This window comes from Ciconia boyciana, chromosome 23, assembly GCF_034638445.1.
Source record: "Ciconia boyciana chromosome 23, ASM3463844v1, whole genome shotgun sequence".
NCBI lineage: Eukaryota > Metazoa > Chordata > Aves > Ciconiiformes > Ciconiidae > Ciconia > Ciconia boyciana.
The window spans coordinates 958,618-1,015,038 of NC_132956.1; the positions used below are offsets into that span (position 1 = coordinate 958,618).

The 56,421-nt window shown below is 58.7% G+C and overlaps 1 protein-coding gene and 1 long non-coding RNA gene across 5 annotated transcripts; one reads left to right on the forward strand and one right to left on the reverse strand.

Moving 5' to 3' along the window:
* Nucleotides 1-1,084: 1,084 nt before the first annotated feature.
* Nucleotides 1,085-20,330, reverse strand: WNT2B (Wnt family member 2B). Its single transcript, XM_072844818.1, has 5 exons — nucleotides 19,837-20,330; nucleotides 5,804-6,024; nucleotides 3,853-4,130; nucleotides 3,187-3,451; nucleotides 1,085-2,132 (listed from the first exon to the last, which is right to left on the reverse strand). The coding sequence occupies exons 1-5, from the start codon at nucleotides 19,998-20,000 to the stop codon at nucleotides 1,903-1,905; spliced, it is 1,158 nt and encodes a 385-aa protein (XP_072700919.1). The 5' UTR covers nucleotides 20,001-20,330; the 3' UTR covers nucleotides 1,085-1,902.
* Nucleotides 20,331-24,717: 4,387 nt separating this feature from the next.
* On the forward strand, nucleotides 24,718-40,709 carry LOC140643334 (uncharacterized). Of its 4 annotated transcripts, XR_012039562.1 has the most exons (7): nucleotides 24,718-25,002; nucleotides 25,992-26,271; nucleotides 31,622-31,708; nucleotides 31,850-31,944; nucleotides 36,145-36,273; nucleotides 39,446-39,590; nucleotides 40,500-40,709. It is a non-coding gene; the product is annotated as an uncharacterized lncRNA (long non-coding RNA). The 4 variants fall into 4 exon arrangements; XR_012039561.1 differs by lacking the exons at nucleotides 31,622-31,708; nucleotides 31,850-31,944 and adding an exon at nucleotides 26,468-26,831; XR_012039559.1 differs by lacking the exons at nucleotides 31,622-31,708; nucleotides 31,850-31,944 and having other exon boundaries at nucleotides 25,992-26,831.
* The last annotated feature ends 15,712 nt before the right edge of the window (nucleotides 40,710-56,421 follow it).

Here is a 56,421-nt window from a genome sequence, read left to right on the forward strand (position 1 = left end):
AAGCATCTTTGTAATCGCTGCCTGCCCAAGCTGGGGGAAAGAAAATTGAGGAGATTTCTAGAGGTGAGAGGGGTAGATCTCTGTACCGTATCTACTGGCAGCTCTGCAGCTGCCTGCCCCTCCCCTCAGCAGCTTCGATTTTAGTTGGTAGTTTAAGTTTCAGCTGTTTGGTTTGGGTTTTTTTTACGGGAAAGGTTTGGAAGCTAATCTAGCCTCTCCTGCTCGACCCAGTGCTATGTCATTAGATGTCCCGGAGTGTGCTACTGCCTATGAAGGATTCCCCTGGGGCTCTGCACGCTGGATGCCTGGTCCTGGTTTTGGCTGGGATAGAGTTAATTTTCTTCCTAGTAGCTGGTATAGTGTGGTGCTTTGGATTTTAGGATGAGAATAATATTGATAACACGCTGATGTTTTGGCTGTCGCTAAGCGGTGTTTACACTGGTCAAGGACTTTTTTTCTTCAGCTTCCCATGCTCTGGCAGGTGCCCAAGAAATGGGAGGGGGCACAGCCAGGACAGTTGATCTGAACCGACCAAAGGGCTATTCCATACCATAGGATGTCATGCCCAGTATCTAAACTGGGGGAGTTGGCCGGGGGATAGCGATCGGTGCTCGGGGACGGGCTGGGTGTCGGTCGGCGGGTGGTGAGTGGTTGTATAATTTTTTTTTTCCTTCTTTTTTTTTCCCTCCCTTGGGGTTTGTTCCTCTCTCTCTCTCGTTGTCTTCCTTCTCATTATAATTCATTATTATTATTATTATTATTATTTTGTTCCAATTATTAAACTGTTCTTATCTCAACCCACGAGTTTTCTTACTTTTGCTCTTCCGATTCTCTCCCCCATCCCACCGGGGGGGAGTGAGCGAGCGGCTGCGTGGTGCTTAGCTGCTGGCTGGGGCTAAACCACGACAGTGCCATGGCTCTGCTTTGTGGGAAACAACAGGTAACTCCCAGGGCGGGCAGGTCTGTGCTTTAGGACCGCCGGAGCTGCCGGCAAGCGGTAGAAGAAATGCTGCGGGATTCCCGCTCTGGGGGAGTGCCCAACTGGGTGGGTAGGAATTCAAAAAGCAAAGAACATAATTTTCTGATATAGGTTTATAATGAATTTTGACTTAAAATAATAAGCAGTATACACAACATACAGGTGAGTTTTACAGAGACGCTGTTGTATCTGTTGACTTCAGAACCTACCAGTAAGTTCACAGATTTTGTTTGCTTTCTCTAGCCCTCTGTGTCTGCCAGCGTCTAGGGGTGGCCCTTGTCTTTGTGCAGTCATTCAGGTTTCAGTTCCCATTTACAGCTCCGCTTGTCACCTTCACTGGGAAGACGGGGAGAAGCCTCGTGCAGAGGTTGCTCTTGCTCAGCGGGGTCAGCGGTGCAGCCGGGGCCGGTGTGCCGGGTCTGCTCGAGGGAGATGCAGGGATCACGGAACTGTCTTACGGATTTGCAACACCTTTCCTCTGGCCTTGCAAAAAAGTAAAAGCAAGAATGCTTTCCGCAAGAGTGGATTATTCTGAACTAGTGTTTTTCGCTGGTGAAACTGTACTGCAATGTGAATTCTCTGGGGAGGTGCAGGTTTCCTCAGCCATCGCATCCCAACGATCAGTCCTCCAAGTCCGTATCGGTTGCACCATCCCTTTGCAAAGAGGGCAACGGCAGTTTCACAGTTTAAGCAAGTATTGCAGACTCCTCCTAGGTAGGGGATTAGTTTTGCTGAGCAAATAGAAGGGTCCACAGTACCTCCTGGGAAATGCAGTCCTTTCTTTAGTGCTTTGCAGAATTAATTAAATAAAAGCCATGCAGTTGAACTACAGCTCCCAGAATGTCATGGCCCTTAGGGCACAGGGTTTTAAAAAACTGCAAGGGGGGGTGGCAGTGGATTCTTCCCTCTGTGCTCCCGTCTCCTCAGGTCTGGTCCAACCACTCGGCCCGTTTCGGTGCTTTACACGTGTGCACGTCCACAGTGTCCTCACACTCCTTGCAGCGCACAGCGCAGCACCAGTGGAACTTGCACTCGCATTTGGTGACGCGAGTGACGCGCATGGTGTCGTACCCCCGCCCGCAGCACATCACCTCGCAGCCATCCGTCCCGCGGGACATCTTGTTGCACACGCGACCGGCCGTGCCCAGGGAGCCTGCAGGAAGGAAGCGAGAGCGAGTCGTTTGCACTTCCTCCGCCTTGTTCAAATGCTTCCTCCAGCCCCTGCCCCGCAGGTGTTAGCAGTGGTAAGACTGGGTATCTGCCCCCTGCGATGGAGACCTCGGGTACGACTGCCTTAGTGGTGAAACCTCGTCGTTTCTGTCGCAGCACGTGCCGCAGCGTGGCGCCGCAGCATGGCCTCCAAAGGCTGGGCACGGGCTGCGGGGAAGAGGTTGCGCAGCCTGTGCTTGCTTTGCTGAGGGCATGGGTTGCAGTGTGGGCAGCGAGCCTGGCCGGGGATGCAGCTTTGGTGACCCTCTGCATGGCCCCTTCCCCGCACCCGCTGCTGCCCCGAGCGCAAGAGCGGGGGGGGCGGGGACGGGTTCCGTGCAGCCCCTCTGTGCCCGGGGGGCCCTGGAGCAGTGTGTGCCCACCGAGCCGGGCTTTGCAGCTGGCAAAGCTAGAAATGCCCCCTTCCGCTCGGGCTAAGGGCTCACTGAAGGGCGGCGGGGGCTGCCTTCCCCACCTGAGCCCCCATGGCTACTGCGAACCCCCGCCCCGGGGATGCTCCAGGCTGGAAACCTCTGATCTTCTCTGCAGGAGCCGAGCAGCCCTGACGCCACCTTCCCCCTCTCATCCCAGCCTCGGGCTGTGCTCAAGAAGCCAGCAGCCTGCCGCACAAAACCGGCTCTTTATTGCCTATTTGAGGGAGCTTTGCTCTGCGGGAGAAAGGCTCTGAGGAAACGCTGCGCTACGTTCATCACGAGAGGCCTGACGGGTTTGGATCTTTGGTGTAAAGCCTGGGGATTTGGGACAAACCCAGTCCTGTCTGCGCAGGCGTGAGGTGCTGTGGGGACCCGGCGCCCCAGCGAGCACCAGCACCCGCTGAGGGGCTGGGTGACCCCCACAGCGCACCCCCCCCGGGGACTGGGGTTTGGTGGGGAGCTGACGTCCCAAAGCAGCCCTGCGAGGCTGGGCTAGGAGCTGCTGGGCTGTCGGGAGGGGAGGAAGAGCTGCTTTTGGGCAACCACTAGAGCTTTGGTTTTTACCTGCTGACTTGTCCATCACGCAGTAATCAGGCGAGTTCTCAAAATACACCAGATCTGTTTTCGTGGGCTTCCTGAAGTTCTTGTTGGCCACCGTGAAGCCAGTGCCGTCCTGGTTCATGGTCACCTGGATGGCCCCGTTGTATTTCTTCCTTAGGTAATCCCCTGTTTTTCGAAAATCTGACATTGCCAGCCAACAAGTCCTTAGCGTGCAGGAGCCGCTGACCCCGTGGCATTTGCACTCCAGCTTCAGGAAACGCTTCACAGCCTGCGGGAAGAGGGATGCCGTGAGGACCGGCGGTCGCCCTGGGCGTCAGACATCGCGCCTGGGTCTGCTTGTCCCTGGCGCAGCTCGTCAGCCCTCGCCTGTGCGGGACGGGGCTCCTAACGGGAGAGGGGTGCTGCGTACAGAGGATGCGTTCCCCCCGTCATCGGCCAGGACACGGCCTGAGGGCAAAGGGAAGCAGGGTCCTGCCATCCCCACAGGGCTGGTCCCTGGGCAGAGCGCGCAGGGTGGTGCCGGGAAGGCAGGGCAGCGTCCTGTCCCCGTCTGCAGCAGGACCCGCGCTCCGGGGCCACCCAGGGTCCCGCTCCTATGCCCGAACTGCTCCCGCTGCCCGTTCCCCTACTGGGAGGTCCCGGTGGGGTGGCTGCGGGGGCTGCACTCACCATCCTCCCGCAGCGGTTGTTGTGCAGGTTCATCAGTGCCCGGGCGTCCTTCACTTTCTTCTCCTTGGCGTCCACGAAGGCTTTGGCAAACCGGATCCCGTAGTTGATGTTGTCGCTGCAGCCGCCCCAGTCGAACTCCCCGCGCTCGTCCTTGGAGCGGCCCCTCTTGAGCGGGTCGCAGCTGCAGGCCTTCAGGTCCCCTTGGCTGCACGCCCGTGTGATGGCATAGACCACTCCAGCTGAGGAGATGGCGTAGACGAAGGCGGCCTCCCTGCTGCCTACCGCGGAAAGAGAAACGGGGATGGGGAGTGAGCGTGCCGGGCTGTGCCGGGTGCCCGCAGCCCACCGAGGAGCAGGGCACCGTGAGGCAGCACCATCGCGGCTGGGGGCGAGACCATCCCGCACACGGGTAAGCCAAGTCCAGCCACCTCTGCTGGGCACCGCGTCCAGCCTCCGCTTCCCTGGCACCTTTCAGACCAAGGGGAATTTCATGTTGAGCCTCAGGGCTCAGCAGCTCGGGGTGTCGGGCTGCTCTCGGGGCTGCCTGACCGGTCCCCGTCGCCGACCTGCGGCTCAGGAGCCGCGTGGGTGCCCATCGGTGCTGAGACTGCCGGACTCGCCAGCACCTTTCGGCTGGGGCTGCCTCCCTCCCGGGGCGATGCTGAGCACAGGAGCTGGCGGCAGCTCCGGCCAGGCTCGGCTTTCCCTGTGCGGCACAGCGTGCCGCCTGCTATTTTATGTCTCTGGTTCGAGTTCGCAGCTGTTTTTATAATGCTGTAAAAGAAGCTGCAAATCAAAACCATGTTCGTCTTCATTTTGAGAGCCTTTGAAAGCAACTTCAAAGGGAGCAGAGCTCTCTTTGGGCCTCGCAGGATGGGGCTGTGGTGAGGAGCTTTCATCATTCCCCATCCTTTGCCAGGAGAGGATGCGGGCGGGAGTAAAGGTGCTGTCGTGGGGATGGAGAGGCTGAGAGCGGGCAGACTGCAGCACGGCAGGGCCAGCGCTGTGTCCTGGCACGTACAGCCCCTTCCCTCCAGCCAGCTCCTCTCTGGGGGTCTGGCTTGCAGGCGCTGCTGCTTGTCTGCCCCGCTGGGCAGCTGCCCCATCCCCCCGCCGGCCGGGAGCGAGCCCCCCGCTCCCCGGCTCCCTCCCCGGGCGCTCACATGTCCTCCATATGAGCCGCTCCCGGCGAGCCGAAAGGCTCTTCCCAGCCGCCTTTGATTTGGAGGCCGCGTGGCTGGATGCGCCCCGGCACGTCACGGGGCACAGCAGCATCTGTCCCGCAGCGTGACTGCCTGCGCCGGGACTCACGCCGGCTCCCAGGGTCCGCAATGCCGGAGCCCTCCCGGGGGTGGCTGGAGCCCAGGAGGCTGCTCCTGCTCTGGAACCGCCCGTCCCCGACCCCATCGCACCTTTCCTCGTCGCTCCTCGGGCACACCCCTGCTCGTGTCGTATCCGTCCCTCACCTGGAGCGGGAAGGTCCCTCCCGGGCAGGGTCTGTGCCCAGCCGTTCGTGCGGGGCCGGCGTCTGCCCCGTAGCTGCGGCCCTCCTCCACCTGGGAGCCCGAAGCGAGGACTGGAGCCGCGGCTCTGCCTTGCCTCCCTTGCCATGCAAGGGAACAGCCAGTTCCCACGTGAACTGCTGAGTCCTGGCCAACCCTGCTCTCCAAATATTTATATATCCCATTACTGTTTACATATGAGCCTGTTCTCCGGAGGTGTCTCCTCCTTTCCCCCTTCTCCCCCAGTGCTCCCCCTGCTCCATCTCATCTGGTGCAGCTATTCCAAACGCAGTGCTCTGCTCCCATTATTGCTTGATTAATTTACAGGGAAAGGCAAAGCTCTCCTAAGGGAGTAATCCAGGCCATTGGGCACGGCAGCCCAGCGAGAGGAGAGACTCTCCCGGGGAGACAAGGCACGCGGCGGTGGGATGGGATGGGGCAGAACCTACTTCGCAGCATGACCCGGCCGAAGACGGTGTGGTCCCGGTCCAGGGTGCTGCAGTTCCAGCGGTGGTGCCGGAACTGGTGCTGGCACTCCCGGATCCACTCCTTGGCTCCCTCCCCGACAGACTGCATGATGTCGGGGTACCTCTGGCACAGCTGCCGCTGCTTGTTCACCAGCCCGGGGATGTTATCGCAGATCACCCTCGCGCCCAGCGCCCCGATGTACCTGCGAGAGAGAAGGGTGCTGCGTTACTGCGCTGCCTGCGGAGCGGGAAGGTGCGGGGCTTTGGCTCCCCAGGTCCTCACCCTGCTGTGGGGGGGGGCTCTAATATTGAAGCCCACCTTTCTCTCTTTTCTTTCTAGCTGTGTTACAGCTGCTCTCTGCTCTGCCCAGGGCATCCCCCGCAGCGGCGTGCCCTCCTTGCAGCATCCCCTCGGCGCGGGTGAGCCACGGGAGCCGTGGAGCATGCCGCTCGCTGCGGTTCAGACAGGCAGGACGCAGGGACAGGGCACTGCTGAGCCATCACCGCCGCTGGGCTTTTGTCTTTGTGTTTAACAAAATAATCCCAAGCTGCACCAGCCCGGGGCAGGGGGAAGCCCTGCTCCGTGCATGCATCACTGCAGCAGGGAGCAGGGACGCCCGCAGAGCCCGTCTCCGCCAGGAGACAGCCAGCTACGGGTGCTGCAAGTCATGGGGCCCGCACCCCTGAGAGCCCGGGCTGCTCTGGGAGCTGCTGCGGCAGCAGCGGAGGAACTCGCTAATGTGCAAAACCTCCCTCCCACCCTCTTCCACATCCCAGCCCCGCTCTGCAGCCCGGCCCTGCTGAGCGCAGCAGGATGGAGCCCGGCCGAGACCAGCGTGGCCGGCGCTGGCACAGGCTCTGCGATGCCTCCTGCCTGCACGCTGCTGGGGCACGCTGCAGGGACAACAGGCCCTGTCACAGGCACCCATGCGCTGCTCGGGTGGGGGAGAAGGAGGAGCAGGCTTCGTCCCTTGTTGCTGCGGTCCTCGTTCACACTGTCATCCCCCGGCTATCTAGTCCTCTCTGTGCATCGCCTGCACTGGCGAACATTTATGATCGTGCCCTGAGGCTGGAAAACTGGGAGAACTATGCTGTGTCTCCTTGTCCTGCCTGTATCCTGCCTGCATCCCGGTCCCCTCCCTGCAGCGGTGGGGCGAGGGTGGGAGCTTGGAGCAGAAAGACAATGCGCAAACAACAGTCTGGTAGAGCCTGGCTGGGCCCCAGGGGCAGCCTTCCACGGACACGGGGGAGGGACCCCGAGCTCTGCCCCGCAGCCTTCCCCACGCCTCGCACCAGCCCGGACAATGGCAGCAACGTGGAATTTTCCATCCCGGGGTCCGCCCCTGCCTGCACCGCCCGCTCGCCCCGGCCAGGCTGCTTGTGCCGGAGGATGATGTTTGCCACAGAGCGCAGAGCTGTGATTCTGGCTGGAAGGGATGAGGTTTGGGTGGGATTCAAATTTTTCACCCCCCCAGACTGAAAGCAAGTAAGTAAGGAAAGTAAGAACTTCCCTTTAATAATAATAAAAAGCAATAAGCTTGGGAAATATTTCATTGTCTCTCTCTGGCCATGTTCTATCACTTCTATCAGCCCCAGAGAGAGCTCGCAGGCTCAGGAAAGCCCTGCAAGCACAAAAAGCAATGGGATCTGTTCCCTCTTTTAAAATATTTTGTTTAAACGTTGGCAGAAGCACAAGGTCATCTCAGGCTGGAGCTGAGGATAATAAACCCGGCTCCCCGTGGCTTTGCAAGCCCCGACTCTGAGGGCCAGCGAGCATTATTTTCACAGGCTTGCTCGTCAGCCTTTCATCCTGCAGCAGGGGGACAAGGGAGATGGCGGAAGCCGTTTAGGAAAGAAAAGCCAACAGGAGCTCATCGAGCAATGCCGACTGCGGGCCTTTAATGGCCTCGCTCGTGCTGGGCTGTGAGAGCGGCCGGTTCCTTCCCGCAGTGAGCAGGGCGGAGGAGCATCCCACCAGCTGGACGATGGCGCAGGCCAGCGGTCTCGAGTGGGGCTGCAGAGATCCCGTGGGGGAGCGTGGCCAGGTACCCTGGCCCTGAATCCGTTCTGCCCAGCCTGCCTGGTCCCGGCAAGGATGGGGACGCTGACGTGTCCCTGCCTGCGCTGCCAAGAGCTGGGAGGAGGCTGCCGGGAGGCAGCGGCGTTGCAGGATGGAGGTGCGGCAGTGGCCAAAGCTCCTCTTCACTGGAGGAAAGAGGTGCTGGGAAAGCTGGAAAAGGTAAAATGTTCTCCCCTCACCGGGGACCTTGCGGGACCCCATCCCCTGTCCTCCTCCAGCGCTGCTGAGCCGTGGCACTGGTCTTTGGTCACGGCGGTGGGCTGTGGGCAGGGCTGGCTTTGGGGAGACCCGCTGGCCGCTGGCAGAGGAGCTGCCTCCACGACGGGAGAGCCGGCAGATAAAGCACTGACACCATCCCCTGGGAGACCAGGATCAAGGAAAACCCTCCAGACAGGATAAACACCAGGCACTCCCTTTTTCACCCTGTGAGCTAATTACTTCTCCTTAATTCTCCTGCCAAACACCCAGATCAGAGCAAACATTATCAGCAGGAGAAAGCGGAAGGAGAGCGGGGCGAAGGGCACTGACGGCCGAGGGAGCACCTCGCCTCGCCGGGCCGGGTCCCAGACCCCAGCCGGGGGCGGTGGCTGCGTCTCCCTGCTTGTGGCTGCAAACAAGCAGCGTATTTGCCGCGGGATCTACAGACCCCAGCTGAGATTATGTGCTGAATCCATCCCACAATTGCTGTGGTGTTGGAAAGCAGCATGGCACAACAAGGGGGGAGAATTCCTCCCGTGTCTTGGAAAGGCTGTGGTTATCTCAGCGGGACCGAGATCTTGTGAGAAATGCTCCAGTTGGGTTCAGTTACTCTGAAATGGAGCGAGACGGGGAACATCAGAAAATTCTGCCAAGCAGAATTTTGGGAGGGAAAAAACCCAAACATTTGTTTTGGATTGATTAAAGCATCCCTTCCGATTTTATTTCTAAAAATCTATGACATTTTACAAACACTGAAAGAGGAAAGACAATGGATGTTCTGAGAAGTCCCCAGCCGCCTTATCAGAACTTCATTTTTAAAAAATGTAGTTGTGCTGGAAGTGGCAAATTTCTGTGAAATGCTGTGCTCTTGGGAAATCTGCATTTTTACAGCAGGAAAAAAAAAACAACAACCAAGCCCTGAGTTCAAAAAACTCTGTGAGAGGGAGCTGGTCCTGATGCTGGAGGCTGCTCGGGCCTGGACTTCTGCATGGTCAGAAGGAGAGAGGCAGGAGCCGCTGAGCACCGGGCAGCCGGCAGCCAGGAGGAGCTGGGAGGGAGGGGGTTAATAATTAAGTGCATGTGGGGATAACGATCCCCCACCCTGTCAAGTGGGGTTCCGTGGGATGCTGCCTCCTCCGAGGTCCTCGTGTAGTGTCTGTAAAGCCCTCGCGGTGCCCTCTGTTTGCTCAGCTCGGGCAGAGGGGCTGGCACCGACCCCTCCGACGGCCTTTGGCTGTGATGCTGCATCGTTTACTTCTTGCAATCAGCCTGCAGTCACAGGCTTGCTGTATTCCCCATTTGCTCCTAGAGCTGAGCTGCCAGGAGGTGGGTGTGAGCTGCAGCGCTGTGGGAAATGCTGTGCTGCCGCACGTGGCACCGGACCTCTGCCTCCCGCCTTCCCTTCCCCGTTCCCGGCGAGAACAACTTGTACAGCAGCAGAGCCCAGAGACTTCATGCCACAAAGGCAAGTGCTTTCAGAGCCTGCGAGGTAAAGGAGGTAAAGCGCTCCTCGATCCCTGCTGGCCTTTCTCCTCTCTGCAAGTAATCTGCTGCCCGGACACATCCACCGGTGCAGCTGAGTGAGCTCTTTCTCAACAGCCCGGGAGCGCCAGCCGCGCCGATGCATTCGGGGAACAGGAGACAACTGTCACATGTTGGCTCCCAGTTGTTTTTCTTGTTCTAAGAGTCTGCTGACTTCGACTCTTGTAAACAGGGAGAAACCTAAATTGCTTCTAAGATAAACATGCAAATCAGAGGCAGACGCATCTATTTACTTGGCAGCATGCATTTTGTGCTAACCCCCTTCCACGGCTTGCCTCCGTGCTGTATTGTGTCCTGCTCCCGCGCTTCCCACGAGAGCCTGCCCGGCTTCCCAAAGGACTTGCAGACTCCTCAGGGTGCTCTTGCAGAACCCTTGTCACGTCTCTGCCCTCAGCTCAGACTGCTCCGGTGAAAGCCTCAACCGCTCAGAGCTTCCCTACCCACAGCGGCTCTCCTCCCTGTACGTGCAGCTCCCTGCGGGTTACGAGGGGATCCCTGCAGTTGCACGTGGGCTGCGAGTTCCTGGGATCTGCTGCATCTTGTCCCAAGGATCGGATCCCAGTACGCCTCGCTCCTTCTCCATGCCGGAATCTTTTCCTGGATCAACAAACTGTGCTTTTGGCACCGACATAGTGTATGCAGCTTCCCAGTTGCTGAGCTCTTTAACAGGAAAGACCAAAAGACTCAGGAAAAGCACTGTACCCCAGGTGTAGCAGTGGGGAGATCAAGAGCATGGCCAGAGTCCAAGGCACCTTAGCAACAGGCAGACGGGAACTTCTACTGCCGGAGAAAGGAGACCTCCCCGGCAGCCTGGGCCCGCCTGCCCCAAGCGTGTCGGCGTAAGCCTGGCCAGGGGAGCAAACCGGCTGCGCGGCTGCTGGGGCGTTTCTCCAGCTCCCGGGAGCACCAGGCTGCGTTTACGGGGTCTTGGGGGCCGCTCTGCAAAACCAGCGGCCAGAGGGAACCAGGACTCTAAAGATCAAAGTAGGAAGATGCTGCAAAGGGGAATTCAGTTTCCCGTTCATTATAAATAACCAGCCCCCTGCAATATAGCCCTGGGGCACCTCCAGATTTTTTTTTTGTAACTCAGAGCTGTTGGCAGTAATTTTGTTTAATTGCTAGAACCCTACTGGCTGACCCCGTGGTTTGTGGGGGCAGCTCTCCAGTCCCGAAGAGGCACCGGCAGCGAAGCCCCTGTGTGCACGCAGCTCCGACCGCCACCAGCCACCTGCGAAACGGCCTTTCTCCGGGGGTCCGTAAGTCAGCCCGGCGGAGGCAAAGCCTCGTGTCCCTGCAGCGTGCCCAGCTGCCGCTTGCTTTGCATAGGGCTGGGGCGAGCGCTGCAAGGAAATACCAGCCATTGCGGGGTGGTTGTTGGGGTGGCTGAGGAAAGCTCTGCGTGTCCTCCCGGTGCCAGCGCAGGGCTTGCCTCGTTGCATGGTATCGGCCTTTGCCCAGGCGTGTCGGTGCGGGGTGCTCTGCTTACAGCTCCCCCGAATAGCAGGGCTGCTCTCCTCTAGCACCGGCCACGCGCCCTGGCTCTGCAGGAGGGCGGCCGTGCCTGCCTCCCGCATCGTGGCGACCCGGCGAGATCCCAGAGCAGGGGAGGCTTAGCCGGGGTCATGCCACTGTCCTGGACTCACCAGCAGATATCGGGTGGAAAAGGCCTCTTGGAAAATGAGGTTTTGAAGAACAAAAAGCATTTCATGGGAATGCATAAAATTAAGTGGAATCGGAACTTGCTCTCATTTGTCGCTTTTCCGTAATGCCAAGGTGTTGTTGAGAAATATGTTAGCGTGCTAATTCAGTTTCTGATGAAAGTTATACTAGACACACTGCTGTATCTAATATGTCATTTTACACCATTTTATATGGCATTAAAAAACATATTTGAGCGTTACTTTCCTTCAAAAGGGAGATTTCTGGAATTGCCATTCTCAGGCAAATCTCAGTAATTTTTTGTGCTCTGCTTTAGAATTAAAACAGCTGCTGAACTGTTGGGTGTTCCCACTGCGGGGAAATCGGGGTTGCACCGATACCATTAAAGGCACAATTTTAAATTAGATGAATACAAAATGAGCTTAACCAAAATCACTGTCGTAGGTTAACATATGCTGGGAGAAGGATGTCCGTGCAAGCAGCTATGAGGATGCAGTAAGCGACTCCAGGCGCGGCGAAGCTCAGCCGGGGCAGCTCTGGGTGCCGCAGCATGCGGAGAACCGAGGCACGGGGCTTCTTCAATGTCACTTGTTAATGCAGAGAGAGTTAATGGCTGAAAAACGATGGCAGGTTAACAGTTCTCCTTCCTGTGGCTTCTCTCTTCCTGAGGATCCCAAAAACATTTTGCAAACTGTTTGTAACTCCTTGTTCGGTGGCAGAGCAGGGTGGGAACAGAAGTGTGGGGGGGATGCAGGGCCCAGGGGGCAGGAGGTGTTCTGGCCAGACACAGCACCACGAACCCGTCAGCTCGATGGCTTTGAAATCATCAAGAGATACTCCTCTGACCTGAAGCCAGGTCTCGGCACAGGCGGCAGGCTCGGCTCTGACATCCCATCTAACAGGTTTTCAGCCTGAGAATTTGCCTTTCCCGATACTGCCTCTCCCCATCAGGTGCAGGGTGCTCTCAGCTTGCTTGAGGCAATCTGGGCAGCTCAAATCCCTGACCCCCGGCCATGTCAACTGCTCCGGGGGGTCCTAACAGGCTCTCTCTTGTTACTGGCAGTAAAGAGATGCAGGCAGCCTCGCACTGCGTGGTGCAGAGCAGCACCCGGGGCTCTGAACTTGACCAAGCCACATTTAAAACAACAACAACAAAACAAAAAAGCAAGCAAGAAAAGCGCCGAGGTGTTGTTCCTGGCCACGTTAAGCATGCCTCTCAACTCGATATCCTCTGATGGCCACCGACTGCCTGTAGCTCTCCCACCTACTATTACTCAGGTAAATAACCTCAGCACCATTTGGAGGGAATGCTGGGCTTTGAGCCCCTCCACAGCTCCAGTCGGTGCCAGCAGACACCCATGAGCTGAGCTGTAATTGAGGCTCAGCCCCAGCTCGGGACGTTCCTCTCAGCACCGGTTCTGCTCTCGCCCCTGAGCGTGCTGTGCCGTGGTCAACCGTGAACGCTGCCTGCTCCCGAGAACAGCCCTGGGAGGGGTGGCGTGGCACCAGTTTAGGCTCCACCATCACTTACAGCATTGGAGGTTTCTCTAGGTCTTTCTGCAAACCGAGTGCTGTGAAACCCCCGGAGCTCCCCTTGTCCATGCCCGGGTGATGCGCGGTCTGGCCGTGCCTTTCTGACCCGACGTGTGCCCAAGCCCCTTGCCGATGGTGACATCTCCAGCCTCGTCTCCTGGATCAGCGCTGGGGGAAGGCAGTGCTGCCCCGTAGCTGCCGGAGCCCCGGTCCCCGTCTCCTCGGGCGGGAGATGCTCAGCCTCTTGTGCAATCCGTCCCACAGGCTGGGGCCGTGAGCTCGTTTTGCACAGAGGCTCGTTGCTGCTGACTGCTGCTCCAAGAGCTCTCTGCTGAGGTTGAGATGAGAGCGTGGTCTGGCTTCTTGGTGGTATCAGAGGCTGCTGGAGTCCTTCCCCTGGGAAAACTGATTCACCTCCCCATTGCTCTCATAACCACTTTGCTAGTCCTGAAAGATCAGCTTGGGAGCCAAACTATCTTGGCTTCTGTTCTCTTCCCATCCCATTGAATCGACACGAAATCTGTATTTTGGTGGGAGGCTGGAAAGCCCTAGGCAGCTGTTGGAGACACCTCATTCAGATAGGATCAAATCCAACATCCCTGCCTCTTTGCCTGATAAAGAGCAAATTCCAGTGCGCCTGGCAGCATTGCACCTCCTCAAGTTCTTTGCATACCTCCCAAGGATGCTGCGCTTTCCTTCCTCTGCTCTCCCTGGCTGTGGGCAGACAATTTATAGCCAACTGCAAAGCACTTTGGGTTGCAAGGTGCTATAGACATTTGAGATATTATTTTATTATTATAAACCCTGAGTATTTTATTAAGCCCCACTGGGAACGGGGCCATCCTGGACTGCTGGAATTGTTAACGCCTTGGAATGATTAATAGTCCTAATTTCCTCACTTAGAGCCACTACTCTGTATGTTAAGAGTGTTAGTCTCACTTGAATAATTTTTAATATCATAATGCTGAGCCACTACCAGTGCCGTTCAAGGTACATACTTTTCATTTTCTGCACTATGATCTTTTTTTTCTCTTGTGCGTCACCCTTTCTCCAGCTGTGCGCCTTCGGTTCCCTGTCGGAGTCCCTCTCTGCGGTTTCCCTGCACCCGTGTGGATGCGGTTTCTGTGGGAAGGACTGAAGTGGCCGGGAGACGCTGCGGTCCCGGGGAGCTGGACCCAAACGAGCGTCCTGCCCCGCGCAGGTCAGCGCGGCCCTGCCGTCCCCTCGGCGGGCAGGGGAGGGTTTGCTGTTGGCATCTCGGATCGAGAGGGACCTGGAAATCGAAGTCTGTTTCCGCTTGCTGTGGTATAAAGGCGAGATATGGTGTGCGCAGCACATATCGGGTGAGCAGCAAAGCCCCTGAGTGCTCGGGCTGCTGCAGAGCCGGAGGAGGGCTGAAGGTGGGAGGTTATAAAAGCACAGGGAGAAAAGGACTGCGGTGCCTTCTGCAACAGCGGACAAAATCTCGCTCAGTGCTGGCTGAAAGCTGTTCCTCAGAGGCATCGCTGGCGACGTATGAATACAATACAAATTGCTCATCAAAAATATGCTTTAAGTATCAATTTTCTTCCACCCAAAATCTCAAAGCACTTTGCTAAGGGGTCTAAGTAAGACAGTCTCTGGGGGTAAAGTAGGACGGATGATTCTTCTCTTGTCCGTGGCATATCTCACGTGTTGGGTGCGAGCTGCTCAGAGCAGCGGCTGCATGTTTCTAGAGGACCTGGCCCAGCACAGATCTCCTCACGGTGGGCTGCAGGCACTGCTGAAATCGGTACTAGTAACAGCAGAAGCTAATGAGTTTGGAAGAGCAGAAGGATTTTTTCTTCTGCATTTCTTTGTAAGAAAGATTTCCTATAGGTGAAAGCGACCCTAATGAAAAATGAACTAAGAAACACAATTAGGATTATTATAACGGCGCAGAGTGACTGAGAGAACCCATCTGTTCAATACACCCCAACCAAGAACACCAGGGCTGCTGCAAAGGCCACAGGGTTCACTCTCCATCAGTCTGACATTACTTTAAAACTTATTTTTCAAAGCGCGGCTGCCTGGACAGCCAGAGCTGTGGAGCGCCTCAGGATAAAGACTTCCTGGTCGCTGACCTCCTGCTTTTATTGCTGTGCAAAGCGCTCTGCAACAACAAACGTACAGCCGGTGCGAACCCCGAACGCTGCCGCGCTGCACGTCGTCTGCCCTTTGAGACGGCGAGTCCCCCTGGTACCTCACCTGCGACAGCCCTGGGGCCGAGAACGGGTGGACGAGGAGCTGCTCTGCAGTGGGGGCACGCATGGCGGAGGAGGGAAACAGTTTGTCCGCGGCACAGGATGGCATCGGGAGCTACGGACGCGCAGTCCTTGGAGCTGCCACGTAAGCTGCTAGACCCTCTGCTAGCGAAGCCCTCCTGGGGCTGCTGCGAGCCTGCCCTTCTGCGACTGGCACGGAGGGAGGCAGCGCACCCCCGCGCGCCCAAAGGGTTACGCCGACTGGCTGTGGAGCTCCTCCATGCAGCTGTCTTTCCCTTGGCTTAATTTCAAACATTCCTATTGATGCTATTTCCCCTCCCACACACCTCAGTGTGATGCCTGTTTAAATGAGCCCCTCTCTCCTATATCCACGCATACATGTGGCTCGGTTTTTCCATCGCTCTTTGTGCCCATCCGCTGCATCTGGACCAGGACCCAGCACTGGTGTCCTGACGGAAACGCACGGCAAACCGCGGAGAGGCACGGCTGCGGGAGCACCGCTCCTTCCTACCTGTCGTGGTGGGAACATCCCCTTCTCCACCTGCGACGGGGCTGTCCTTGCCAAGCGCCCGGGAAGGGCTTGACACCAGTTCCTGGGGTTGCTCTAGCACGGAGGGTGCGATGGGCACTCTTGCTTCACGATCTGCCCTTGGTGTGTTCTCCCTGCCCAGGAACACAGACCTCCTTCCCTGGCCGCGGAAGGGAGCTGGAGCATGGCAGCTACAGCATCCCTAAGGGTGCCCGTCCGGGCATCGTGCCCCAGGGTGCAGCGGCTGCCCCAGGAGCCCCGGTAACCCACCGATGCCTTGAGGAGCCCCACGTGGCCGCCGGACTCCTGCACGCTCCCCAACCCGTGCCCAAGCTTGTGTTAGCCTTCCTTCCACAGATTTGCTTTATCTCTTTGGGAGCCTGATGCCTCCCATCTGCTCCAATGCCAGATGAAATTAAATATTTGTAGTTTCCAAGGGCTGTGGTTAGCAATAAACAAGTTAGCTAACGAGGATTTGGTGTGCCTGGGGGTCGGGGGGGGGTCATGTGGGCTTGCAGGCAAGCGGGTATGTGTGAGGGTGGGGTGCAGGGGTGTGTTGTGCATACGGCTTTGTGTACATTTTTCTTTAACCAAACCTTCAATTTAAAATGGCTTTCCACACCAGAGCAGCTAGCGGGGCTCTCAATAGCGAGTAAACTCTACTTAGTTATTTACACCAAGTTTGTTTATTGCACAGTTTATGTTTATAAGCAACATTTGTCTAATCTTCCAAATCTTTCGGAAGGAATTTCAGAGGCCACTTTTGGGGCCCGATGTCCTCTCGCAGCATGCGCGGGGCACAGCCCTGCCAGGCGGGCGCCCGCCCGGGGGAGCCGCCGTACCCCAGACGATGCTGTTCTCCCTGCCCGAGTGCACTGAAGCGTACATCAGATTTAGGGATTTTCCCGTTGCATTCCTTCTTAATTTCCGTCTGTGTTTCAGCTGGTATTTTGTTGCTAAGTGACCCTTTACAGTTTGGGAGCATTTCTGCATGGATGCTGCTCCCCACAGCCATGGCCGTCACGCTGGCCTCAGAGCCTGGGCAGCGCCGCTGGCCACAACCGCACCGGCCCGAGCCCGTCCCCTCTGCCCACGCAAACGCTGTTCTCGCCGCTACGTGCTCCGAGCACATGCACACACACGCACCCACGGACACTTTTTCGAGCGCCAAAGTTCACCAATTCCTGGCGTTTTTGTGAGGTGGCGCGGGCCATGCCTGACGTCACTGAAAATTAATAATTTGCAGTTGTTTAGAAGAAACATTTGGTTGATATTTCCTTTCCATGTACTGTGATCAGAACTGACCAAGTTTTTTCTATTAATCTACTTTAAAAGTCAACTCTGAAAATGAGAAGCATTTCCTCTATTTCCACAAGTTTATTGTGTGTGAATCCCTAGAAGAATTTGGCAATAATAATAAAAATAAGGAACGATGATGCACCACCAAATGTATTTACTGTAATATCAGTAGTGCTAAAGATGTGCTTGGAAACCTATGTAAATCACTGAATAACTTTTTCCCAAACCACAGCTGGTTGAAACCATTTTCAGTAAAACACAATTTCATCTAAACATGCTATTTTATCAGAGCTGACACGTCCAGCAAAACAGCGCTCGCTTCAATGAAGGCTTTTCTTAGGAATGTTCTGGTCTACAGAAGAGAAAGTACGATTGAAAATGTGAACTTTAGAGTTTAACGTGTTTGGTTTCTAATTTTTTTTTTTTTTCCCCAAGTCACGTTCTTAAGGTCCCCGAGACCAATTCTGCTTGCTGAAAACGTTCAAAGGAATCGTGCCAGGCTGCACCACGGCCGAGGAGCCGGCCGGCTGCGCGGGGGAGCTGCCCGGCCCCGGCCGCCCCAGCCTGGGCTCCTGCCCCAGCCACCCCGGGGCTGCCCCGCGCTCCCTTCTCCCCCGAACGAGAAGCTGCCAGACGGGGAGTCAGTCTGCAAGCTGAGAACGCAGACTGCTGCGGGAACTAAATCCAGCTTCCTCCAAATCAGCCACAGCCTACCGAGGCTTAAAATGTGGCCAGTTTTCCTCCCGCCTGTTGGGAAGAGACGTGCGCTTGGAATTAGGGCAGACACCGCGGTGGAGTGTCGTTGTGGGGAGAAGTGGGGTACAACAGCAAGGAAAATAGGTGCTTTTCACACTCCTCCTAAAGAAAGAATTTTCACCCTTCAGCCAGCATCCAGGTGGGTTACCAGAACTGCCCAGCTCTGGGCAGATGATCCTGTGGCTACCCCATACCTCGTCTTTTTCCACCTACTCTACCCCATGCACCCACTCCTCAGCTCTAACGAGCCTCCCCTTCTCTTGCCTCCTCGATAATGAAGTGAAATAATCCAACTTCTCGGCTGCCCTAAGACTCTTCCTTCCTTCCTTCCTTCCTCCCTCAGCTTTTAGCATATCAGCAGCATCACCTTCCGCACAGATGCCGTCCTGTCTTCGCCTGCCCTGATGGGTGGGGGCAGATCTGGCGGCTGGAAGCCAGGCCAGCGCTTGTATCGACCTGACTCATTTTCTCTCCCAGTGATTTCAGATCCCCGTGGGCTCATCAGGCTGCAGATCTCCTCTGGGCATGGCCGGGAACGGCTTTGGTCTTGCTAGCTCGCATTGTACGTGCCCCCCGAAGCCTGTGCTGTCCTCTGGGAGAAGCTGCTCCTCACGCAATCCACCTTTTGTGCCTGGTTGCAACCCGCTGCCCCCCGAGCAGCACGTCCCCTGGGCTCCCCTCTCCCTCCCAGCCCCGCAGCTTTCCCGTTCGCCTTCCTCGCCCTGGAATCGCTCGCCCAGGGATGCCAGCGTGGCCATGACTGCCACGCACCCAGACGTGCTCTCAAACACTAGGAACGCTTGTGTTATCGGCACGACTGTGAAGTGCTCCCGGGCCCTCGCAGCGGGCTCCACGGTAGCTGAGGAATTCCAGAAGCCACCGTTCTCTTTTGGTGGCAGATGGGTTGAATTTAAGTTCTGCTTCATCCGCTGCGATGTGCTAATGATGATGGGATTGGCGTGGAAAACAGTGCTTTCCACAAGATCAGAGAGGACTTTTCTGGGTGGGGGCCACTGAGAACTTTTCTGCAGCAAACTATTTCTTTCTCCAGTGTTACTGAACTACTGAAGCAGCACGGGGTTGCTTGGAAAACTTCACAGTCCTTGTTTTCCTGATTACTCTCATTCCGCATACATGAATTTTCATTGTTACAGGAATCGGGACAGGAGGAGATGAATATCTAGAAGGCTGGTATTTTCTGTGGCATCATTTCTATCTGTTACAGAGCCTCATCTATCCAAACGAGGGAGAACAGCGATTTCTTAGCTTACAAGAAGCTGTAATAAATACAAGCGCGGGGCAACGCCGCAGCCCGTGGGGATCGGGGAGCTCCAGCGCGATCCCGGATTGCGGAGGGCGGATCAGGGGAGCTGCTCGCTGCTGCCGCGTCCCAGGTCTAAACCGCACCGAGGGGCTCATCCTGCTCCCTGCCGCTGCCCGGGGAGGGATGGCTTTCGGGGGGGGGTCACGGCGTGTGGGGCTCGGCTCCCCGGCAGATGCGGCGGGAGCCGGCGGGTCCCCGCGGCAAGTCCCGGCCCCAGGGCAAACGCGCGGCGACGGCGCTTTCGGGGCGCGGGGGGCCCGGGGAAGACCCCGACCCCGGCCCCGGCCCCGCGGCAGCCTGGGGGCGCGGGCGGTTCCCGCTCCGGGAGCCGGGGCCGCAGGAGCCGCGCAGGTGGAGCCGGGGGGGGAGCCCCGAGCCCGTCCTGCCGCGGAGCTCCCAGCCGGGACCGCGGCCCGCGACGCGCCCGGCGGCGCGGGGGGAGCCGGGGAGCCCGCGCAGCCCCGGCCGGTGCCCGCCGGCTCCCGCTGCCCGGCGCGGGGCTCCCACGGCCGCAGGTCGGGCGCGGGGCTCCGGCTCCGGGACGGCGGGGCTCCCACGGCCGCAGGTCGGGCGCGGGGCTCCGGCTCCGGGACGGCGGGGCTCGCTGCGCTCCCGCCGGCGCTGCCCGAGCCCGCGGCCGCGCCGCCCCAGCCCCAGCCCCGTCCCATCCCGCGGCCGCGCCGCCCCAGCCCCGGCCCCAGCCCCAGCCCCAGCCCCGTCCCATCCCGCGGCCGCGCTGCCCCAGCCCCGTCCCCATCCCGCGGCCGCGGCCGAGCCCCGGCCCGCGGCCGCAGCTCCCGCCGGCGGCAGCCCGGGGCCCGTCGGGGCGGCGGACCCGCCGCGGGGACTCACCACCACGAGGAGTCGGCGCGGGGCGTCAGGGCGAGCAGGAGGAGGACGAGGGGCAGGCAAAGCCGCGGGGCCGCGCCCGCCGTCCGAGGGAAGGCTCCGCACTCCGCACGCCCGGGGGCCAAGGCAATCCCAGGAGAGGCTTCCAGGCGGTTTGGGCTGAGCATATCTCTCCGGGGCGGGGTCCAGACGGAGAAATGACCGGGGAGGGGGTCCTGCCCGCGCTCCCCTCGAGGGCACTGCCCGTCACGGCCCCGCGGCGCGGCTGCCGGCTCCGCGCTGCTGAGCGAGCCCCGGCTGGGCCCCCGCTCCCAGGCGCATGCTGCTGCGCGGGGGGCGGCGGGGCCGGGCCGGGCCGGGCCGGGCCGGGCGGCGGGGCTCCCCGAGGGGTCCCGGGCCGGCGCGCTCAGCGGGGCCGGCGCCCCCCGAGCGGCGCGGGGCGGGCGGCGGGGCCGGGCCGGGCCATGGAGGTCCTTGCGCGGAGGGCGAGGACGCACTGGGGATGGGAGCGCGGGGGCCGTGGCCAAATATTGACAGCGCCCGCCGAGCTCCGGGCTCTCATTGGGCAGAGTCAGAGGCGCGGAGCCGCCGCTCCGGCCGGACCGACCCCCGCCTCCCCAAGGGCACGTCGGACAGCCCCCTCCGGGCTCCTGCCCACCGCCGCCGGGGCTGCCCCCGCCGCCGCGCACCGCGGCCGCTCCCACCGCCGCGCCCGCGCCCGCACCCGCGGGGACGCGGCGCGGAGCCGCCGGCCGCGGCCGCCCCGTCGGGCTCGGCCCGGGGAAGGGGCGCAGCGGCGCGGCGGGATGCTCGGGGCCGGGGCCGCCGCCGGCTCCTCCCGCGCTCGCCCCCGCCAGGTGTCACTGCAGGGTGGGAAACCGCCGGCCGCGCTCCGCGGGGCTGCGCGGGGCTGCGCGGGGCTCCGCGCCCCGCTCGGGGGCCGCCGGCCGCGCTCTGCCCGCCCGCCCCGCGGCTCTCGGCGGGTCCCCCGCCGCCGCCCCTCGCAGCGCCTCGGCCCCGCCGCGGGCAGGGGCAGGGGCAGGGGCAGGGGCAGGGGCAGGGGCAGGCGCGGGCAGCGCTCCCGCGGGCCGGCTTGCGGGGCCGGCGCCTCCGGTGCCCGCCGGCCGGGCGGGTCGCAGCGCGGGTGTCGGGGGGGGGCGCGGAGCCGCGGCTGCCCGGGGACCTGCAGGCAGCGGCCTGGGGGACGGGGGGCACAGCGGCTGTTCTTCGGACACGCACTCCCCGGGGCGGTGATGTCCCCAGCGAGGGCCGCCGCCTTCCTCCCCTGGCACAGCCGGTGCCTGGGCACCCGCCGCACCCCTCCGTGCCAGTTCGGCGTGGCTGTGTGGTCTCCCCGCCTCTGCCGTGCCTCTGCCGTCTGTGGCTGCGGGACAGGGAGAGCTGGCGGACGAGCTGCCCTTGGCTCTGAGCTCTCCTTCCTCCAGCACCCTAAAACTGTTGCCTGGTAGCTGGCGAAGACCAGCCTTACCTGGGAGCTCCCTCTTCCCCGTGTGGTCCCTGGCCGGCTGGTCCTTCCACACCCTGGAGGTGAGCAGGCGTTAGGCTGCAATGGGTAACCTCTCATTGCTGGCACTCCCCAATATGCCTAATTATTTACTGGGATTGCAAACCTCATTATCCACCAAAGTCCTTTTCGCATTGCTGGCGCCCTCAGCGGCCCCCTCCCCTCTGCCCAGCTCGGCTCATTCTGCTCTTTCCTTCCCATTCCTGTTGTTCCAGACCAGAGAGCGACTTCCCTGGCCCAAGAGAAACTGGGACTAGAAACTCGCGGTTGGTTATAATCCAATTATACTTCTGAAAACTGCAGCGACAGAAATCTGGTGCTGGTAGGGTGCAGTCCTTTTGTCTGAGAGCCCAAATGGAATATTGCATTACAGCTTATTCATAAAGCGATGGCACTGAAAAGGCCGATACAGATTTGGGTGGAAGACTGTGCATTTGTTTAGAAGCCCCCTCACAGCGGATAGCATGCTGGGGGCTCTGCTGTTGCCGTTTCGTGGGCTTTTCTCTGTTACTGGATTGTTTTCATTCAGAGAGGAGGCTGAGTTCTCTGCATCCTGCTCTTCTGGGAAAGGGAGGGGAGAGGGTGACAAGTGCCACGTTCCCGGGTGTTCATCTGGGTGTGCAGGTCTCAGCTGTGACGTGGTGCTGGGCAGGAGACCTCTGGGTTGGGCTGTAACTGGCTCCGGAATGAGGGCGAGAGGCAGTCGGTGCAGGCAGCGGTGCAGGCAGCGGTGCAGGCAGCGGTGCCAGCCCTGGGAGGGGAGGGCGGTGGGTGTCTGCGGGGGGGGGGGGGTCGCAGCTGAATTTAGGTGTTGAAGTGGCACGCTTGGCCGGGCTTCACAGAGCTTTGCACCCAGCGGACTGAATTTCTCTGTCAACCTCGTTGCTCATTTTGATGCTCTCCTCCACGAGACCTGACTGTCCCCTGGACTTCCCTGGTTTTGTGTCAGGCTTTCCCTTGTCTGGCCACATTCAGCAGTGACTCGCAGCGGAGCGTGGGGAGGCCAGGGCAGCCCTCGCTCCTCCAACTGCGGCTCAGCCGGGCAGAGACTTGCATTTGATCTTTCATTCAAATTAGCAGTGCGCTCAGGATGTCTGGGTGCTTCGTCCACATGAGCTGCAGTGAGTAAATAAACAAGGCTCTGCTTTCAAAGGCTTTCACGATTCATTAACTTCAAAGGAATGAGCTCTCTATTTTCTTAGCAGGTCGGTCACTCTGGAGACTCGCTCGGGGTGCTGAAGGTGGCGGCTGCTCATGCCGGACAGCCGGGGCAGCTGCTGCAGGGCCCGGTGTCATGCCTTGTGCAGCACGGAGCTGTGGCGAGGAGCAGAGGGACAGTCCACGGTTCCTGTTACCCCTGGGAGGAACGCAGCGTAAGGAAATGCGCAGGCGAGGACTGTCTGTGGCATTCCCTGCCCCGAAGAGCTGCCCCGTAGGTGGCATCCCGGCTGCAGCGTGCTCGGGGCACCGTCCGGCAGGGTTTGCAAGCCAGGGACGCGTACCAGATCCGTGCCTGCTCTGCAGAAGTCTCCCCATCTTTTCACGGAGGTGAAGGCAGCGTGGTCTTGCCTGCCCGTGCTGTCTTCCCGTGGGTGAGGGTGCTCTACCCCGTGAGCAGGGCTTGCTCTGGCAGCGGGGCGGTCGCTCTCCCTCCCCAGCTGTCTCCCCCGCCACGGCGCTGGATTCCTGCTTTGATTGTGCAGGCACAGGTGCTGGGGCTGCGCCAGGAGCGCGCAGAGCTAGCGGGGATTGCAGAGGGATTGCTGCACCTCCAAATGCCCATGCTGGGCCCAGCTAGGAAGCTAACCTTTCATGTGGCAGCCCCAGGAATAACTTGGAGCCTTGCATAATCGTAGCTGCCTGGAACCCCAAGGGGAAAAATCACTGTCCCAGGATAACCCTCAGTGCCAGGCCTGCTGACCTCATGGGAAACCTATTTTCTGAGGCAACAAAGCCCCACAATAAACATATTTATTGGGAACTTATTTTGGGATGGGCGCTGCAGCCCAACCAAGCTCCTGAAGTTGTGCAAAAGGGACCACGAAGGGGCTGCGTGCTGGCAGGGGCAGCGTGCCGGGCACAGCCTCTGCCGTGCTCGTCTCCTCTCCAGCCACAGCACAGCAGGGCCTGGGCACTGCAGGGACGCGGTGCTGGGCATCGTCACTGCCCAGCACAGTGGCACCAGCGGAGCCCCAGGCGAGAGCTGTGCTCGCGGCAGCATGTCCTGCTCCATGCTGGGGGCTCCGCTGCCGGCAGAGCTGGCCCCGGGCCCCGCATCCCCGGCTTGTGCCAAGGAGGATGCTCAGGGGAAGCAGTCCCAGGCTGGCTGAGGCAGGTAAGGGGTTCCTTGCTGGGGGGCAGCACGGGGTCACAACAACCACGAGAGCCGAGTGCTCTCTGCAAGCCATGTCTGTATGGTTTGGTAGAGGAGACCATGTGGGTAGCGCTGAGCCGCAGCCTCGGGTGCGCCGAGCCCTGACAACTTCAGTACTTGGTTATGAAAGGAAGGTCTTTAATCCCCCAAAAGAACGACAGCTCCCAAAGGCTGAGCAGTCCCCGGTTAGCCCCCGGCTATCTCTCCGAGGTCTGAGAGGCTAAGAATACATTTTGGATAGCTACAAATAACCGGAACAATGAATTGACCCTTCATAACGGCCTCCACCACCATAGAAACGGGATCCAAACAAACAGGCACGAGCCAGCCCTTTTAGGAGAGCAATGGCATATGCTTTGTTAGTCTGTCCCCTGGTTCCCCTGTTAATTGCTTTGTTCCTGCTCAGATTAATTGATGAATTGCTGTGTGGACACGCAGCACCTGCCTTTGCAGCCACATGGTGTTGGTAACCCTTAGGTCTCCATTGATATCTGGGCACACACAACGTGGGGACAGTCTCCCCTCCCGTGCGTGCCCACCGGTGCCCAGCTGGAGGTGGGCAGCTCCTGCCTGGTAAATGTGGGAAGGCATTTGGGCAGCAGGTCCAACTGCAAGCACGGGTAAAGATTGAATAGTGAAATTAAACCCCTGCCTGATGTCAGAGCCAGGTTTCCACACAGGAGGTTTAGTTCCTTCCCGGAGGCCTTTGCCAGGTGCGGTGCCCTGGGAAGAGCTCATTTCCCATGTTGGGACCCATCCTGCACCATGGCATCAGCTTGGACCTGGCTCCATCCCTCCCTTCCCCGCCTGCCAGCCTGATGGGCTCCTGTCGGCTGGCGAAAGGTGGCTCGGTGTGCACGAGTGACCAGGTTCAGATTGATTGCCACAAATCCAGCTGCGTTAGTCATAAAAGTCACCGAAGGCCAGAAATGGCGCAATAACACCTAAAAATACTCACGCTGCGCCAAGCAGCCCCGGTTTCCATCATCCTCCAGAGGCATCTGTGTATTGTGCGTGCGGCGGGGAGCGCGGGAGAGCATGCTGGGGAGAAACCGGCCATAAATCCTGCCGGCCTCTGCTCTCGGCTTCTCCCTCCCACCGACTGCGGCCGTCCCGGTGCTGTCTGGCAGGCGCAAGCCCCGGCTGTCATCGGCAGATCAGACAGGGCTGAAATTTGACAGGCCTGTGGAAAAACACGGGGTGACATCACGCAGAGACACCAGCCCACTGATTAATCTCCGAGGTCAGTGGCTGCTTTATTTATAACCAGGTAAGGGTTTGAGGTGGGTTTTTACAGGGCCGGAGCAGCATGGGGTGTCTGTCCCACGCCCCTGGAGTGGCCGCCTTACCGTGCCGGCAGGGACACCTCCGCCTCCTCCGGACGCTGCTGGAGAGGCTGAAATGGGGCTCAGGAGCACCAAAGCCAAGCCTAAACCGGCGCGGGAGCACCGGAGCCCGGCTGGAGGGACCGGTACGGCTGTGGCACTGGTGCGCCGTGTCTGGGTTTCCAGGTGTTTTCTTTGCTCCTGGAGTTTGTCCTCGCCCTCCCCAGCAGGGACAGCTTGGCTCCCCCCAAAACACAGCACATCAAACTTGAAATGTTTTCTGAAACTCTGTCAACCTTGGGGGAAAGGGAAGGTGGTCCTGAGGGCACAAAAATGTTCCGTTCCTTTGTTTTCAAAACAATCTTCCATTTCCAATGACTTTTTGTTCTATGGTTGTTAACATTTTCATTCTACTTTATAATGCAAAACAAAATTACAGTTAAAATAATATATTTAGCGTTTATCAGTTGAAGCATTTCAAGCCATCCATTTCTCTAGGTTTTCTTTTACAGATAACCTGGAAAGCTTTGGGGTGGGTGATTCTGAATTGGAACAGAAACAGGTTTTAAAATGTTTTGCAAAGGCAGAACTTCATCTCTGTTGCCAAGTGGTAAGTGGCCAAGGGGAAAAAAAAACCTATCAGGTATATCTCTAGCATTGTTTCTAAATGGAGAATTTTTCCTGTGATTAATAAAAATGGGGAAATAGGGCCAAATCCTGCACATACTTTGACCGCAAAGCTTGTACAAACACGCTGGTTGGGCTTTGGTTGGAAAGACCAGGCTTAATTAGTTCCCTTGTATCTGGGGATGTGGGATGTCGCTGTCAGTGCAAGGAAGGATTTATGTTTCCTTTTCCTCGGGAATATGATTGGTGTCTAGGTATTAAGAATAATCATTTCACTAATGTAAGGCAAATTTCTTATCCTACGCAGCTGATAGCAAGGGGGATGCTGCCGAGCCGCTGATGCAGTTCGGACGAGTGCCCCACAGCGATGACGATTTACTGCTGTTGTCACCATCCTGCACTCGGCGCTCGCCAGCTCCCGGGGCTCTCGGACAAGGAGTTCACGGGTGGGGGTGAGAAACCCCCCGGCTCTGCTGACCCAGAGCTGCGCACCACTCACACAGCAAGCCTGGCTCACCCTGCGGGACCAGATCCCTGACTGCACCGTGGCTGGTTCACTCGGCACGGCCAGTGCCAGCTCAGCAGCCGTGAGTTGCCTTTTCCTTTACGTTGCGAGCCCGTTCTGCTGCCAGCGCGGCATGCAGCCCTGTGGGTTCGAGCCGCCCCGGAGCCTTGTGCCAGGTCCTGGGCTGAGCGGAGGAGCTGCTCGTGGGCTGGCGGCTGCATCGCACCGGCTTTCGTGAGCAAAGTTCCCGTGTTTTTTTGTTCTGCCCTTCGAAGCAGGTAACGCCGTGCCTCCCCCGGCCTGCTGTGAACAGCACAGACCTGATCTTTCCCAGCTGCGTGCTCCCTGTTGCAGCCCCTGTGTAGTCGCTGACCCCGGATGAATCTCCGCTGAACTGCTCGCAGTTTCGCAGCTCGGCGTGGCAGGGAATTTGGAAGGAGAAAGAGAAGGTGGAATAAGCGAGGAAGTGTGGAGAGCCCAAGCATAACTCCAAACTAGGGCAGGAAATGCACCGCACATAGCTCTAACCTTATCATCGAGGATGGATTTTAAGTGCTTCTTCAGTGACTCATAGTCCCTGAAAGGGTTTGAAGGACTGTCCGCCTGAGACGAAAGGCCAGAGAACTCCAGATCAGATAACAGGTTATTACAAAGCCCGCACGCTGCCTCGCACGAGGCATCTGCCGGGACAGTGGCCGCGGCTGCTCGGCCCATGGGGAGGAGAGGGACAAAATATGGTTTCTCAAGTGCGGTTCCGGACGGGCAGCGGGTGGCGGAGGCTCAGCCGGAGGAGGACAGGCAGCATCCCTGCCTGCTTCTGGCAGCCCGCGCCGGGAGGTGCCGGGCCTTCCTGGGAGCTGTACGTGGGCGCGGGACAGGACGGGGCCGAGCTGCCGTGCGTGCCTGTGCCTGCAGCAGGTCGGGGCTTCCTGTGCCCCAGCCCCAGAGCGCTCAGCAGGACACGGGCTGGGCTCAGTCCCGCCGCACCGATGGTGAGGAGCAGTCGCAAGCGTTGTCCACTCTGGACCGGGCGTTATGCGGAGCTGGCGGCAGCACCGCTGAGGCCATGGCTATTAATAACTCCTCTCCCAGAGCCCGCTGCAGCCCGTGCACGGGCTCTCTGCAGCACGAGGTGCATGTGCAGGAGCCGACGGGCAGGGCTGCAGTCGAACAGAGGGCCTGGAGGCTCAGCTTGCCTTTTGGATCGATCGGCAGCAGCTTTCAGGATTCACGTGTGTGGAGGGGAGGCTGGGAGCATCCCCTGACCCACGGGAGGAGGGAGGGAGGCAGCAGGGGGTGGTGGTGGCAGTTCCGCACGCCCCGGCGGAGCAGGGACGGGAGCTGTGCTCAGCACCCTGAACGCGGACAGGCTGCGCTGCAGAGGGGAGCGGGCTCCCGCGCTGCCTCGCCGCAGCTGCGCCGCACTGTGCAGCCCCTCACATGCGCACGCTGCTCTCGGGAGGGATCTGGTTGCTGGTGTCCTGGCACAGCGTGGTCCCCTGCTCGGAGTCCCCCTTTAGTCTTGGCACCGCTGACCCTCTGCGGAGCAGCGCTGGGGCGTCTGGCACACCCCACTGCAGGGCCAGGAGATGCTTTCTTGAGCCTCCTCCTTTTCCAAGCATCCAGCATGCCTGTTCCAGGCTGTCTCCTGTCCGAGACCCGTCTGGAATGGACACAACCTACCCAGAGAGCTGCTCCACAAAGGCAGGCAGGGAGCAAGAGAGCAGCCTGCATCAGGGCTGCTCTGAGCTGCGAAACCACAGCTCCCTGCAGGGCCTGGGATGGGACCTCTGGGGCCCTGACTACTTTCCAGCTGGGGTTGGCACCCTCCCTCCCCGAAATCCTCATGGGAAACAGCATTGCTCTTTATTCCCCTTCTGAACTGTTGAGGTGCCCTTTCAATGGACAGTGGAAATGGCTGCTAGGTGTAATGGGAATTGCTAACAGTCATTTCGGTGCTGAGAGCTGCTGTGCGTGTCTGCATAGGTGTGCATCCACATGTGTATATATATATTAAAATGCATATGTATTAAAACCTCTCCAGCATGAGAGCTGTGAGTCTTAATTAATGAATATCTCTTTGTTGCTGCGAGAGCAACATTCTTGGGGGCAGGGGGAACAGGGGCCTCTTTCTCCTCTTGTTTATACCCAGTCCTGGCCAGTCTCGCTCCACGGGTTTCACTGGGGACCGCTCTCGTTGGCGCGGTGTGACTGCCTTCACCCCTGGTGACGTGGGCTGGCCTCGAGCTCAAAGGAGCAGAGCTGGCATTCGTGGTTCTCGCCACCATCTGAAGCATGTTGTGAAGTTTGGTGGTTCCCTTGTACCCTGGCTCCTGGAGTCAGGTGAGGATGGGGCAAATAGAGACAGGCTGAAATACACGTTACTGATCTAAACTGGCTGTAAAAAGCCCTCTCTGTATTGTGCCTTACATGAAAGATGCTGGTATGGTTCAGAGGTTAACTTTTATCTTAAGCTCAGCTAGAAGCTGAAGAGTTTTAGCATTTTTTAAAATATCAGAAAAGTATAAAAAAAGAGGACAAATTCTGATCTCTGTTACGTTGGTATTAATGGAGAGAAATTTAATGGAAGTCTGTAGAAGCTTCTGATTTACTCTTGTGTGAGATTGGATAGAAATAGCCCAAAGAGTCTCATTGCTGCTGCCCGGATTCATCTGCACAGCAGAGAGCTATTAATGCTCTGTTTTCTTGCCTTTGGTCAATACATCTTGCAAGGCAGGAGGAAGCTGGATTATGTCTGCAAGTGTCCCAATGTCATGCTATTTCGGATAATGAACTGTGGCTAAATTGGATCGGCTTTTCAGTTGCCAGCCTCTCTGAAATCCAACGAGGAGTTAGGGCAGCAAGCTGTGCTTTCAGCCCCGGTGTGCCAAGAACAGAGCATTTGCTCTGATAACCTGTGTGCTGCTGTCGGGAACCAGTGTTAGGCAGCGAGAGCTATTGTGGAGATTGCAGGCTGGAGCAGGTGAAAATCATTGTCGACCTGGAAATTGTACAGCTCTCTTTTGCTTGGTGCTTCCCCATGCCTTAAAAATGTCTGGTCTGGTGCAAATCCGCTCTTCGAGGAAACAGAGATGTAATGAGAGCAGCATCTCACTGGGCTGCATTCGTGATTTGCTTTTGACCTATTATTCAGTTAATCCTGGTGGGTGAGGAGTGTGGCTCGGGAAGCATCCAGGCTCTCTGGAGGAACGCCGAGAAGACCCTTATGTTGGACACCTGAAGATTTGTGTTTCCATGGAAACGGAGGGTTTGATCCAGAGTTACTAGAGAGTATTGAAAGACACCCCCCCCCTGACAGCAGGGGTATCAAACCTGGAAGTGGAGAAGACTCGCCAGCTCCTCTCCTGCACATCTGCTGTCTGGCTGTGGTCCCTTCCCTGCCCAGTGCCCTGCGCTGTGCGTGCCCTGAGGAACGGCCCCTGCGCTCCCAGTGGGCTCCGACCCACTCCTGGCGATGCCGGGATGGGATCCCAGCTCCACAGGCACTGCTGGTGCCATCCCTTCTGTAACCCGCGGGCTGTGGCTCACCACGGTTTCAGCAAGAGTCTCGGTGCTGTGGCTAAGGTGACAGCAGCGTGTGCTGCTGGGGTGGCACAGGGTCGAGGATCAGCTCCAGACGCCCTGACAGCCCGAGCACGGCAGCCTCCTGGCCCTGCCTGGGGAGATGCCCCGGGGGCAGACAGACAGCCGGGGTCAGCATGGACCCCAGAGGAGCCCAAATCCCCTGTGGCTGGCAGAAAGCTGAGCCCGTTCCCCGTGCGTGCATGAAGAGTTCAGCCCAACTCTTTATTATGACATTTCAAACAAAACAGGAACATATCTCGCACCCGGCGACTCGCAGGGATGCTCTGTGAGCGGGGGGGCTGCAAGGGAGCAGAGGCAGCGCTGAGCTGCCCCAGCCGCACCGCAGGCAGGGTGTCTGTATTTTCATTGGCGTTCCCGAGAGCGTAATCCTGTTAAGGGCTGAGCGTCTGATTCAGCTGTCCTGCTATATGGCTAATCCTGCCAGCAGGAGCGTGCATTATCCCATTGCCGGGGGAGGTTCTCCAGCCCCTCCAGGCACTGGGGTCACTGTGGGTGTCTCCGGCCCCTTTACCGTCCCCGCGGGCAGCCCGGGAGCCCCCGCCGCCAGCCCTGCTCCCCTCCCTTTGGGAAGCGAGCCCCCGGAAAGCCTGGGAATTGTGTACCGCCCCGGGAACTGTGCAAGGCTCCTTTGAACTTTCCTGAGCAGCTTACGGCCCCGGGCATTACGGCAGGCACGAAGCCCGGCAGCCAGCGGGCGCTCCATTGCGGCTGGCTGGAGCGTGGGGAAATCCCAGCTCTGACCCCATTGTCCGCTTTCGGGGCTGCACCGTTTGATAGTTTCACAGCCAGGGAGTTAATTTTACTTATTACCTACAAATTTGCCAGGCTCTAAATGCTATTTTTGCTCACGTCCCCCCTTCACTTCCGTGATTTCCCCTTAGCTCGGGGAGTTTCACCCTTCTGCCATTGCTGGCTTCTTACAGGACGCAGTCTGGTGGGGTTTATTTCACTGGTGGCTGCCTCGGTTTCTTGGAGGATTGTAAATGCTGTTTAAAAAGGTGGTTTCTACAAAAGAGGCCATTTTAGTTGCAAACCTCTTTGGAAAAAATGTGGTTTTGCCCATCTCTCCCCTGAAAAAAGAAAAACTCCAGTGCTGATGAGTAAGGAATATGTCAATAGAGGCAGTAATAAAATGTGCGGGTGCCTCTAGCAGCTGCGAAGTCCCACATCCCAGGGGAGGCAAGGAGATCCGTGGGAAGCCCACGGTGCCAGGGGCACAGAAGATTTCAGTGCGCAGCAGCCCTTGTTTTGGGTTCATTTTGGCCATTTGATTATTTAAATTTTGGCCACAACCTGTCCCCTGAGCAGATGCGAGTGTTCAGCCCCAGGAATACCCATTTCATCACTCTCTGCTATAACCTGAGACAGTGAATCTGGGGTTAAAAGCCTGAAGGAAAGCTGATAAATGTGTATAATATAAACTATTGAAGGGTAAAAAATTTGAAAACACTGGAGAAAGTAAATACAATAAATTTGGGGTGACATTTCTCTCCCTAACTCAGGTTTTCCAGCAGCAGCTGCCCAGCCCTCTAGCAGCTCAGAACTTCATATCACCTCCAAAATGTAATGAGGAGAGACTCTTGCGAAACATTTTTTTCTTGAACTAGCTGAGCATGAGTAACCTTGGCTCTTTTTTCATCTGGGGTCTCCTGTAGGGTCTGGCAGTGCCGTTGATGAGGGACAGATGCGCTGAGCTCTGCGGGTTCCTCCCCGGGAGCTCCTGTTATCGCCCGGATCTGCCCCTCCGCCGTGGGCTGGGTGCGTGCCCCTGGGACCCCCGCCTGCCGGCTCACCGCCGCCTGTTTATTTCTTCTTGTCTCTTCCAGTTTGGCTCTGCGGGAACCTCTCACTCCACATCCCCCGTGCCCCGGTCCCAGCTCTCGGCCAGGCGGGTTGGATTTCCACGCGGAGAGGTGGGAATGGAGGGAACGGCTCCGTCTCGGCTCTGCCGGCTTCCCCGGCCAGGCTGGAGGTGGCTGTGCTGCTGCACGAGGCAGCCTCAAGTGCGTGGTTGTGGTCTGTTTGCTAATTTTATTTTTTTCTTTTGCTCGAAGACAAGATGTGAGGGCACCCGCAGTCTGCATACAGCTGGGCTTGAGCTTAAACTGGAAGAGTCCATGAAAAATGAGAGCGCAACATATGAGAGAAGGTGATAAAACATATGTATAGTGTTACTAATATTGCTGCCCATCCTGAGCTGATGTCCTTGGGAAGATGCTAGTGGGAATGTGGTATCCTGAGACACCCAAGCAAAACCCTTCCCAATTTTGGGGCACAACCCACAGGAGAGCAAAGCATTTTTGCTTTCATCAATTATTAATCCGGGACAAGATCTATTACTGGTTCAGAAAGCACACTAACAGTTTTGCTGGAAGTCACGTACATGGAGATCTTAATGCCGAGGTGGTGACATCTGGATCGGCCCTGCTGCACCAGGAGCCACTGCTCTTTCCTGAAGGTCTCGGGGTGGGTTGCGGCAGGAGGACCCTTTCCCGTGCCAAGGAGTGAGTGTCCCCGCACCCTGGAACCAGAAGGGAGTGCTGGGGGGAGAAATACAGACGTCAGACCTGCCCCGGCTTTCTTCCGTGAAAACCTGTGCTCTTCATTACGAGCGGGGTGTTGTGAGGGCAGGCTGTGGGCTCTGCAGCAGACACCTCCTCAGCACTCTGCCAAAATCTTGGTCTCTCTCTGCGTAATGAGGCGGTGCCTGCTGTGCTCCTGCAGGCTGGCGAGGTGGGATGGGACTCCGGTCCCTGCGGGCTCTCCTCCTTTTCTGCCGGGGGCTCCCTGCAGATGCCCCCCTCTGAGGATCGTGCTCCCGTCTCCCGCAGGTTCCCCAGCCCAGGGCTGGCTCTGCGGGGCAGGCACCCCTTCCGTTAACCCTGGCTCCTCTGCTCCCTCCTCTCCTCTGCTCCCTCCTCGCACCGCTGCTCTCTCCCTCTGGCCGATGAGGTTTCAGCTGCCTGGGGGTCGGGAAGATGCTAATCAGTGCCAGCGGGCGCTGCTTTGATCTGCGGGCAGAGAGCAGGGGTACGTGAAGCTGCGGCTGTGCGAAACAGATGGTGGGGGCTTTCCGCGTTCCTGCCTGCCTTCTTTTTGATGTCTAATTCCCCCCTCGGCTGGCTGAATCCTGCGGGCCGGTGACTCCTGAATCCCGGGGTGGGCAGCAGGGCTGCGGGCAGGCGATGGGCTGGTGGCGGGCACTGGGCTCGGGGTCTTCTCTGATGGTGAGGCCACTCGCAGGGCACAGGACGGCTTGTGAAGATGCTGAGATGCCTAAAGGGCCTCTGCCAAGTCCTCGTATGCGTTCAGCACGGTCCTGTTTATCCAACAGCGCCAGGGCACTTAAGCCCTTTATGAGGGCGAGAGCTATGCCATGTCTACCGGCTGGCGCGTGACGCTGCCTGCCAGGGTGGCACCCGGCTGGGTGCCCATCGCACCTGAGCTGAGCTCCCCAGGGTCACGGGGTGAGCATGCATCACCCCAGTGACCCGCGAGAGTGCGGGCCCCAGCGGGATCCAGCCCTTGGCTCCCCACCAACGTACCTCCTAATAATTTTGCTTTAATGCTTTGCAAATCAGCCAGCAACCAATTTATCCCTGAAGTATTTTGGAGATGTCACTCCGAGAATGTTAATGGCGCGTGATTCACGGGGTCCTGCGTGCTGAAAAATGCATGGCTGTGCGGCGGGCTGATGCAGGAGGGCTGCTGGGACAGCACACGGGGGGTCGGTGATTTATTGACGGTGGGTCATCTCGGCTTTTAGACCCCGCTTCCCTCTAGTGCCGCATGGCAAACTGGGGGAGAGACTGGGCTGTTTCGCTGGTGAGGATATCGTGCTTAAAACATGTTATTTTTGGATCAAGTTTCTGAGCCCCCTCTCCCCCCCGCAGCATTAAACACAGTTGTTTATTGGAGCTGACAGTAGAAACACAAGCAGTTGTCGGTCGCTTCTGCAAGAGTAGTGTCTACCAGCGGTGGAATGAACATGACGGAGCCGATGACTAATACAGCTTTGAATTTTATATGCTTCCAGCTAACGGGTCCCATATGTTCCACCGCTGCAGCCCGAGAGCGACTCGTTCGGTGCGGTGCCGGGCCCCAGGGCAGGAAGCCTCGCTGGCTGCGGGACCTGGCTCCGAGGAGCTGGCTGCAGAGCCAGGGCAGGGCGGCAGGGCCCAGGACCGTGCCCATGCCTGGCTCTGCCCCTCCCAGGGCTCCCGGTCCGGCTCACACCCGAGCACACGTCCTCCCCGCTGCGGCAGCCGGAGCCATGCTGCGGCTGTGTTTGAGGGGTCTAAACCGCGGGGGGGGGTAGCAGGAGCATGTGTGCTTGTGACTCCGGGGCTGGTGCCTCTGGCAACCTTTGCGGGCAGCATTGAGCCGGATTCGATAGATTTATGACGAGATGAAAGAGTCTCCAATCTACCCTGGCTAACCTGGACCTCTCGCTCTGCAAGAGAGCGTCATGACCACATTGATACCCTTGGCTTGGAGCTCTCTCTTGTAGCCTGTAGGGAGGACTAAGCAGGAGGGGAAGTGGTGTTTCCTCAGCAAGCTGCTGTGTCATTAAAATAACCCATCGGCTCTCACAAATCATGCTTGGTAAAAACGTGTGCAGCTTTATTGCAGGGAGCAGTTAAAACCCGAGTCGAGCACATGTAGACCACGTCCTCCCTGGGCACCCGGACTCCTGGTTGCAGGTTCCCACGCTTGCCCGCGGGTGCTGCCAGCCTGTGCGCCCGGCTCTCATTGCCCGGGCCGGCTGCCGGAGCAGCGCAGCGGTTCTTTGGAGGAGCAGAGGCACTCTGAGGCGATCGCATAGCTTGAACAGGTCGCTTTCCGGGACCCACAACATGAAGAGATCATCCTGGAGTAATTTCCGACAGCCTGTGCTTACTGCTACCCGTGCTATGCCAGGGCTGAACTAGGGGAAGGCTTTTGTCTCGCTTTTGTTTGCACAGCACTGGCTGGACCGCTGCCGCCTTCCCGTTTGCGTGTTGCTGCTAAGGGTGTGTTTTGGCTTGTTGCAGTTATTCAGACAAAAATCAGAATCCATCTTGTTCCCATCCAAATGAAGAAGGAAGTGATGGGAAGGCCATTGCCTCTTGCAAACAGCCGTCTGCGGTCGGCGAAGCGTTTCCCACACTCCCCTTTGTGGTCTCACCTCCTGGCACATCCGCTCCCTGCCCTGCCCTTGGCCAGACTTGGCAGCCGGTTGCCCCTCAGGGCAGTACCTGGGGACGCCGGGCATGCAGGCGCGGCTGCAGGCTGATGCTGTTTAAACAAGCGTGTGGCGTGTTCCTGAGTAGCTGACACTGGGAATAATTCCCCAGTTTGGGAGGAGTTTGGCATCCCAACCACTGGGAAATAAAATGCAGCCGTGATGGTAGCTGGCATCTGGCCCCCCATTGATTGACACGCCAGAGCCTCGCGGGCCCTGCCCAGGCCGGTCGTCTGCTCCCTGGGGAATTTTGACCTTGTGTGTTTTTAAACTCCGAGTGCAACCTGAGTCCAGAGCTGGCAGAACCAGCGGGCGGTGAAGGTGAGGGTGCTTGGCACTCGCTGCTGCATGTGCCCTGCCTCCACAGAGGCCAGCAGCAGGAGCACGAGACCTTTCCTTTAGCGATGCCCTTGATACCTGTCATTTTTCAAACGCCGTGGGGCCGGAAGCACGGGCCAGCGTGTGCCCCGGGACACGCGATGCTGCCCAGGCTCCTCTCTTCTGGCTGTTGGAGGGGAGTTTGCACGCGACGGCCAAGTGCTGCCCTGGCCGTGCTGCACCCCCGGTGCTGCTTTGCTCCGGCGTGGGGCTGCAGCACCAATCCCTGTTTAAACTCCTCGCTGCTTCTGGGCAGAGGTGGCCCCGGCAGCGGCATTTCCAGGGGGTGAGCTGCCAACCTGGCCCTGCGCTGAAATTCCTCTTACAGTGTCTCCAGCTAGTTCCCATCTGTTACTTCACTCACTTGATTTATCTGCCAAAGAAATTCCTGGTGTAAACACAACATTATCAGAATTTTACTCCAGACTTGGCCCCTGGATTCCCTGCCAGCTTTTGCTGGTGTTGCACTTTTCCTACAGCAACTCTTCAGTGGAAACAAACCGTCTGTGGAAAGTCATTGAGGCCACGCACTGAGCTGGGGAGGCAGGGGTGCTTCGGGTCAGCCCCTGGGAAAGGCCGCGGTGCGATCCTATGGGGATCAGCTGTTTGCATCGCAGCCGGGAGGCAGCCTGGAGGCAGCGCGGCCGCTGCGAGTGCTGGGGCCACGGGGACGTTTGGTGTTCTGGAGCGCGCCAGGAAAAGGACCTGTTGTAAACGTGACCGTATTCCCCTTCCCTGTCTGCACAGATCTGCTGCCGGCAGCACTCGTGGTTCAAACTGCCGCCACCGTCACAGGCAGGAGGGCTGAGCTGGCGGCGGAGGACACGCGCTGCCGCGGGCACGGGAGCTGCTCGAGAAGACGGCTTCTGCAGGAGGGTGAGTTTGTACCCACGCGTGTGCCCGGGCACATCGCTGCTGTGCCAGGGAGGCACTGCCAGCCCCTCTCACTGCCCCGGACTCATTGCATCCTGCTGCCCCTGGCCACGGCCAGAGATTTCCGTGTGTCCAGACAGGACTCTGCACACGTTAGCGGGCAGATCTGAAACTGCCTGTGGGTCACGATCACATTCCCATTAACAGCTGGTCCAGGAGACGCTCACCAGTGAGGAGCTGCATTTAATCACGCTCTCAGTTAGCACGAGGGCAGAGGCTCATCCTTCTAAGGCTGAAGGTCACTGGGCTGATCTCACTATCGATGGCCGTAGGACAGCCCAGGCCATGCTGGATCGAACGGGATCGAAACGCCCAGCTCCTGGTTCAGTGCTGGGAAGCGATACCTCTTCTCCCAGAACAGCGTTGGAAAATTCCCTCCTCCTGAGAGGGATGAAACAAGAGGTCGGGAGGTCCCAGGCCCTCTCTTTCCCCCAGCCCTTCTGCAGCACTTGTCCTCCTTGCCACCTCACCTTTCCTGAGCCAAGCACCGGGATGCCGTGGCGGTCGTGGCAGCAGCGGTGAGGACGGTGCTGCCCAGCACCAGTGTCCCCAATGCACGCGCAGCAGTCGGAGCTGGTCTGCAGCTCGGCGTCAGCCCGCGTAAGGGGAGAGCTGTGCGTGTGCCCGGCGCTGGCAGCGCGGCACTGGAGCCCGTCCGAATTTGAGGCTTGGTTTTCCCTCACCCCTGCTCCTTTCCTTTGTAACTAATGACAAATCAAGCCCATTCATTAAGAGGAGGAATCTGATCCTGCAATTGAGGAAAGATCGCTTCTGAGCTATTCTTAGCTCCCCGAGGAGTTGCGTAAGCGGCAGATTTTGTTTTCACAACCCACCTGGCAGCTGAGAGCGCTCTTGTCAGAGGCTCTGCTCCTGCCCTGCGCTTCGGGTCCAGGCACACGGCGGGGAGTTTGCAGGGAGCTGTCTCCTGGCATCCCTGGAATCGTTTCTGTTATCGGACGGGAAGAACCGAGCCGTGCAGAAAGGAAGGGTTTGCCTTGTGCCACTGATAACGCTGTTATTAATTACTGTGGTAGCACCGAGACAGCCCGTCATGGAGAAGAGGCTGGGTAATGCTCACAGAGACAGACCCTTTCCTCGCAGTTCTGCAGTTAAAGGCAGGCAGCAGCCAGGGATGGGAGTCGGGGTTACAAGAGCTGTTTGGCGGAAGGGGGAGCCCCGGAATTTGCGCCCAGGGTCACGCCTGGCAGTCGGTGGCACTGGCGAAAAGGAAAACCTTAACTCGGATCTCGTCTGTCTCGGGCCGCCGGAGCATCCCCGCACCCGTCCCGCAGGGCTCCCCGCCACGCCTCACACTGGCAACCCCGCGGGACTGCCGCGGGAATCTGCGGGAATCTGCCCGGGGAATCTGCCCGGGGAATCTGCCGGGGGAATCTGCCGGGGGAATCTGCCCCGGGAATCTGCCGGGGGAATCTGCCGGGGGAATCTGCCCCGGGAATCTGCCCCGGGAATCTACCCGGGGAATCTGCCCGGGGAATCTGCCCCGGGAATCTGCCCCGGGAATCTGCCCGGGGAATCTGCCCGGGGAATCTGCCCCGGGAATCTGCCCCGGGAATCTACCCGGGGAATCTGCCCGGGGAATCTGCCCCGGGAATCTGCCCCGGGAATCTGCCCGGGGAATCTGCCCGGGGAATCTGCCGGGGGAATCTGCCCCGGGAATCTGCCCCGGGAATCTGCCCGGGGAATCTGCCCCGGGAATCTGCCCCGGGAATCTACCCGGGGAATCTGCCCGGGGAATCTGCCCCGGGAATCTGCCCCGGGAATCTGCCCGGGGAATCTGCCCCGGGAATCTGCCCCGGGAATCTGCCCCGGGAATCTGCCGCGGCGCTTCGCGCTCCGTCGTGCCCGAGCGCCTGCCCCAGGGCAGGGTCCCCGCCCGCCCCGCAGCTGCTGAGGAAAGGGGGTGCGGGAAAAGCCCTGCGCTTCGCGGTCCCTCGTGGCCGCGGTCCCCGCAGGGGAGGGAGGCTGCTGGGGCTGGGGGGGACCCGCCGGACGCCCGGGCAGGCGGAGGGCCCAGCCCCCGGCGGTGCCGGAGCTCGGGCGGTCCCGGCCGGCGGCTCCCGGGGACGCAGCGCGGGGCCGCGGCCGAGCCCGGGGGCCCGGGACGGCCCCGCAGCGCGCTCTGCTGGCTGCAGCCCCGCCGCCCGGGGGCCGCCGCGGGGCAGCGCTGGGGGCTGCGGGGACCCCGGTCCTGCGGGGGAGTGCGGGGGGGGTCACAGCCCTGCGAGAGCGTGGGGGCGGACCGCAGTCCTGCGGGGCTGCGGGGACCCCAGTCCTGCGACAGTGGGGGGACCCCAGTCCTGCGGGGGATGTGGGGGACCCCAGTCCTGCGAGTGTGGGGGGACCCCAGTCCTGCGGGGATGGGGGGACCCCAGTCCTGCGAGAGTGTGGGGGACCCCAGTCCTGCGGGCGGGGGTCCGGGGGCGGAGTGTCCCAGCCCTGCGGGGGATGTAGGGGGCCCCAGTCCTGCGGGGCTGTGGGGAGCCCAGCCCTGCAGGGGAGTGCGGGGTGGAGGTCACAGCCCTGCGGGGTGTGGGGGACCCCAGTCCTGCGAGAGTGTGGGGGTCTCCAGTCCTGCAGAGGTGGTGGGGCGGGGGGTCACAGCCCTGTGGGGATGTGGGGGGACCCCAGCCCTGCGGGGGGAGTGCGGGGGGTCACAGCCCTGTGGAGGGGTGGGGGGACCCCAGCCCTGTTGGGGGGGTGTGTGGGGGTGTCACAGCCCTGCAGGGGAAGTGGGGGGGGTCACAGCGAGCATCAGGAGGTGCGGGGGACCTCCCTGCACTTGTGCCCCACGTTGCCTTTCCGAGCTCTGGCTCGTTAGCATGACTTGGTGAGGGACATTATGAGCTGGGGGGGAGCCCCCAACATGCTGCTTTACTGTCAAAATAATTGTGTTCCAAATGGTCTTTTGGGGCAATTTGTCCTTTTGAGAAGACTAGAGATGCTGGCAAGAGCCAGTGACATACCGGCCGATAAAGCCACTTCCCAGCAAGGTGGCAGAACGAGCGGGACCTGGGATTATCCCGCAGCCATGGGTGGGTTGAGGTTTGACCTGTGTTGTCAGCTCTAGCAGGAGTTTTCCTCTGTTTATCATTAGGTCTGCCCAGAGTTAATGACGCTCAGAGATGTGCGCGGTTGTGTGTGAAGAAGGAGCTGCTGGTAGAACCAAAATACCTGCTAATGCAAGTAACCACAGGGTCCCAGTGTTTTATTTCCATATGCATCTCCTGACCCCTTCAAAGGTAGGAACAAAATATTGCAGCTTGTGCCGCCGCAGGCTCTGTGTTGAGTGTGCTGGCTTTGTTCACTGGCTGGGATGAGGATGCTCCAGGGACGGATCAAGTCTCTTATGCAAGGTATTTTTCAAAACAGGCTTCTTTTTTTTTTTTTTTTTTTTGCTAGAGCAGCTGTGGGACATTTCAATGTATAAAATAATTTTTTCCAGCTATTTTGGCAAAGAGAAGTTTTTAATATATATTCCCTTCAAAACTTTAAAGAGCTTTTATCTTTTTTTTTTCTTTCTGTGGAAGCAAAATTCACTTCCCACTCTCGTTCTCGGTCCTCTGAGCAGCGTTCCAGCTGGGATGGCTCTCCCACACCCAACTCCATCCCGCTGTCAGTCCACTGTCCTCTGCTTGATCTTCTCGGGGCCTTTAAGAGCCATAATCTGTGTTTATTCAGTGGTGCACCGTTAACCGTTCCTCACTGGTAGTCTAATGTCTATAGGAGATAAAAACCTGCCCACGCACAGCGAGGGCACGTGTGGGTGCACACGTGTCCGGCCAGGTCCCTGTCTTCTCCAGGATTTAGTTTGAGTCTTTCTCTCCTCGCTCCTGTCCCTCTGAGAGGAGGGGGTGGTTCACAGGTGAGCACCCAGGAGTGGGTGCTGTGGCCAGGACACGCATCCTCCTCCAGCCTCACCCCTGCTCCTGTGACAGACGGTCACCGGCGAGGAGGGTCGGGGAGGAGGTGGCTCCGGAGGGCCTGCTCTCGCACGCCGATGGTGGGAAGATGTAGGCACGGGGCCGGATCCCACCGCCACTCCCAGCGGGAGACGGCCAGCGGCGACACAACAGTCCGCAGCCATCACTTGCGAGCGCGAGCTCTGTGTTTGTTTTTGTAATCTCCCTTTTTTTTAATTGTGATTTTAGCGGTGGTGAAAGGTGCTGGATTGACAAGCCGTGGAGACGGAAGGGCCTCTGGACTCCGCTGAAGTTTACATTTACAAAGGACACAGAGAATAAATAGAAGACAGTGTTTAGAGTCCTCTGTAGACACTTCAGACTTGCTTATAATTCTGCAGCAATTCCATCACCTCCGAAGTGATTGATGCTCTCTATAAAGTCTTGCCTTAAAACATTTTCCTATGTGTCAGGGGAAGAAGTTTATTACACTTTACCAAAAGGGCAGGATTTGTATTGCGCTGGAGGCTGAGTCCTTCCCAGCCCCATCCTCAGGAGAAAAAACAATCGGAGTGCTGGAAAAAAAGAGACCGACCCAAAGCACGCATGTGGTTTGTGGTTAGCCAGGTCTAATGCTGGGTGTTGAGATCGAGTTCTCCGTGGGTGCTACAAACAGGGTGGGTTTAACAGGTTTTCATGAAATTCTTTTTTTCTAAAGGCTTATATGTTCATTCAGTAGAAACACAAAATGTATCTGCTTTCAGCAAAGAGGAAATCATATTTTTCATTAAATCACCAAATATATTGAAAAGAGACTGCTTCAGGATGGAGCTGCTTGTGTTCTGATCAAAACACAACAGATCACAGGCTTTAGGTCTAAATTTCTACCGAAGATGTTGTTTGGGGTTTTTTAATATGGAAAATGCAGGGCAAGGTTATGCTTTTTCTCCCCGTGACGAGGTATCCCTGGGCTGTGGCACCGTGGGGCTCTGCAGGGAGCTCAGTTGCCCCGCGACACTTGCAGCAAGGCAGCGCAGGTGAGTTTGGGAGCTTGGATGGTTTTGCAGGTGTAGACTCCCCAGAGCCCTCGTTGGAAACCAGGCTTCCCTCGTCCAGCTCTGCCGCCCCGGTGCTGGTGAGGGGCTCGGCGCTGCAGGGTGGCTGCGGGAGGGCACCCCCGATGCCCGGCCGGGCTGGCAGTGTAAGCTCCTTGCTTTAAAAGACAAGGAAAAGCTACGTAAGGAGTCACTTGGTGATGAAGTCATCCAGAACGAACACGGCGCAGTCACAGATTTCACCTCTGCAAACGCGGGATCCTTTGGGGATGTTAATTTTATAAACCATCGGAAAACAGCTCACATCTTACCCCCCCCGACACTGGCTCTCGGCCGACCCCGAAGTTTGCCCAGTGTGGCAGGAGACGTGTCAAGAGCAATGAAGAAAAATAGTGGCGTGTGTGGAGCCTGTCAGAAGAAATAAATCTCCTCTGCTGCATCCTGGGGTTTGCCTGGGGAGAGAGGCGCTGACAAACGCAGACCGATACCACGGGGATTGCTTCCAGTCCCGCCTGATACTCGTGGCGAGAGGGATGCGACCCTGGGGAGCGCGAGGGCTGCGCAGGAGCAGCTCATCCCCAGCCACGGCCAGGGCAGGCAGGGCAGAGGGGCTCCCAGCCTCTCCCTGCCTTCTGGAAGGGGAACTCAGCACTAATCCAGGTTTGCTTATTCCTACAGGCTCATGAAGCTCTTGGGAAGGGCAAATAATGTGCTTTTGGGGCAGATGAGCTAGCTGTAAACACTAGATACCCTTTTTCCCCCCTCTGCCAAGCGGTTTCTCCGTAAGGGATGTGCCCTCCTCCAAAGCCAGAACCTAACACACCCAGGCTTGCCCTACCAGTGCACTCGCTGTGTATCTCCGCAGTAAACATTGCCAGTCAAGCGCGCTCCTCGTGCGCCTCGGCCCAGCGGGGTCGCCGGCTTTGCTGGCTCCGCAGGGCTGTAAGAAGTGGGGTTTTGTTTAAAGTGGGGCGAAAGAGTGGGAAGGTTCCCTGGGTCTAGTCCGAGCTCCAGAATAGGGGTGCCCTTGCTGCTGGGGAGGGCTGAGGCGCACAGACCGCAGGAGGGACTTTTGTGGGCACTAACACCGCGGCGGGCGCCGGGCGGCCCTCGGTGCACACACAGCCCCGTGCGAAGCTCCGTGCGGGCGAGCCGGACTGGTGTGAGCGTCAGAAAGGGACGAGGTCCACAGGCTGCCCGTGCGGGCAGCCCTGCCAGGTTCCCCCATGCCCCACGGTGCTGACCTTCACTAACCTGGGGCGTCCAGCAGGTCGTTTGCCTTTAATGTAGTAGTTGATAAAATACCCAATTTCTTTAGACACTTGTTGAACAAAGTCAACCCACATTTCAAACCAAAGCACACATGGAGCCCTTTGTCACTGGCTCTGGAAATAGGGAGCAGATGCTTTAATGAGGCGTTGTTCTCTGAATCGCATAGTTCGGTTGCCTGAAACAACAGGCGCTTGGTGGCTTTTGGTGGTGGCAGTGGCGTCACCCTCTGCCTGTCTGGGTGCTGTGCTGGCCGTTTGCACCAACCTCGCTCCTTGGCCGTAGAAAACAAACCGGGGGGTGCTGATGTGAGGCTGACGGTGCTGGCGCTGGTGGGAGCTGGGGTCTCTCCTGCCCCGCTCCTGTCCTGTAACGTCGGTGGGGATCAGGGCTGTACGCGCCTCCCTGCCACCTTCGGCCGTGCAGCCACGGGCGCTGATTTATCGCTGGACCCACTGGCAAGGAATTAGCTGTGTCTGCCTACATTTAATCTCCATTTTGAGGTTTTAGGGAGAACCTGATGTTAGTTCAGCTAATTGTCCGCTAAAGACTCTGCTCCTTCCCTGCTTTTGTGCTAGATTCACCTTTTTTTCTTTCCTTTCCACAATGCCCTCAGGTAAAAGACAAATTGCAACATATAAAAAATGACCCCAGTCACTTAATTTGAACCAGAGAGGATAATAACAGTCTGGATGGAGAGCTGGATTTATGCTTTTCTCTCTGAAGGAGCCCCCTCCTCCAATGATGGCTGTTGAACGGCGCGAGCAGCATCTGAAGCAAATTGAGGGTAACCTTTCGTACCGCACGGATCTTCCAGCAGGGTTTGCCGGTCCCAGGGACATCTGCAGGCCGCATGTTGGATTTGGCAGCCGCCGAGCCCATTGTCAGCCAGTTCCATTGCATTAGCTGGTAATGGATAGAAATATGTCTGCCAAGTCGGCCCATGCACGCGGAGCCACACGTGGCCGGGAGCACCCCCGCCCTGCTCTGCCCGTGGCCCTCGGCAGCGGGGCGCGGGGACGGTGCTCAGGCAGCGTCCCTGGGCTGTCGGGGGCTCAGGCAGCGTCTCTGCTGGTGCAAAGCGCGCTCGCCTTAGGGCCTTTTCGGATGCATTTCGCAGTCCGTTCGTCCACCCCAAACCGCAGCGCTCGTTCTTGTCTTACCTGTCGAACTCCCGGGCTGAGCGCGTGTGTGCAGGGCCCTGGGCAGCCCTCTGGACCTGACCAGGAGGAGCTGCGAAAGCAACTAGAGTCTCCCTCTGCCTGCTAATTCCAAGGGCTTTGGTTTGTTTTTTTTTATTGTGTCCAACAACGTGCTAAAATGTGAATGATGCAGATCAAAAAGAGGAACCAGGAAGCTTAACCTCTTGCGTTGGGCCAGCAGCTCAGGGATGAGAAGCCAAATGTCGGACACGTGATGCCGATATTGTACATTGGGGTTTAGAGGTTTGTTAATTAGTTTTTCCAAGTTTTGAGGGGTTTGACTGTGCATCACTCATGGGTGGGTCACCATGACAAGCCCCCTCCTACACCTGGTCCGTGGTCCCAGGGGAGAGGACAGACTGTCCCTGCTCCGGCACCCGGTGCCAGGGCTGCAGGTTGCTCTCCAGCAGAACTGAGGCTCAGTTTTATTCCCAGGGTACGTTGGGAGGCAGCGTCCCCGTGCTGGCCATGCCATTGCCTGTGAGCAGGCACGTCCTGTACCTCAGTTTGCGAGTGGCTGCCGCAGTTGGGAGGGTTCGGTTCAGACTGTTGCAATTAGCTCTTGGCCAGCTCTGCGGCGGCTGCGCCAGTCCCTGGTAAACACCGACCGTCGGCTGCTCCTTCCAGGGAGCCCTTGTGAGGCAGCGTGCCGCAGCCCTGAATCAGTCCATAAATCACGCACTTCAATGTGGTTTCATTTTGATGCCTGATGTTCGCTTCTCTTCTCTGGCCAACATTCCCCCCCGCTCGCCGGGTGCCAGGGGCCGGCTGGCTGGTTTGTCACACCTGTGCGCCCAGCTGCCACCGCGCCGCTGCCGTGGAGCCACCGCGAGCGATGGAGCCGCCGGGCTCGGTGCATTCCTGCGGCTCTCTGTGCTGCACGGGGTCCCCCTGAAACATGGGGCGCACAGCCCTGGGAGGCATCTTAGTGGGGTGCCCTCAGCCTGGGAGCCCCTGCTCCCCCGTCAGCCCCTTCACCCTCGCTGCATAATCTGCACAGCCTCAAGACGGTATCGTGTATTAAACAAGCAGCATCAGGTGGGGGCTGGCGCAGAGGACGGGAATGGGGTTCGTTCTGCGGGACACCGCCGGGCAGGATGGCACTGCTGGCACTGGCAAGGGCGTGGGGCTGCCGGCCACAGGGAGCACCCCTGTGCTGGGGGCGATTCCCTCCCACTTGGGACTGACTATCGGGGGGCATCTCCCAAAGCATGAATGTCACGACTGCAGAACCCCGGGTACAAGCAAAGGCTGAAGAGAACCCGCCAATATCCCTGTCGCACCCTCGCCCTCCTGGCCGTCCCCTTCAGTTCTCCAGCTCCAGCTCGTTTTCTGATTTATGATCAAAATCACACAGTGACCGAGGAGTGGAATCAGGACACTTTATAAAACATCTAATTGCATTTCATAACCTCTTTCCATAAACCGTCCACGGCATGTTTATAAACTTCCCATCTCTTGTTTCCTGGCTCTCACAGCAAGCGCCCGCAGAGCTGCGGCTGCGGGGCTGCGACTGCGGTACCTGGGGCAGCACCTACGTAGCTGCGGCCATGGGAAAGCCTGGGCTGCTCTGCTGCGCTCGGAGCTGAGCTGGGCTTTCCTGGGGGCGGGAGGGGATTTGGGAGCTTGGATGACAAAGTAAGAAGATCCTCTCAGTCCGAATTTCTGTTTTCCAAAGATACAGACCAAGATGAAATAACCCCCGGTGAGCTGTGGAGGCAGCAGCACCGTTGCAGCCAAGTGGTGCTGCTGGGAGGGTTTTGAGAGGACCGTTGTGGGCAAGTGCAATGCACCCATTGCACCGTGCAATGCAGCTGTGCAGCAGCGGCACGGGGGTGCTGGGCAGGACGAGGGCGAGCGCTTCCCCGGCTTCACCAGCTGAAAAAGGACTCTGAGCAGGGAATTGCTGTCTTAGTGCTCGTGGACTCAGTCCCGTGGGCTTTACAAACCTTTCCATGGAGCAATGCAGCCATCCTGTGGACCTCGGTGCAGAGCTGTGCCCTGCATCTGTCTGCGAGGGGGGCTTGGGTGGAAAGCCCCCGGGCAGAAGGGGCTCTCTTAGCCTGTAGCAGCGACCATCATATCTGGCTGCTTTGCTAACGTTATCCTGTCACCTCCTCCAGGACTTTTTCCTCAAGGACAAGGAGGTAGGGACACTTCCACCTCCAGCCTGATTTCTTACACTGACAGATGATCCAGCAGTGAGTTGGAGGGGCAGGAGGTCCTCCAAGAGCACCACTCTCAGGAAGCCCTCCTCGCCTTGGCCGAGCTCATCCTGCCTCCTGCCCTGCTGCTGCTTCTGCTGCCGCCCCTCGGGGGCACCTGAAGGCTGCTGTGATGCTTCGTCACCCCTCAGGGACACGAGCCCTAATCTCCATCCGCACGTCCATGCAGCCCAGGGAGCTGTGATTTCCACGAGCCCTGGTCTCTGCTCAGGCTGTGACTGTCTTCCTTGTGCCTCAGCTGATGGAGGGGCAGGTCAGTGAAATGTCAGCCCCATCCCTGACCACAGGAAACGGCCGCGTCTGCTGACACCTGAAGGCATGGCCGCGCTGGAGACGTGCCCGTCAGTCAGCTTGACGGCCTTGCGGAAGCCGTGCTGTGTCCCATACTGAAGTCCTGATAAATCCCTACTCCTTTTTTAGCTTGGAGGATTGCTGCAGCTCTCCACTGCCTTTCGGGGCTTGTTTGTTTGTTTTTAGCACAATATAAGCAAACTGGAGATTGCAGTGTCCTCAGCAAAGTGCCTGACTCATACAGAGGAGTTTTTCCACACAAAAAGTAATGACAAAGTAATGGTTTCATCCCCTGGGATGTGAAATGTGCACAGATAAGTTTTATCCAGAAGGTCAACAGCTTTTAACTTGCAGCCATTCCAATCCAAGCCACTTTCCCAGGAAATTCAGCTGCGGGCGGCTCAGGAGGCTGCAGGCACTTTGGCCAAGGAGCTGTGAGAGGCTGCTCCATGCTCCATGCTCCTCCATGCTCCTCCATGCTCCATGCTCCTCCATGCTCGGCCATGCTCCATGCTCCATGCTCCTCCATGCTCCTCCATGCTCCATGCTCCATGCTCCATGCTCCTCCATGCTCCTCCATGCTCCATGTTCCTCCATGCTCCATGCTCCATGCTCCTCCATGCTCCATGCTCCATGCTCCTCCATGCTCCATGCTCCTCCATGCTCCATGCTCCATGCTCCTCCATGCTCCATGCTCCTCCATGCTCCTCCATGCTCCATGCTCCATGCTCCTCCATGCTCCATGCTCCTCCATGCTCCATGCTCCATGCTCCTCCATGCTCCATGCTCCATGCTCCTCCATGCTCCATGCTCCATGCTCCTCCATGCTCCATGCTCCTCCATGCTCCTCCATGCTCCATGTTCCATGCTCCATGCTCCTCCATGCTCCTCCATACTCCATGCTCCTCCATGCTCCTCCATGCTCCATGCTCCATGCTCCATGCTCCTCCATGCTCCTCCATGCTCCGTGCTCCTCCATGCTCCGTGTTCCTCCATGCTCCATGCTCCTCCATGCTCCGTGCTCCTCCATGGTCCGTGCTCCGCTGCTCTGCTGCTCCATCGCTCCCTGCTCCGCTGCCGCCTGTGCGCTGGCTGCAGGGTCGGGGCGGCTGGCAGGGCTGGGATTCCCTGGGCGCTGCAGCCCAGTGCTGGTGCTGCTCTTGCTCTCCGCTCGGCAAACGTCCCCCGCGCTGCCGGCCTCCCTGCAGGCAGCCCCGGCTCAGGGCAGGGAGGACGGGTAGATGGGGCGGCCGGTGGGGCGGCCGGAGGGAGGCCAGCAAAAGCCTTGGTCCCGGGGTTTCGGCTGCCTGTGCCGGGTGCTGGCAGGGAGACGGCTTGCCCGGTTCAGCCTGAGCACAGCACTGTGCTAACGGTGCTGCAATAACGCTGTAACGTTATCAGCAGCAAATGGCCCTCAGTGTGTTACTTGTAGGAAGCAGAAAAACAAACAAACCCTGAATAATAGCCAAAACATCTTTTGTGGGACTTGCAGCTTTCTGACTTTATTTAAAAAAGAAGGAAAAAAAGTAAATTTTCCCTGTCAGAGAATTGCTATCATCACGCAATGGCACTTAGGAATATTATAAACAACTGTGTCAGTTTATAGGGCTGAAGATGTTTTCCCGCGGCTCGCACAGCTTTCCTCTCGACGGGCTGTGAGCGTGGCAGGGCGGCCAGGCTGAGCCATCCGCCCCCGGGCCTGGGAAATAAGGGATTAGTGGAGGGTTTGTGCAGACATCGGGGCTTCCCGTCGGTGCCTCAGTTCCTCCCAAAGCTCTTCTTGCAGCTGGGGGCCTGAGTTGCTCTCTGCCCCCTCCTTGGCCATGGGCATCACTCGCCCCGGCCGGTGCATGCAGCCGGGGTGGGAGGGCTCCTTGCTGGGGCTGTGGTCCCCCCCATGGCCCTGAAACCTCCCCGGCAAAACCCCCCTCCTCTCCCCGATCTGGTCCTCATTTTCTCCCAGATCAGCACTTTCTCTGCTTGTAGCTCTGTCCGATGGCAGGCTGCAAATCAGAGCCCAGGCCTACGTGGCCGGGCTTTGCACAGCCAGGGCAGCCGAGGAAGACGTTGTTTTGGAGGGGTGCGGAGAAATTATCTCGGCAGCGAAGGAAACCACCCCAGTGCGCGCTGCTCTTGTTGGCCCTTGCTGCACACTCAGTTATGGTTTCCTATACAGGCACAGCCGCTGCACGAAGGATTTTTCCCTGCAGCAGAGCATCACCGCTCCGGGTGCTGCTGGCTCGGAGGCTTGCGTGCGATGTCTGCAGAGGACGGATGCGCGCGTCCCGACAGAGGTGCCTGCGAGGGCATCTGCCCCTCTCTGCTCCTGTTGTGCTCAGAAAGGAACGGGTCTGCTCCAGGCCTGCTACAAAATGCAAAAAATAAATACACCTACTTTATTCTGCATGTCCAGGACTGCAAAACACGTGCTCTAGCTGGATTGCTGGCGCTTGCTTTCGCCCCTGTGGTCCCTTACCTGGCAGATGGAGCGTGTAAGACACACCCTGTAATGCTCTCACATTGAGCTGCAGAAGATTTATAAGATCAGTACGTGACTGACAGATAAGGGACTCCCACAGAGCAAAGACGAGAGCGGGGGAACCAGAAGGCTGTATGCTTGGACTTGATTCAAGGAATTTGCAGCCCCTCTTGTTCAGGCAGGTTCTAATAGAAAATTTGCCAAATCAACCAAAGACCATAAAAACGTTTCTTGAGGAAGGGTTGGGGCAGAGATGGGTTTATAAAAAACACCCACCCAAAGCCCTGTGTCCCACCCTGGTATTTATGAGATGCACACGGACGGTGTTGATAGCAGAGACATTTTTGTAAGTCAATAAAACGGAAAAAGATTCCACTTGGTTAGGAGGGGTGGTGACTTTGAATACATCAAGGGCAATGAAGGAGATCATTCCATTGTTTTAAGATTTCCATAACTCACTGTGCTTAAGCACATAAAAATGTAGACATTTTGGCAATAAAGTTTGGGTAATTTTTGAGTATGAATCAAAAATCTCTCCCTCATGCTCCCCTCCCCCTTCTGCCTTTTGTTGTTGCTGCAGGCAGCTGCCCCCCCCGCTCCGCCCGCTCCACCCCATGGCCTCATGAACGGAAAAATGTCTTCAACAGAAACCTCCCAGCTTTTAATTCGCTAATCTGCAGCATCTGTGCCCAGCCCAGGCACTCCTGCGGGCTGTCGTGGCGTGTCCTTTCCCGGGGGCTCACGCACACAGGCACGTGCAGGTTGAGCCTCTCTTGCCGGGCAGCGCGGCTGGCGCAGGCAGCACCGGCACCGGCGGCCTCGCCACGCTGCGGCCCTGGGCGCGCGAGCTGCTGCGGCGCCACCCGTCACCTCCGCGCACGTGGCTCCCACCGCTGCGTGCCGCCGCCTGGGCGAGGGCTTCGGCCGGTGGCTGGAGGTGAGGCGATGGCCGCTCAGGCTGAAAGCAGTGCCGGGCTTCCCGTCACCAGGGCTGCTCAGCACAGCCCAGCCACCTGCCCGCGGTTTGCCCTCCTTAAGCCATGCAGCGAATTCCTGCCAGAGAGATCAGGTTTGGGTTATTTTTTTTTCTTTTTCCTTTGCGGTACTGGATGCAGAGCCAGGATGAGCGACGTGAGCCAGCGCAGCCTGCCTGTGCGTTCGTCAGCGTCCCCTTAACTAATGGCGGTGTGGGAATCCTGGCCCGTTGCAGGTAGCGGTGAGCGTGGCGGCGGCGGCAGGAGTGCCGGGGCCGGGTTCCTGCTCCCGCTATGTCCACGTTCACCACGTGAAGGGCGCAGGAGGCAGCGAGCCCAAGGTGGGCAGCGGGTGTGGGTCTCTGCAGCACCCAGGGCGCAGGCAGCGAGCGCCGTCCCGGTGCACTGGGGTCAGCAGCTCATCAAGCCCCGACAGCCCTGGTGACGGCCGCTTCACCACTGCTGACCTCTTCGATTTGCCAAATGGAAACTTTTTCACCGAGAACTGGACGGATGGGGTGGTTTTCGCACTGCCCTGTGGCAGGAGATGGGCAGGCTCCCCGGGGACTCGGTGCCCATGTTCCCGGGGGTCCCCCTCGCTGGTGCCGGCAGCGCCGGTGCAGGGCTGCTCCTGCACCAGCTGTTTCCTTCCAGCTGTTTGCGTGAAGGGCTAAATAGTGAGTCCAAATATTTTCCATGAAGAGCAGACTTGTTTGGGTGAAAAAAAACGTTATTTTGTCAACATCTAATTTCCTCTGGGAAACCAGTTTCCTGGGCAGGGGGGTCTGGCCGGTGCCCCCGGTCCCTCTTGGGCAGCCATGGCACACAGCCGGGCCCACCGCCCCGGCACGGGGCCGGCGTGGGAATGGGGGGGCCGCTCTGCGTCCCCCCGGTGCGGGCTGCACCGCTTCCCCGCAGCGCATCGCCTTCACCGCTCTTCCTGCCCAGTGCTGGACGGGGCTCTGCCCCGTGCCGGTGTGGCGGCAGCTCTGCCGGCCCTGCGCCGCGGCTGCTGGAGCACGGCGGTACCAGTCGGTTTGCGTTATGCAAAACAGCGAGGTTTTCAAAATCCGTGTGATTGAGAACAAATGCCACCTCCACCCCACCTCGCTGCCTCCCCGCGCCGTCCGAAGACGCTGGTTGTGTGTTAGCGCTGATCACGACTGACGTTACGAGAACCAGATGATGGCAGAGCCAGGAATGCGCTCGCCCATTAGTCACTTCAGATGGAGTCATCTGCTTCGGCACTGTGAGGCCTTCCGAATGAGCCCAGAGGCGCAGCACACGCGCTCCCGGCAGGAAAGCTGCAGGGACCTGTGCTGGACGTGAGGCAGGAGATCGAAGGGCCATGGGTGACACACGCGTTGTGCCGCTGTTACTTCATCTTGCTTGGTGCTTTTAGCCTGCTCCGGGGGCAAAAAAGCCGCAGAGGCTTCAGCCGCGGTGTGGGGCAGGTGACAGCAGTGGCAGGGCCATTGTGCCCGGTGCTGGGCACGTGGCAGTGACAGTGCGGAGCTGGGGCTCTTGTGATGCCCCATGTCTGAAGCACCCCACTCCTGCCCGAGTGCCGGTGGCTCCCCGGCAGGCCCTAGCACCGCACCGCTTGGGCTTTTTTTTTCCCTTTTCCCTCTCTTTTTTTTTTTTTTTTCAGTGAACAACTTTATTTCCCACTTTGACATTTTCCAGACCCACCTGGGAGCCTGCCTGCCAGAAGGAGAAATGGCACAAGAGGAAATACATCTTCACAGCCTTGAGAGAGGAGAGGGTTGGAATCCGAGTCCGTAAACAGCGTTGCTGCGCCGTGAGCAAAGGCAGAGCAGGTTGTGCTCTGGAGAGTGTAACCCCACCTCCGCCGCTCCTCTTCTGAATGAAAAAATAAATAAGAGAAGCGGAGCCTGTTTGTTTGTCCTTCTTGGACTGGATGCTGAAGGCTTGGGGATGGCGTGCGGGGAGCAAGCGCACCATCCCTGAAAGCTGGGGAGGAACCGCTGGGCTGCAAAAAGCCCTTTTGCAGACCGCCTGGGGAGATTTTGTCTTGTGAGCCCCCTGGGCGCACACGATGGCTCGGAGCGGGCCTGGCTGGCTGGGACCTGCGGGGGAGCCGCTAGTCCCCCAGTACTTCTCGGTGCTGATCACCGTGGCCTCCCGGGCAGCCCGGGACCTGGCACCCATGGCTCCCAAAGGCACCGTGGCGGGCACAGGGACAGCGCTCCGCAGCGGAGAGGCGGCTGGGAAGAGCAAACCCGCAGGCAGGAGATGGGGACCCCCACCCTGAACTGCCCGGCGTGCCCGGCATCCCGCGGGGCGAGCGGGTCCCAGGGTGAGGGCGCGCAGGTGCTGCGGGACGTGGCGCAGGCAGCTCCGAGCGAGCCAGCCCTGGGAGCCGCACCAGGGTCTCGGCCAAGCTCGTGGTGCCTGTCAGCGCGGCTGATGCTGCGCAGTGCCGTGGTGCCCCGGCGCAGAGGTGAGACGAAACAGCTCCCTGTGGCGTGGCTGGGCCGGTGGGAGGGCAGCAGCAGTGTCCCCCGGGCGTCACGGTCGCACGCTGGTGGCACCGAAGGTCTGGCCTCTCGTGGCCGGGGCTGCAGGACACCTGCAGCGTGTCAGGTTACCGGCCACCCGGCCAAATCCAGTTTCTGCCTCTCTGACTGCATCAGCCTGGCGCGCGGTGATGCCGAGTGGGTGGGGAGGTGGCGTGGGGCAGTCACGTCAGCGGCCAGCCCTCTGAAATTCCTCCCAGGCCAAGGGGCAGCGAGGTACCCAGCGCCTGCTGTGCCCGCGGGGAGCCCAGGGCAAACCTTGCCCTTCTCGAGCACGTGGTGGGATGGGGCTGCCGGGCGTGCGGGGGGCTGCGAGGACCGGTCTTGCAGTCTATGCATGGGCTGTGGTGGGTGCTCAGGGCAGGGCGAGTCCCAGCAGTGCCAGGACAAGCGTTTTGCTGCAGAGCCTCATGCAGACGCCTGGTGAACAAGGCTGGCATCTGCCCGGGACGGGCTCTGCCATTGTCAACGTCCCTGCGGCATGGCCAGCCAGCCGGCTGAGCCCCAGCAGCTCACCGCACAGCTCCGTGGTGGGACGCAGGGCTCCCAGGGGTTGGGGAGCTGGCTCCGGCGAGGAGCCACGAACAATGCCCATTTCTGCCCCAAACCGTCGGCCCCACTCCTTCCACCGCCCTGAGCGCGGCCACCAGTGCGAGACCGCCGCGGCGCTGGCCCCGGCTGTGAGCCGTGTTCTCCTCCTGCTGCCTGTGCTGCTGCTGCCCTGCGCCAGCACCACGCCGCCTTTGCTGCGGCCGGGAGCAGCGGGGAGGTTTGGCTTAACTGGAGCAGCACTGCGGCGGGGGTTCACCTTTGATTTAAACGAGTTTTCTCTGGCTTTGAAGAGGGCTGGTTAGAGCAGTGGTTACCAGTGGATGGCAGGGAAGTGTCAAGAAGCTGCTTTCTTCAATGCATTTCTTCTGAGCTTTTTTCCCCTCTGATCTCTCTCCGTTCACCTTCCCCAGGCTCGCTGGGTCGCTTTCTCTTTCATCAGCAGTGAACTTCCAGCGCTGGAGAAAACCGCTTGAGGACAGGCCCCGGGACAACGCGTGCCCCCCGCACCCGTCGCATCAGGGATGGCCGGGATGCTCCTCCGTCACGGGGTCAGCACCTGCCCTCGGGGCACCGTCCCCGCAGCCGTCCCCGGCACTGCACCGCGCGGGCAGGGTGGGCTGCGCTGCCACGTCCCCCGTGGGATCCTCCAGTGCTCGGGGAGCTCCGCGCCATCCCGCTGGCCTGGGGAGCCTGCACACGCGCACGGGGCTCCCACCATGGAGCTTTGTCGCATCGCCTGCCAGCAGTTGTACTGATAGCCCAGAAAACGTGAAAAATCAGTCTGCAGACACACTGGGGTTTTATTTTATAATGGTGAAAGCCTGATCTTGATTAAGGCCCCTTCCCAGCGTTGCTGGTGCCGACACCCGGTTACCCAGGGCTGTCCCCACCAGTGAATTACACAAGTATGGAGCATAATTTACTCTCCCCACACCTTCACCTACCACAGCACAATAGCATTTTTCTGTGTCTGAAATTGCGGGGATAACCCCGTGCATTTGCCAGCTCTGAAATGACAAACGCGGCACGGTCCGGGAGGAAGCGCTGCCGGGGCTCCTCGCAGTCGGATCCCGCAGCCTGCGCCGTCCTGCCCTGCCGCAACTTTTATCCCTTCACCTTTTTTTTCCGACTCGCTGAGCAACAACTGTCATGTTTATACTCCCCCCCCCAGACCTGCTCTGCCTCAAGGATTAAGCTTTCATCCTTCATTATGAGCTTCTCCCCCAGGCAACATTTTCCACGAAGAAAAAGGAATTTCTGGGATTTTGCTTTTAAGAGATTATGTTACTAAGCATGCGTGTGTTTGTGCCGCAGCGAGGAGCTTTCTGCACACACACTGGTGATTTGTCACATCCTGGGGCAACACAGCGAGTGGGGTGGCTCTGGCACGGGGCGGTTTGGGGAGACAGGCCCCCGGGCGCTGCCGGGCCCCGGTGGCCCACGGCCCTTCCTCCCCTTGTCTCCCCGCATCCTCCTCTCCCCCCTGGGGTGGCACTGGCGGCAGGACAGCCACGAGGGCAGCCACGGCCCCGTGCTGGCAGGAGGGTCTGGCCCCGCAGCCCTGGGGACCGGGGGGTCCTGCCACCACACTGGCACTGTCGCCCCTCTGGGACGGGGGCTACAGGGTGGGCATCACTGGGGATGCGGGAAAGGAGGAGGCTCAGCCTTGCTCACTGTTTTGGGGGTCGCTGCCATGGCCCCGCCGTTTGAGCCAGAATCACCAAATATCGGTGCTCTCCCTCTGAGGCTGAGCTGCTGCAGCTTTGTGGCTTTCCCCGTCCCCAGCACCATCGCGATGCTCCCGGGGGGCTCATGTCCCGGTAGAGCTGGGATCCACCTCCTGCTCCTGCGGGGCGAGTCCTGACCTCGCTGCGCTCTCGCCCGTACTTACACGAAACCTCAGCTACTTACAAGGAGCTTATACCACGCCTGGAGGCTTGGCGTTAAAAATATTTGGCTGTACAGTAACTGTTGAACAAGGTTGTGCTTTCATTGGCAACGGCTCTTGTTATTAAATCCTTTTCGGGAGCTCATCTAAGCCCAACAAATTAACATAAGGGAAACATGATAGCTAACGTCAACCTACCCAAATAATCCAAATCTGTAGTTACAGCAGGAGAGACACAAACACGGCCTAGGAAGAATAACTGCTGCATGTATAGCTTCAGCATCTGGGCTGCTGCTGCTTAGAAAGCAGTCCAGTTTCGCTAGGAAATATCTAGGGGAAGGTCAGGTGCAGCCTGTGAAAGTGCCAGCCCCTGCCAAACCCTCGGGCGCGCAGGGACGCCAGCACGGGGCCCCTCTGGGAACACCCCGGGACTTGGCCCCGCCATGGGCACAGGGGGAGGAGAGACAGAACCCCCCGAGAGCCGTGGCATCCCCGCCCCTGTTCACATCCCCGGGGCGCGGGCCGGGAACCCCAGCGATGCTGCGGCCCCGGGGCAGCACGGGGCAGAGCCCGCTCCGGCCGCCCGTGCCTCCCCGCCCAGCGCCGCAGAGCCTGGACCGCGACCGCTGGCTGACGAGCAGCGGCTTCACCCGGTGAGTCACAGCCCTGAGTCAGACCCTGCTCATCCTCTGCGCATTAAATACCGCTTATTCTACGTGTTCTGGGGGACAACGCAAAGATACCTTCCTAGAGAGATAAGAAGCTTTTCCGTTGCCTTGACCGTAGCCATTGCATGCCGTAATTAAGCTGCGGTAATCGGCGACTGCTTGCTCTGGATGCTCAGCGTGGCCAGCACGCTGCCCTGCTGCCGGAGCAGCTGCCATGACCCTGCTGTTGGGAAACTCAACAATTACCAGCTCTCCACTGCTTTTTGATAAGTTGTTTTCAAATTTCCTTTAGAAGTCAATAAATAAAAATAGTAGACTCCACTCCTCCTCAAAAGATGTTGAGCTTGAAGGCATAAAAATACCCTTTCTCCTACACAAACCTCCCTAGTCTTTCTGCCGGCACAGTCTTTTTGGCGGCACGGCTCAAACACAAATGGGAAAGTACATTGAAAAAAGGCTCCTGCATGCACAGGCAGCCCAAGCGCACGCAGCCTGCAGACCCCCCCCCAAAACCAGGCGTAACGGTAGGTCTGTATCACACATGCAGACACACACTATTGTGGGTATTAAAGAGCCTAAATCTGATTAAAGCCTTTCTATCCCCACCAGTGGTCAATTCCAGAAACCAGCTCACCCAGGAGGCCGAATGCATTTCATCCCCAAAGTCTAATTAAAGCCATTAGTGTATTCCTTGTCTTTCTGATAAGATCAAAGCATTCCAAGAGCCAGTCATTACCTTATTTTCAAGACAATTATACATCGAATAGCATCGATTTATTCTGCCTCCAGCTGTATGCATTTATCTCTGTCTATCACGGGGTAATCTGTACCATCAGACACAGCCCAGCCCCGGCTCTCAGCTGACAAGGGCCCGTGCTCACCGTGCTGCGTTTCTTTTCCACCCTCAGCTGCAAATTAACACCCGAGGCATCGCCAGGGGTCCAGACCCCAACGCCGCGGCCACGCGGGACGTGGGCACGTCCAGGCTACCATGGCGGCGCTGAGGCAGCCAGCAATGACCTGCTCCC

Excerpts from the sequence above, each read along its gene's own strand:
- WNT2B (XM_072844818.1), bottom strand. The coding sequence starts at position 20,000 with ATGCTCAGCCCAAACCGCCTGGAAGCCTCTCCTGGGATTGCCTTGGCC. Across the intron at positions 6,025-19,836 it reads CGCGCCGACTCCTCGTGGTG|GTACATCGGGGCGCTGGGCG; the intron begins GTGAGTCCCCGC and ends TCTCTCTCGCAG. Across the intron at positions 4,131-5,803 it reads CGGCCGGGTCATGCTGCGAA|GCAGCAGGGAGGCCGCCTTC; the intron begins GTAGGTTCTGCC and ends TTTCCGCGGTAG.